At 36.9% G+C, this 72,089-nt stretch overlaps 1 protein-coding gene and 1 long non-coding RNA gene across 2 annotated transcripts; one reads left to right on the forward strand and one right to left on the reverse strand.

Moving 5' to 3' along the window:
- Window positions 1-31,991: 31,991 nt before the first annotated feature.
- Window positions 31,992-32,866, reverse strand: LOC110725900. Its single transcript, XR_002512249.1, has 2 exons — window positions 32,479-32,866; window positions 31,992-32,224 (listed from the first exon to the last, which is right to left on the reverse strand). It is a non-coding gene; the product is annotated as an uncharacterized LOC110725900 (long non-coding RNA).
- Window positions 32,867-42,821: 9,955 nt separating this feature from the next.
- LOC110725910 (signal peptidase complex subunit 3B-like) lies at window positions 42,822-48,558 on the forward strand. Its single transcript, XM_021905377.1, has 6 exons — window positions 42,822-43,207; window positions 43,313-43,360; window positions 44,418-44,480; window positions 44,835-44,888; window positions 47,785-47,871; window positions 48,091-48,558. The coding sequence occupies exons 1-6, from the start codon at window positions 43,082-43,084 to the stop codon at window positions 48,214-48,216; spliced, it is 504 nt and encodes a 167-aa protein (XP_021761069.1). The 5' UTR covers window positions 42,822-43,081; the 3' UTR covers window positions 48,217-48,558.
- The last annotated feature ends 23,531 nt before the right edge of the window (window positions 48,559-72,089 follow it).

Raw genomic sequence — 72,089 nt, forward strand, 5'->3', positions numbered from 1 at the left:
GCTTTGGCAATAGGGTCAATCATGCATGCTATGATATGTACAAGGCCATATGTTTCATATGCTCTAAGCATGTGTAGCAGATTTCAGGGAAATCCAGGAGAAGCACACTGGACAGCAGCCAAGAACATCCTTAAGTACTTGAGAAGGACTAAAGGAATGTTTCTATTATATGGAGGCGAAGATGAGTTGGTTGTCAAAGGTTATACGGATTCGAGTTTCCAAACAAACAGAATGATTTTAAATCCCAGTCCGGATACATCTTCTGTCTGAATGGAGGAGCAGTGAGCTGGAAGAGTTCGAAGTAAAGCACTGTTGTAGACTCTACGACAGAATCAGAGTATTTAGCTATTGTTGAAGCAGCTAAGGAAGCAGTTTGGATTAAGAAATTCCTTATTGAGATGGACATTGTACCGAGTGCTCAAAAGGGAATCGATTTGTATTGTGACAACAATGGCACCATTTCTCAATCAAAGGAGCCTAGGTCACACTTTAAATCCAAACATGTTGAGAGGAAGTATCATCTCATTTGAGAAATCGTTAGCAGAGGAGATGTCAAGATATGAAAAGTTCATGCGGATGAGAATATCGCTGATCCACTTATTTAACCCCTTCCATTGCCCAAGCATGAGAAACATGCTAATGCAACTGGATTGAGGCTGATGATGTAATTTAAGTTGTATTTGTTTTTGGAGAAAAACTTATTACATGTGTAATACATTCATTGGCATAATTATGTTTTATCAAAAATTCATCATTTCTCTTATTTAATTATGGTTTTCGATATTAAATAAAATGACTAAAATAATTATGGATTAATGGGCTCATCAAGTTGATGACCTGGTGAATGAAACCCCATAGGTGAACAAAATCCATATATTATTTGAGTTCCTAGTTTGGAATCATTAAAGTTGACATAAATGATTTCAATAAATGGACTAGCATTTAAGATTGATTGGATAGCGCAGTTCATGGGCTATAGGGGCATAGTGATGATGCTCGGTCAATCACATGGATATGCATGAATGATTCATGATCGAACTATAGACCTACTTTGAAGTTCAAGTATAGAAATTCCGGATATATTAGTGGAATACTTTGACATGAGTGAAACACTGATTCCATTCAGTGATTGATTTAACTGTGGTACACTCAAATGTCTTCCCGTAACTGGAGATTATAAAGTGTGTTTCCTGGTTACTTCATGAGTTGAGTGGGATCTTTGGTTGCCACAAGAATGGATTGAGTCTACCTATTTAATTAGGAATGTGTCTTGGCCCCTTGTGGAGGGAGAATTCAGAAAATGCATGGTCGTGCTCTAATGGATTACATATTAATTATTTATTTTGTAATTCTAACTCAGTTTTCAAGAAAAGATTTGTAGATTAATATGATCACGACATGAGATGCAATCATATTATCAAATTGACACACATTGAATTAAGGAATTTGAATATTGCGCACTTGTCTCAGACAAGTAGGAGATTGAAGGAGTTATGTCTTCAATAAGTGCAATTACTCGATATATCAAGGATCACAATTATGGAGATAATTAGTTCATTCTGTAAGGTTGTCAATGTTTGGTGCTAGATATGACAATTGATCTTTGGGCTAGTTGAGTAGTCCAAAGCCTTATATAATCGATCCTATGAGGTCACACACAAGAGTATTGGGTCAAACAAGTTAGAGGCCCATTATTGGGCCTCAAGAGTTTATGACATGTCTCATTGATTGTTGGGCTAGAATAGTTAGAAGAGCTTAGTGTGTATTGGGCTTGACATGGATTTATTTAGAGATGTGATCTATAAATATAATACATGCCTAGGGTTGTATGAGATAACAATTAACAGTTAATTGTGAATCAAGCAACAAACTCCTAAAACCCTAATTCTCTTTCTCTCTCCACTCGGCCCTCTCTCTATCTCTTCCCTGTCCGTACGGCCCCCCTCCTTGGGTGGCGCGTGTGGAGGTTGTTTGGGTGGTTCGTGGTGTGCTCGTGACTCACATCTCCGTCAAAGGTTGATTGAAGTGTTCGATCATAACTAACTAGCATTAGTGGAGGTTTGATCCGTGCTCGTGGACTTAGTAGAGGAATCACACGTGGGTTTATTATTCTCCTTATTGTTCTTGCTCAATCATACGTGGAATCACACTACAAAGGTATTAATTCTAATTCCTTATGTTTTATGCATGATCTTGGGATTAGGTGCTATATGAATGTGATTCATGTTTCCGCAATACGTACCTATAAACTCCTACACTAAATTGGTTGAATATTAATGCAACATATAATTCTAAAATATTTGTGATCACTTCAATTAAATAACAAGATTAAAAAGGAACCTAAACCGGTTGTTCAACTTATCTTATTAGGCGTTATTTTCAATTACATATTCTCTTTAACATGCAATATGGTGATCATAATAACAATAGAATAAACATTAATATTGGAAGCAATTTAACCATAATATCGTTATTCAAATCAAATAATAATAGACCTAATCATGATACGAGCAATATTAAAATAAAAAAGTAATTAAATTAATAAATTACTCACATTTCGCTCGCTCCTTTAAATTGCTACATCATGAATAAATTATTAGTAACTTCAATAAAAATATAAATCAAATTGAAATTAAATTATAAGTAGAGTTGATTTGGTCCAAACCTTCAGTTAATTATACCTTTCACGCCTTGGTTTAAGGACGAAATCTCGGGTCAAGTATGGAATCCTTGGAGTGCTTAAGAAATGTATGTGACAGGCTAAAGTCGTATCACCTAATCAAAAGTAATTCCTAAAACCACTAACTAAAATAGAGAGGGAAGTAGGGTCGAATCCACAGGGAAACAAGTCTTTTTATTCCTAATTAATTCAAGCAATCTAAATTATAAAGTAACCAATATATTATAATCAAAGGATAACTAAACTATAGGAGTAAAAGTAGGGAAGAATAAGAATAGAGGAAATCAATGAATAAAAGACCTAGGGTATAGGTTCACCAATAAATAATATTCCTGGGTAATGCATAATAATCAAATATCAATGCATCAGTTAATCAGATCATAAAGGGCTTTCGCTACGTATTACAATCACATATTTAACCTATAGGTATTAAATCTCATCCCTCGAATCTCGACTTAACCATTTATAAATTAACCTGCCTATTGAAACTAGACCTAAACGTCAATTCTCATCTCTCGAATCAATATTGTCAAACTCATGCGTAAAAGATCAGGCCTAATCTAGTCACAGAGCATTAAACCAATCCATAAGAAATTAATCTAGCATTGATAATTAACAACAATAAATTACCCCTTCATATTATTTATGGATCCCCACAAACCCTAGAAAGGAAAATACTCACTGTAGACACCCATTTGTGTCTCCCCAAAACCAAACCCAGTGATGAGTACCTTTCACGTCGAATCATAATCGAATGAAACGAAAGTGTGGAAAGGTCTAGTGTTGCGGAAAGTTTTATTTCTTTTCTTTTCTCTTCTCTCTGTTTTTGAAAACTTTATTTTAAGGAAACAGCCAATCCAGTTTTGTTGGTCCATGATATGGGTCCAATAGTGGTGTAGTTGGATGGGGCTTGCAAAGACCTTTCCAACGATATATTATAAGCCCAATTCCGATGAATATTGAGGAATTTATGGCCAATTTATTAAACTGGGCCCGGTTTGAGTTTTAAGTACGGCCCAATGATCTAGGGGAGGGCCTAATATGATTTATCATTCCTAATGTAATTAGGAATGGTTTTGGTCTTCTAGAACATTCTAGAAGGTTCTTATCGTTCTTAATTCAATTAGGATTCTTTAGAGTTTTAATTAGATCAAATAGCATTTTCGACTGAAATTATATTATTTTATCTTCCAGTACGGGAAAATTATCAGATTTTCGAAAACGCGTTGAAATCCAATTTTGCGTCCAACCCCAGGCCTTGGCGCCTGGAATCAGGATCGGCGCCAGACGCCAGCCATTGGCGCCTGGCGCTAGCCACTGGTCTTGGCGCCAATGAGCCAGGGCTGGCGCCAAGTTGTTTCTACGATCTTTAGACTCTGTTTTGATAAATTATCTTTTTTGGCCGATTTTCTCTATAAATATCGTATCAAAAACTCCGTTTTGAGGGACGGATCAACAATCACCAACATTCACCAATTCTCCTTATTCTTAAGTCTTCATCATTCACCAATTATCATTCATCTAATTCTTCAATTCTCTTCATTCATCATCTTTCTTTCATCAATTCTCAATAACATTAATCTTTTAGCATTCTTTCTTTCTTTCTTTTTCATACAAAATTCCGCATTCACAAGATCTTGATACACCTAGCCATATTCTGAAAGGTTTAATTTCTAAGGGTTTGGTCCCAAATCTTTCTATTATTTAATTTAATTGTTTTGATTATTATTTTCCTTGAATTTACTAACGTGTGTATTTTGTAATTAGAAAGAGGTACGAGACATCCAAGTAAGTACTTTAATGGTTTTATTGATTTTATGATGTGGACATCATGTTTAGATTGTTATTTTTATTCCTAGTATCATGTCTAGGGTGTTTTTAATATTAAGCGTGATTAAAAGTATGATGCTTCCTATGTTCTTTCTAACATTTATGATTATGATTGATGTAGATTATTTATTATGTTGCTTGATATGCATATTATTGTATATTATTATTGCTTGATCACCTTTTATTACAGGTTAAAGGGAATTGGTATTTGCAACCACGCTTAATAAGATAATTAATAATCTTGTTTAGGGTTAATTGTGATTATAATTCAAGTGATCGCCAATAATAGTTTATTTGTGCATTAAATTCAACCAACATAGATTAAACAGGTTTAGGGTTAATCCTATTGATTGCATGTTAATCAGAAAGCGCACATGAATACGAGCAGAATAAAGTAGAGGCCTATTATTCGGGCAGGTTCAATCTCTTTTAGGTTGGATTTGTACCATCATCCCCGAACCCTTATTTGGTTCATGACCTTATGGAGTTGAAGATCTCTTGGATCGTTAAGGGGTGTAACCTTCACCTCGTGAACGGTTTACAAGTTCCTTAAAAACTTGTTGGCGACTCTTTTGCTCTATCTTCTTCCCTTTTGGATGCCACCGCACTTTAGTGTATGATCACAGTAGGATTTTAAAGGCTTGAAAATATTCCCTATAGTTTTTGGCGACTCCACTGGGGAGGATTTCTATTTTAATTCCTGAATTTGTTTCGGCAATGATTTAGAATGAGTGGATGAGACTCGAAAAGTTCTAAGTATTTCATGTGCGTAATTTTGATTAACATTATTGTCATATGCATAAAAAGGTTCTCATTGGAAAGACCATCCGTAATGAGTCAAAAACATAGGATTTTACACGTAGGAAATTTGAGAAATGTCTTTCACAACTAGGACTGAAATAAGACCGCGCGAAACTGGATGATTTTATCGAGCACAGAAAGCTGCTGAGGCATGTGGGAAGTAGCGTCAGGGGCCAGAGCTTGGCGCCATACTTTTAGCCGTAGCGCCAGACGCCAGTATTGGCGCCAGGCGCTACAGTTAAAAGTTGGCGCCAGTCTCTGTTTACTGGCGCCAATTTCCCCCAATACCGAGCCAGAAATATGCGTTCTAATTTCGACCGGTTTTTCGTATTGTTTGCTCGATCCTACTTCCTGATTGAATTTTTTCTCATTTTTCTGAAACCCATATGTGTTCTACATATGGACATAACCCTCTGGGAATTCACGCTCTATCTACCCGATTGAACGCTCCTGGCAACAAAGGGTACATCTGAGAGGTTGAATTCACCAAACCATGGAAGCGAGTTTTTTCTAAAAAACTCGCGGTGTTCTATCCACACGCGTTAACCCTTCACGGTTAGGCTTCTACGCGGTGCATCTGAACAATTAACCATGGACCCTATTTGACTAAACCATATCCCGAACTTTAGAGAACTAGCGCCATGGTTAGGTTGCGAACTCATTGCATCATATTGTGCCTACTTGACTAATTGTGCATTATTTGTTGTGCATATATATTCTATGCTCCTCCTAACCGTTTGTTGATTTGTGTTGAGATTATAATTAATGACTTAAAGAACTTTTCCTAATTAATTAATTAATTAATTAATTAATTCGAGTCAATAAATGTTTTCTTCTTTTAATCGGAATTGACCTAGTACGACTTTAGGCATACCCAAGTTGACTAATAATATCGAAATCAGTCCCAGACCGAGGCTCCAATGTTGGTGCCAAAATCTGGGCTGTAGCGCCACTGTATGGTGTGTAGCGCCAGACACTTACTAAAAAGTCTGGCGCCAACCACCATATTGTGACGCCAGTCCTGTCGCTTGGCCGACAGTTCAGATTATTTGTCGAGTCATCACCTAAGGTCTAATTAACCAGTTTGCTAATTAATTCGGTTAATTTTCGCTGTCAATAACACCGTGCCGAGTCATTAATCGAGTCTTGGTCACATAGTCTAGTTACATGGTCATGACACGAGTCTTAACATGTCACCTACACTCACTAGTCTTAGCACACACTTTGAGTACACATCACCATGGCCATGTCTTAGGTTCATGCATGAGTTGGTCTTTGCCGTCATTTGAGTTGGGGTACATTCTACTCCTAATCCTTCATATCCCTCCAATTAAATCCTCTTCACCTTCTATTCCAATTTTTCATCGCTTCCTCCATCCATTGCTTGTTAAATAAAGTTTGAGTCAAATAATTAACAATAAGTATCCCCAAACTCCTTTTCCACAGTACTTGGTCGAGGAGTGAAGGGCGATTAATCAAGGATAACTTCTTTATTCAAGTCTCGCTTTTTGATAAACCGATTCGTCAAAAGAGGAAGGCTAAGAAGATAATGGCAACTCAAGAAGAAGTCAATGAGCTTAGGAACCAATTGGTTACCATGACTGAAACACTGAAGCTACTTACCCTTAAGGTCGATGATCCCATGAAGCAACAACGGATGGATCTCATGCAAGAAAGTCTAAGCAAGCTATCTAGTGACTATAAATTTCAGGGCATGAGTTCGCAAGGGGTCTCGCTGGACAAGGAACTTCTTCCGCATAAGTTCAACGCCACTGACATCCCTAAATTCAAGGCAACAGATAACCCTTACTTCCATCTAAGAGCTTTTGAAACTATAATAACCATTAAGAGTATCAATAAGAAGGTTTTCCCTTCTCTGTTCTCACTATCTCTTGAAACTGTTTGCCAATAATGGTTCTTCTCCCTTGACAAGGAGAAAACCTCTACCTGGGAATCGATAGCAAACGCTTTCGTTGATAGGTACAAGTGAAATATCCAAGTTGAAACCGATCATAGACAACTTGAGATGCTAAGACAAAAAGAAAATGAAGGTTTTACTTATTTCTTTAATAAATGGAGAGAAACTTCCACTAAGATGATTGAAGTCCCCACCGAAAAGGAATCTGTGAGGATGTTTATCAAGAATCTCCAAGAAAAGTATTCGAAGCACCTAAGATATCAACACAATTTGAATACTTTCAAGGCCGTTTATGACATCGGAATTGAAATCGAAGATGACCTTGCAAAGAAAAAGCTACTAACAATAGTAACCACGGTGGCTGGAAAGGAAAGAAGAACGACAATCCTTCTTCTTCCGAAAACGCCCACTCTAGTAACAATGTTAGTACCTTTGATCTTAGTGAAATTTTAGCCATAGATAACCAAGAATCTAAGAAGAAACTAAGGAAAGACTTCACCCCCACTGGGATGAGCTACGATACTGCCTTCGATCGACTCTATGCCAAAGGACTCATTACTCCCATTGGACCTATTCAAGATCCCGCACCTGAAAAGAGATTGCCTAGTTGGAATCCAGACGAACACTGCAAGTACCATCAAGGTAGGGGTCATACTACTGAGAGCTGTTGGAAGCTAAAGGAGGCTATCCAACATTTGATTGATAATAACAAGCTTCCCATGCCTCCAGTTAACAAGAAGAGCGAGTGATGATAAAGCAAACAACACAAGACAAGAGGCGAGCTTCAACGACATGATTTCGTGACCTCTTTTTCTATTTTCTTCTTCTTTTTTTTCCTTTCCCCAATAAGTCTAGCATAGGCACCTTTTCTTTTCTTTTAGATTAATATGATTTTTTCCTTTTTCCCTTTTTAATAAAATGAGCACTTATTTCCTTATATATGATCATTTCATTACATTGCATTAAAAAAAAAACAAAAAAAAAAATCCATGTCGAGCTAAGAACAAGGTATACCAAGGATTTGAGGCACCCCTTGTAGCCACATCATATCTCCTATCGCCTTGCAATTTACACATCCTTTCTTCATAAGCCACTTTGAGCCTCGTCTAACGATAGACCTTTCTTTTTTCAACCTACATCTATTTAACCTTGGGATGGGATGGTGTGCAACTTATGCAATTCTAAAGAGAGCTTGAGCAAATTCAAAAGAAAGCAATAGCAAAAAATAAGCAATAATAAAAAAAAAACCAAAACAAGTGTACAAAAGGGTAAGCGTTCCAATGTCTTTGATATGAAAATATCTTCGAGAAGAACACGTCTCAGATTGCGTCTCTTATCGAGTGCTCGGTACCGTGCCTGAGAAACATGAATGCCAAGTGAGTGATAGACCGCAAGATCGGGATTGCCCACACTTATAAAAATAAAATAAATGCTAAAGCAAAAAGAGCTAAAAAGAGTAGAAATTCAAGCATGAAAATACAAAGATTCAAAAGCAAGGTTGCACACCTTGGGGGCTTATCTAGGGTCTTGAGCCTTTATCCCCTTCTTCTTCAATCCTTTAGCCTAACCACATTACAACCCTTAAAAAGACCTTTTTGAGGTATACACACTTGTGCGAGGTTTGGCTAGAGCTACGTTCGGCCTGATTCCTAACGGATACGTAGGCAACCTCACATCGAGGTGCGGTCGCAATAAACATGCATTCATATTCACATTCACACACTTACACCATGATCATATCAAGGAATCTCCAATGCTCATCCCTTTTCACTTAGAGCTAGACTTGGGGGCTTGGTCCTTACATCATTAGCTTACCTAGCCTAAGAGTCACCATTATTTGGCTCTTCTAACAATAATATCTTTTCACACACTTAGCTCTTGCGGCCTAACTTTAGAGTCACTATCACACACATCACACATACATGACCAAATATACTTCCCTTAGGAACCCTTTGTCATGAAATCTTAATACAACGCTGAAGCATGCCTTGTCATATCAAAATCACTCATAATTGTCATTGCATCACGAAGTATGAAGTGCTTAGCCTCCGTGCCTAAGTTACCCAAATACTTTCATCATTGAGTCAACCATTGAGATAGCCTAGGATAAATTAATCCTTGAACCTTGAGAGATAGTATCAAACAACATTTGACTAAGCTCATTCAACATGCATCTTCAAACTTCGATTCTTTTTCGCATCTTTCTTTTTCGGGAGAAAGTCGGTACCCTCCACAAAATGACGGAAAATTTTTGCTTTTTTGCTTTTTTTCGAGTCGTACGATCACATTACAATGCACATACGAGTCATGTACACATTGAGTCATGTCGTGCCATATCACTTTGATTTGAGTCTAACACATATGTCAAATACTTTGAGTCGAGTCAACCTCGAGTCGGTCAATCACAACGAGTCAAGTTTTTTCCTTGAGTCGTGTCGAGTCGATGAGCAAACAATGTTAAACCTTAGGTCAACCCTAAGATGATTAAAGAGATTAGCAAAGTTCTATAGTAAAAATAAATACAGGTGCAGCAGAACAGGGAAGACCCTATCGCAGCGTTCGCGACGAACAGAGCAAGAAATAAAACGGAAAATTGAATTTAAAGGAGAATTCGTGCTGGCGCCAGTCCCTAGGTATTGGCGTCACTTTCTGTGCTTGGCGCCAGACACCAATTCAAGCGCCTGGCGCTAATTCCATATGTTTGGCGCTGATTGATTTTCAGCGACGAAAAAGCAGCCAACCACCTATTGGGGTTGTGCTAGCCTTCTGCAATATATTTTTTGGGTACGCCAGTTAGCCCCTCTAAGCGATTTGACATGATTAAGTAGTCAGTTTGATTACAATTGCAATAAGTGATCGACCTGATGAAAGATCGTCTCACTTAGCTTAAAGCGCCTAGGCATTGGCTCAAAAGCAGAAAAAACACCGACATACAGGTTCAAGAGCAACGAAAGCGCCGACGTACAGGCATAGCAAAAGCAAAGTTCAGGCGAACTTTTAAAAATCGACAGGCGTGGGTCTTCGGTATTTTTCCTTTGGGAAAATTATCGCATCAAATGAGGATGACTTCAAGTAAAGTTATTTTCGACAGCGTTCGCTAAGATTGTGGAAGTTGTCACCAAAGATTTGAGAAGATAGCACGAGATGGGCGGTCTTCGACGGCATTCGCTAAGATTGTGGAGGTTGTCACCAAAGATTTGAGAAGATAGCACGAGATGGGCGGTCTTCGACGGCATTCGCTAAGATTGTGGAGGTTGTCACCCAAGATTTGAGAAGATAGCACGAGATGGGCAGTCTTCCACGACTTTTGCTATGATTGGAAAGGTTGTCACTATGATTCAAGAAAAGGCTCAAGATGTAGCAACATTGATCGACGGCGTTCCCTAGATTGTGGAAGATCGTCAAAACAAACAGCAAGATGGCGTTCCCTAGATTGTGGAGGGTTGTCACAAAAACTAAGGATTGTTTCAAGAGAAATGATCTTTGATGGTATTCCCTTGGGTGTGGAATATTATCAATGCGAATGAGGATTGTTTCAAGAGAAATAATCTTCGATGATATTCCCTAGGATGTGGAATATTATCATTGCGGGGGAGGATAGTTTCAGGCGAAGCAATCTTCTAATTTGGAAGCAGTTACAAGGCGTAGCGGTTTTCAAGCGGGATGACATTCTCTAGCTTGCAGGAGGTCATTAAAGCAATCGGTTACTTTCAGAGACGTGTGCTCGATGGTACAAGATACGCGTTTCTTAACTCTTTTATTTGTTTAACTAATGCTAGTTTTGCAGGTATCGGCGTTATGAGATTGATTTAGGATCGCAGAACGTTCTGAGTCATTCTCCGTCCCTATCAATACTTTGACTTTCGTAATTCGAAACTTGCGTTTCTCCAAACTCGGTCAAAGTGGGGGCTTCTGTACACACCCATTTGTGTCTCCCCAAAACCAAACCCAGTGATGAGTACCTTTCACGTCGAATCATAATCGAATGAAACGAAAGTGTGGAAAGGTCTAGTGTTGCGGAAAGTTTTATTTCTTTTCTTTTCTCTTCTCTCTGTTTTTGAAAACTTTATTTTAAGGAAACAGCCAATCCAGTTTTGTTGGTCCATGATATGGGTCCAATAGTGGTGTATTTGGATGAGGCTTGCAAAGACCTTTTCAACGATATATTATAAGCCCAATTTCGATGAATATTGAGGAATTTATGGCCAATTTACTAAACTGGGCCCGGTTTGAGTTTTAAGTACGGCCCAATGATCTAGGGGAGGGCCTAATATGATTTATCATTCCTAATGTAATTAGGAATGGTTTTGGTCTTCTAGAACATTCTAGAAGGTTCTTATCGTTCTTAATTCAATTAGGATTCTTTAGAGTTTTAATTAGATCAAATAGCATTTTCGACTGAAATTATATTATTTTATCTTCCAGTACGGGAAAATTATCAGATTTTCGAAAACGCGTTGAAATCCAATTTTGCGTCCAACCCCAGGCCTTGGCGCCTGGAATCAGGATTGGCGCCAGACGCCAGCCATTGGCGCCTGGCGCTAGCCACTGGTCTTGGCGCCAATGAGCCAGGGCTGGCGCCAAGTTGTTTCTGCGATCTTTAGACTCTGTTTTGATAAATTATCTTTTTTGGCCGATTTTCTCTATAAATATCGTATCAAAAACTCCGTTTTGAGGGACGGATCAACAATCACCAACATTCACCAATTCTCCTTATTCTTAAGTCTTCATCATTCACCAATTATCATTCATCTAATTCTTCAATTCTCTTCATTCATCATCTTTCTTTCATCAATTCTCAATAACATTAATCTTTTAGCATTCTTTCTTTCTTTCTTTTTCATACAAAATTCCGCATTCACAAGATCTTGATACACCTAGCCATATTCTGAAAGGTTTAATTTCTAAGGGTTTGGTCCCAAATCTTTCTATTATTTAATTTAATTGTTTTGATTATTATTTTCCTTGAATTTACTAACGTGTGTATTTTGTAATTAGAAAGAGGTACGAGACATCCAAGTAAGTACTTTAATGGTTTTATTGATTTTATGATGTGGACATCATGTTTAGATTGTTATTTTTATTCCTAGTATCATGTCTAGGGTGTTTTTAATATTAAGCGTGATTAAAAGTATGATGCTTCCTATGTTCTTTCTAACATTTATGATTATGATTGATGTAGATTATTTATTATGTTGCTTGATATGCATATTATTGTATATTGTTATTGCTTGATTACCTTTTATTGCAGGTTAAAGGGAATTGGTATTTGCAACCACGCTTAATAAGATAATTAATAATCTTGTTTAGGGTTAATTGTGATTATAATTCAAGTGATCGCCAATAATAGTTTATTTGTGCATTAAATTCAACCAACATAGATTAAACAGGTTTAGGGTTAATCCTATTGATTGCATGTTAATCAGAAAGCGCACATGAATACGAGCAGAATAAAGTAGAGGCCTATTATTAGGGCAGGTTCAATCTCTTTTAGGTTGGATTTGTACCATCATCCCCGAACCCTTATTTGGTTCATGACCTTATGGAGTTGAAGATCTCTTAGATCGTTAAGGGGTGTAACCTTCACCTCGTGAACGGTTTACAAGTTCCTTAAAAACTTGTTGGCGACTCTTTTGCTCTATCTTCTTCCCTTTTGGATGCCACCGCACTTTAGTGTATGATCACAGTAGGATTTTAAAGGCTTGAAAATATTCCCTACAGTTTTTGGCGACTCCACTGGGGAGGATTTCTATTTTAATTCCTGAATTTGTTTCGGCAATGATTTAGAATGAGTGGATGAGACTCGAAAAGTTCTAAGTATTTCATGTGCGTAATTTTGATTAACATTATTGTCATATGCATAAAAAGGTTCTCATTGGAAAGACCATCCGTAATGAGTCAAAAACATAGGATTTTACACGTAGGAAATTTGAGAAATGTCTTTCACAACTAGGACTAAAATAACACCGCGCGAAACTGGATGATTTTATCGAGCACAGAAAGCTGCTGAGGCATGTGGGAAGTAGCGTCAGGGGCCAGAGCTTGGCGCCATACTTTTAGCCGTAGCGCCAGACGCCAGTATTGGCGCCAGGCGCTACAGTTAAAAGTTGGCGCCAGTCTCTGTTTACTGGCGCCAATTTCCCCCAATACCGAGCCAGAAATATGCGTTCTAATTTCGACCGGTTTTTCGTATTGTTTGCTCGATCCTACTTCCTGATTGAATTTTTTCTCATTTTTCTGAAACCCATATGTGTTCTACATATGGACATAACCCTCTGGGAATTCACGCTCTATCTACCCGATTGAACGCTCCTGGCAACAAAGGGTACATCTGAGAGGTTGAATTCACCAAACCATGGAAGCGAGTTTTTTCTAAAAAACTCGCGGTGTTCTATCCACACGCGTTAACCCTTCACGGTTAGGCTTCTACACGGTGCATCTGAACAATTAACCATGGACCCTATTTGACTAAACCATATCCCGAACTTTAGAGAACTAGCGCCATGGTTAGGTTGCGAACTCATTGCATCATATTGTGCCTACTTGACTAATTGTGCATTATTTGTTGTGCATATATATTCTATGCTCCTCCTAACCGTTTGTTGATTTGTGTTGAGATTATAATTAATGACTTAAAGAACTTTGCCTAATTAATTAATTAATTAATTAATTCGAGTCAATAAATTTTTTCTTCTTTTAATCGGAATGAACTTCTCTTTTTTTTCATAACATCATACTTTATTTTTTCAAGAAAATTCAACTTTCAAACTCATCAAAAATAAACTACGATCAAGAAAAAAATAGCTTCTCAAAACCCACCCAAATTGTGCAAATAATAAGCACACTACAAACTCCCTCACCTTACTCATAATAGCTCCCCCAAGCCAAGCTTGGGACTAGTAACCAATGGGGCAAAATAGGCTTTTAATATGGCTAATAAACAACAAAAGGGCACAAGCAACAACATGGGTAGCAACAAGGGAACAAATATATCTAATGCATCTGAAGGCCACCTAAAAGAACAAATGTCTTCGTCCTCCACAATGTGCATAATAATGAGTCATATAAACATTACTTATAGTTGCAAACCAATACTCAAATTCCTTGACATACCAGGAACTATCAGACATTCCTAACCAAATCAACTAGTCAAGCACTATATTCACAAGCAGTTGGACAAAATTGACGCATGTTAGGACATCTAAGCAGTCAAACTTCAAATCATGATCAACAAATCCACAATGTTTATCATCATGTACCAAGAATCAAAACAATATTTCCCAAGTATGGGGCACAGGGAAGCATGATTTACAATTCATTGGAACGTATTTTTGGATTTTTTTTTATTTTTCAATTTTTTTGCATTTTTCATATAAGAAATCAATAAAACTAACCTAGAAAGCAATAAATCTAATCTAAGAAAACACACCAAAAACAAAAGAAAAGAGAAAAGGAAAGATACCAAATCCAAAATCTCCCCTAAATGAGAATCAGACAATGTCCTCATTGGCTCGGGAACTAGCCTAGCATGGCTAATCCTCATCATCCTCATCCATGGAGCCGAAACCTCCACCTCCACTACCACCTGCACCACCTGCACTAGAAGAGCTACCACCAAAATAATCAGCATGAACCCCCCCCCCCCCCCCCCGCGCCGGTCCCCCGAAAGGAATGTGCTGGTCGTACCCATGGAAGGCAGAATAGTCAATATAAATACCATGGGCAGTGGGATCCCTGTCGTATCCCTGGGGTGGAGGCTGAAACTAGTCTGGATAAATGGCATCGTCGGGAATGTTGCCCCGACGAGCATAATCATTATACATAGGGTAGAGAGCTCTACCCTGGTTCCTCTCAAGGTACCCTAATCTATGGTCAATGGAGCCTACCATTCTCCTAAGGTTAGTGTGGGAATGCTCAATACGGCCTAAAGCCTGACCTATACTCTGAAGGTCCCAAACTGGGTCAGAGTCAACATGGGGGACAGATTGAGACATGCGAGGTGGTGAACGCACTACCTCGGGCTCAAGCTGGGGTGATGGAACTGGTGGTGGTGCTTGCCCCCTAGCATGGGCAACTAAAAGGTCGTACGTGTAGTACGCTTGCCCGGGGGGAAAAGCGGTCAAGTCAGGACTAGGTAAGGAAAAGATAGGCAATGGATGTTCGATCCCAGTCCTAATACATAGTGGGGGGGTCTGCTCACTATCCGATCGTACCCAACCCAATTCCTCTAGGTACCTAGTGGTCATGTAGGTATCCGGTCCACAGTTAGTCATCTGGTGGGGTCTAGTCTCTACAAAACCGGCCTTCTTAATAGCTATCCTAGTGATAAAGCCACCTAGACGGATGGGGGTACTAGCGGCGTTACTAGCTGTGGCATGCCTAGCTAAGTGGTGGATGATATACCTAGCTATGTTAAGCTTCTTGAACCCATACACATAATGGCCAATTACAGCAAGTTCATTGGTCTGACAGTTATGGGGCTCATTCCTACATAAAAAGCTAACACCCGCAAATGTTTGCCATATTTTTGGAACAAGGTGATGGATTGGTTTAGAACAAGCATGTTGGGTGTTAGGCATCGGCAAACCAGTATAAATATCATCTATTTTATATTCAGCATGCCATTGGTGAGGCAAATCAGGTTCCAAATCAAATTATTTTCAAAAATCAACAAAAGTTAAAGTAATATTTCTATTATTTAACCTAAATATTAATTTTGGCCCAGTTTTATGGTTATGAACATGCAAAGAAGACAGAAATTCAACAGTTAATTCACGATAAGTGGCATAATGCATATCAATAAATTTCCTCATACCAATATCGTTCAAAAATCTCCTAACATACTCATATAATCTCAATGCTTCTAGAGTAGGGCGGTACAACCACCATGAAGGAATAACCTCTTGCCCGTAGAGATGCTCAAGCTTTTCCTTCTGTTCCGGGGTTGCTATCTTGATCGTCGGCCATTGTGGTAGTTGCAACGCCAGATTGTATTGTTGGCTTGAGCTTCCCCCTAGAATTGTTCTTGCCCTCTTTGCCGCCATTTTTGAAAATGGGTATAAAAAATTATTTGAGTGGAACTTGAAGATTTTTATGTAGGATTGTAGAGGATGAAGAGAGGATTAAAAATATGTAAAAATTATTGGATTTGGGTGAGAAATGAAGGAAACTTAGAGAGAAGGTAGAGAAAAATGGAGGTTTAGTGAGAGAAAGTATGGAGGAAAGAGAAAGAAATGAGGAAGAAAGAAGTAAGAAGAATAAGAAATACGGGGAAGGATCCGCGCGCCCAGCCTGGCGGGCTGTCGCCCGGTCGGGCGATCTAAAATTTTAATTCATCACTTCTCTCGCGCCCGGTCGGGCGAGCTTTGCCTGATCGGGCAATCTGTTGCCCGAAATTGCTCGTTCTCTCGCGCCCGGTCGGGCACCCTTTGCCCGGTCGGGCGATCTAGAATGTCCATATACGTCAAATTTCACGCCCGGTCGGGCGAAAATTAAGCTTTTTGAACCCTTGCTCTCGCGCCCGGTTGAGCGAGCTTCGCCCGATCGGGCCCGAGGCTAAATTGGACGATTTTTATCTTTCTTCTTTTCTTCAATTTTTGGCTAACTCTTTTTCTTCAAACCTGTACAAAAACTCATTAAATTCCCTCCTCTCTCCTCTCATAAGAAAAAGAAAGAAAAACTAGCCTAAAAAGCATTAAAATACAGGTTGCCTCCCGCAAAGCGTTGGTTTATCTAGGTCCCGCACGACCTTTTTACCAAGTACAAGAACTAGGACCCTTGGCCTAACGCTTGGTCGGGTGGTTTCTCACCCGGTCGAGCGGCGTTTAGGCCACGACGCGACTTCCTAATATACCCTGTAGGACACCAATTCACCTTATCTGGTGGATCCTCCTTGACTTGGACTGGGGGCTCTTTAATACTGCACACTAGAGACCCCTCTTCGATCGATGGTTGCTTTAAATTTTCACTACATTTAGCACTTGCAACTCGATCTGGCGGAACACTTACTGTAGGCTCAATTTCCATGGCTTGCTTGTTTAATTCCACCTTCTCATCCTCAAAGCCAAGACCGACAGTGTAGAGGGCTCTTTCTATTGCATCAACTTCCTTTTTCCATTTGTCTATCTCATCTGTAAAGGATGCAACACAAGATACCGCCGCTAAGGGATCTTTTACAAGAGCATGGGGCTTGTTAGAATAATTTTGAACCACATCAACACTAAAACACTTCTCCTCTGTCATGGGCTAGGGTTATTATTAAGATTAAAAATAATTTTATCGTCCCCTACTGATAGTGTTAATTTGCCACATCTCACATCTATAATTGCTCCTGCGGTGTTATGGAATGGTCTACCCAAAATAATTGGGGTTTGCATATCCTCAGCCATATCAAGAACAACAAAATCAACAGGTATATAAAATTTACCTACTCTAACAGGAACATCCTCTAAGACACCTAAGGGGTATTTAAGAGAACGATCGGCCATTTGTAGAGTAATATTGGTAGCTTTTAATTTACCCATATTTAGCTTGGAACACACAGATAGTGGCATAACACTAACGCTAGCACCCAAATCACATAATACATTATCAATCATTAGATTGCCAATATGATAAGGGATAGAAAAACTACCCGGATCTTTTAATTTAGGTGGAGATTTATTTTGAAGTACGGCACTACACTCTATAGTGAAAGCTACTATCTCTACCTCACTAATAGATCTTTTTCTTGTCAATATTTCCTTCATGAATTTTGCATATGCAGGAATTTGTGTAATTAATTCAGTGAATGGAACTGTTACCTGCAAATCTTTAACCATCTCCAAAAACTTACCAAACTGCTTATCCAAATTTGTTTTCAAGTGACGATTGGGAAATGGAAGTTTGATAACTGGCTTTGGAACATTACCACTCTTATCTGGAGTTGCTACTTTCCCTGGAGTCGTACCCTACAATGTAAAATCAGATATATTAGTGCTACTCTTTAGCCCTGCAGGGCTATTAGCTACATTGTCAGGTTTAATGGAATCAAGATTAGCATTATTTAATAAAACATGTTCATCATTTTTGGGCATAGGGGGCCCTTCATAGTGTGAACCACTCCTTAGAGTAATTGCATAGGCTTGATCCGTAGGCCTGGTCGGCTGTGCTGGCAAGGCTCCCTGTTGACGGGTGTGGGGAATATTTTCAAGACTTTAAAATCCCACTAGCTTGAACCCCACTGTGATCATACACTAAAGTACGGTGGCGTCCAAAAGGGAAGAAGATAGAGCAAAAGAGTCGCCAACAAGTTTTTAAGGAACTTGTAAACCGTTCACGAGGTGAAGGTTACACCCCTTAACGATCCAAGAGATCGTCAACTCCATAAGGTCATGAACCAAATAAGGGTTCGGGGATGAAGGTACAAATCCAACCTAAAAGAGATTGAACCTGCCCTAATAATAGGCCTCTACTTTATTCTGCTCGTATTCATGTGCGCTTTCTGACTAACATACAATCAATAGGATTAACCCTAAACCTGTTTAATCTATGTTGGTTGAATTTAATGCACAAATAAATTACTATTGGCGATCACTTGAATTTATAATCACAATTAACCTAACAAGATTATTAATTATCTTACTAAGCGTGATTGCAAGTACCAATTCCTTTTAACCTGCAATAAAAGGTGATCACACAATAAACAATATACAATAATATGCATATCAAGCAACATCATAAATAATCATCATAAATCATAATCATAAATATTAGAAAGAACATAGGAAGCATCATACTTAATATTAAAAACACCCTAGACATGATACTAACAATATCATAATAACAATATAAACATGATGTCTACATCATAAAATCATTTAAAATCAATAAAGTACTTGGATGCCTCGTACCTCTTTCTAATTACAAAACACACACGTTAGTAACTTCAAGGAAAATAATAAACAAAGCAATTAAATAATTGAAATAGAGAGATTTGGGACCAAACCCTCAGAAATTAAAAAAAAACCTTTCACGTCTAGGGCGAAGGCAACTTCGAATATGGCTAGGTGTATCAAGATCTTGTGAATGCGGAATTTTGTAAGAAAAAGCAAGAAAGAAAGAGCGCTAAAAGATTAACGTTATTGAGAATTGATGAAAGAAAGATGATGAATAAAGAGAATTGGATGAATTAGATGAATGATGAAGACTAAGGAAAATTGGTGAATGTTGGTGATTATTGATTGTAGATGGATGAAAACGAAGTTTATTAAAACTTAAGAATAAAAGAAGTGGTGAATGATAAATGATAATCCGTCCCCTAAAACGGAGTTTTTGATACGATATTTATAGAGAAAATCAGCCAAAAAAGATAATTTATCAAAACAGAGTCTGAAGATCACAGAAACAACTTGGCGCCAGGACCAGTGGCTAGCGCCAGGCGCCAATGGCTGGCATCTGGCGCCAATCCTGGTTCCAGGCGCCAAGGCCTGGGGTTGGACGCCAAACCGGCTTTTAAAACGTTTTCGAAAATCTGATAATTTTACCATACTGGAAGATAAAATAATATAATTTCAGTCGAAAATGCTATTCGATCTAATTAAAACTCTAAAGAATCCTAATTGAATTAAGAATGATAAAAACCTTCTAGAATGTTCTAGAAGACCAAAACCATTCCTAATTACATTAGGAATGATAAATCATATTAGGCCCTCCCCTAGATCATTTGGCCGTAATTAAAACTCAAACCGGGCCCAGTTTAGTAAATTGGTCATAACTTCCTCAATATTCATCGGAATTGGGCTTATAATATATCGTTGGAAAGGTCTTTGCAAGCCTCATCCAACTACACCACTACTGGACCCATATCATGGACCAACCAAACTGGATTGGTTGTTTTCTTAAAATAAAGTTTTCAAAAACAGAGAGAAGAGAAAAGAAAAGAAAAGAAATAAAACTTTCCGCAACACTAGACCTTTCCACACTTTCGTTTCATTCAATTATGATTCGACGTGAAAGATACTCATCACTGGGTTTAGTTTTGGGGAGACACAAATGGGTGTCTACAACGGGCTTGCAGAGTAGAAGAAATTTAGGCAATTTGATTATCTACAATTTTATTGTGTGCTAGGATCGAATGAATTTGGGCATTTCTCTAATTTCTACCAAAGCAGGGTCGGAAGATGAGGATGGTTGTTGTAGTTGGTTCTTCTGGCCAGCATTGGGGTGGTAATATTTCTGCTGTTGTTGTTATGGCGCCTGTGATTCTTGTGGAGGTGGTGGATTTTGAACATTGGTGCTCCGGTAGGAAAGGTATGGATGATTCCGGTACCCAGGATTGTAGGTGTTGGGGTATGGGTTATTCTGCCTATAATCTTGAAAAGCATTGACTTGCTCCACGGAACTCCTGCAATCTTGTTCCCAATGACCTAAAATTCCACAATTTTCACAGAAAGCCTCATTAGCATTATTATTAATTGCAAAAACATTAGCTACATTTGCAGTACTAAGATTATCTAATTTCTGGCAGATAGAGGTTAATTGAGCTTGCAAAAAGGATACAGAATCAACACTATGCTTCCCCTTGTTGGCAAAGCCTCTAGGATCCCATATTGGGAATTATGTATCGCCATATCTTCGATAACTTGACCTGCATCATCAACATTAAGGTTCATAAACCTCCCACTAGCTGCAGAATCCAATATTATTCTAGATGAATTTCCAATCCCATTGTACAAGGCTTGAATCAACTGCCATTGTGCCAGATTATGGTGGGGACATTCTCTCTGTAGGTCCTTGAACCTCTCCCAAGCCTCATATAAAGTTTCATCGGCTTATTAGGCAAAGTTCTGAATTGCACTCCGTAGTACAGCTGTTCTCTCTACAGGATAATATTTGTTATAAAAATTCAAAACAAGAGTTTCCCAGTCACTTATACCAAGTGCAGTTCTATTTAAACCATTAAACCATAATCTGGCTTTTTCACTTAAAGAGAAAGGAAAGAGAATCTCCCTAATTTGGTCTTGTGTGACCCCAGCTTGCCTGATAGTATTATAGTACAAATAGTAGTCGACAATGTGAAGATTTGGGTCTTCACACTTAGCTCCACTAAATTGCTTCCTTTCTATCATCGTTATAAATTGGGGTTTAATCTCAAACTGTACCTCATCAAGCGTTGGAGTGGGAGTAAGGTGTGGAAAATCTGTAAGCTTTGGTTGTGAATAATCACTAAGCTTCTTAGGAACCGCCATCTCTGATTCTGGATCTGAAGATACCTCTGAATCGCTAGAATCAGTTGGAGGGTCTCGATGATTATTATTATCACCAGAACCCGCCAGGATTTGCCTGTAGAAATTCTTTTGTCTATGGAAGGATCGTTCGATCTCAGGATCGAATGGGATGTAACCTGATCTGGAACACCTGGGCATAAACAAAGAACTAAAAGAAAATATGAGAATTTCCTCAAAGAACTAACGTTCTCTGAGACAAAAAGAAATAACCTATACTACAAAAACAATCAGAAATAAAAATAAAACCGTTTCCCCGGCAACAGGGCCAAAATTTTGACAGGCTAAAGTCGTATCACCTAATCAAAAGTAATTCCTAAAATCACTAACTAAAATAGATAGGGAAGTAGGGTTGAATCCACAGGGAAACAAGTCTTTTTATTCCTAATTAATTCAAGCAATCTAAATTATAAAGTAACCAATATATTATAATCAAAGGATAACTAAACTATAGGAGTAAAAGTAGGGAAGAATAAGAATAGAGGAAATCAATGAATAAAATACCTAGGGCATAGGTTCACCAATAAATAATATTCCAGGGTAAAGCATAATAATCAACATCAATGCATCAATTAATAAGATCATAAAGGGCTTTCGCTGCATATTACAATCACATAATTAATCTACCGGTATTAAATCTCATCTCTCGAATCTCGACTTAACCATTTTTAAATTAACCTGCCTATTGAAACTAGACCTAAACATCAATTCTCATCTCTCGAATCTTGAATCAATATTGTCAAACTCATGCATAAAAGATCAGGCCTAATCTAGTCACAGAGCATTAAACCGATCAATAGGAAATTAATCTAGCATTGATAATTAACAACAATAAATTACCCTTTCATATTATGTATGGATCCCCACAAACCCTAGAAAGGAAACTACTCACACATAATTAAATCTAAACTAATCAAAGCAATAAAACAAGACATGATCAAAAGAATTAAAGTAAATAATTGAGATTAAGAGAAGAGAAATCGTTACCAAAGTAATCTGGAATTAAGAGTAGAGTTAAGAACAAAGTATTAGAGAGAGAAACTAATCCATAAGCTAAGTAGATAGAGAAAATCTAAGAGAAGAATTAAGAAAGAGTAGAAGAAGATACTAAACTCGCTTAACGGAGAAGTATTTATATTAAGCAAGAATCCTAAACTAAAACTAACTTAAACGACGCTTAAACCTCCTAATAATGACACGCGCCTGATCGGGCGAGGCACCGCCCGATCGGGCCCGCCTTTTCCCTCTCAGGTATGTTTCTCGCGCCCGGCCAGGCGCGACTTCGGGAGGGAGCTCCTTTGGCCGGGCGGCACTCTTGGGCTACTCTTTGGACTTCGATTGGGCTCCAACTCTTCGGGCCAATCTGGATTTCCTTTTCGGGTCTTGAATACTCGGTCCAAATGCCCCGGTATCACATAAACCGAGCCTTTAATCACCGGTTCGATGGCTCTAACCGGCCCTGGGCTATGAAGGATGGTCGTGCATCTCCAATGCTCGTAGTTACTCCATAATATCTCGGGAAAATGCTCCAAAAGTGCAAATCCCTACAAAAGTTAACCAAATCTATGAAAACACTAGAAAACACCAATTAGTAATAAAAGTGGCTCTAAAGAGCCAAAAATAATACTAATTATGACCAAGGGACGGGGGTAAAATACTATATAAAATGAACATATCAGTATGGTGGAAGAATAGAGAAGGATATTATTTAGGCTAAAGAGGGAGAATAGAATTATTTTTGGTTTAAGGAGAGAGAGAATGATTTTTGGTATCCCTAAACTGAGGAAATCAGGTTCGTATTTATAGAGAAAAAGAGTAGGGTTAAGCACGAAACCCGAGAAGTGAAGCGCTGCGAAGGAAAAACCCTAGAAAAGCACCGTGTTACGGTGCAAACTACCATGACACGGTACACAATGTCGTGACATGTCAGTAAACACCGTGGCATGACATTTATGCCGTGACGCGGCAAATCCAGTTTTTTACACGTTTTTAAAACTATGATAACTTTTGATCTGTAACTTGAAATAAAGCATATAATATATATTATATTATCATGTCTAATTTCCAACCCAATTAAAATCAGGTCAAAATATTTTGTATATTTTAAGAAATGGCCATTTTAGTGAAAGGGTGTTGGTTTTGGGCCGAGTTTAGTGTTTTTCTCATATCTTCTTCGTTATAAATTGGAATTGGGCATATGATATACCGTTGGAAATTTTATTGAAAGGCCTATCCAACCAAATAATATTTTGATCAAATTATAGGGCCACAAAATCAGTTTCTCTCGGTTTTGTGATGTGGACACGAAAAGTGGAAAATTAGTTACGGTTTGGGGGAATGGGCTAAGAATTGGGTTTGTTTATTGAATGGTAATATGGATTAAGAACTCCAAAGAATAAATACTCAACCTGGCTAATAATGGCGGTGAAATATTGTTCATCATCGGGTTGGTTTTGGAGAGACGCTTTTTAGGTGTCTAAAGTTACTATTTACAGTTTATTAATAAAAGAGTATTGAAGTTTCCGGTGTAAAGTATTGGTTTATTTAGTAAGTTTGAGTAGCCTTGCATGATCACGCAGTGGTAATATGCTTAATTCTATCTATATGGTGGAATTATATGTATTTTACTAGTATTTTTGTAGAGGGAGATTTGGGAGTGTTACAAAGTGGTATCATTTTTCTGGTCCTAAAAATATTAGAATTGGAGTAATAATAAAAATTGTAGGTAGACATAAGAGGGAATATAGGATAGATAGGGTTTTGCATTGTGTGTGAAATTCAAAAGATTTATTTTTATATAAAAACTATTTTCTTATTTGTGGAAAGATGAATGAGAAAAGGATTCTCGAGTTCTCTACAAAGGCCTATAATGGGAACGCCTCTTTGTCTGGGAAAGGCTCGCCTCGAAACTGTAGGTAACTTTCTTGGGAGACGCGGCCTATAACGTCCTATGTCATGAGTCAAGTACATTATTATTATTTTTCAAAAATAAAAAAAGAATTTAATTTTTTAAAACTTGAGTATGTGATCATGTGTGCATTAAAGTTGGTGTTAAATAGGGTATGTGTAGGAGGTCCGAAATTTTTGAGTTATTACCCATGGTTGGGTGATCTTGATTTATACTTGGTTGGTTGAGTTGTGAATTGCTTAATGCAAAAGGATTTTGAATTGAATTGTTTATTTGATTTAGCATTGAATTTATTGTTTTGCATTAGTATGTGAAATAGACGGAAAAGATTGAAGAAATGAGAAAGAATTACTTTAACTTGAAAGATAATGGAATCACAGTTAGGGAGTTCATAACAGGAATTGTCACTTTGGCCTTAACCCTTTATGAGAAGTATAACCTGGAATCCTTGACCCAACCACCATGGATGATTCTTTTGGCCTTATCCCATTTACCTAGAGTCAAGAAATATCAACCTCTCTTTGAAAAGTATGGGGATGTGATCAAGAAGAATGAGAAATGGAATGAAAAGCATCATCATGAAAGGAAATGGTTAGCAAGCATGTCTAGCCTTAAGAGGGAATTACACTATGTGGAGCGTAAGTATGAACATAGGAGAAAAGTTGTCAACATTCCCAAGCCTTCAAAGGATTTCATCTTTGAAGAAGATAATCAAATGTACTACCTAAATGCCCAATTACCTTTTTCTTATCGAAAGGAGCATCATGAATTTGTGGAATCTAGTGGTGAGTCTATACCAACTCTTGGTAGGAGCAAGAATTACCCTGCTCCAAGCCGTAATCCGAGCTATGAACCTCCAAAACGTCCTAGCCTAAAAATCTATTACCATGTTGCCCATATTAATATTTTTTCGTATCTTATAATTCTATTACATGATTAAAATACTACCTTTGATCACCCAAACAAGCAATCAAAACAACGAATATAACCTTTGTGTTTCAAGACTTTTGTTGAATTGTGGGTAGTAGGAATATATATATATATATATATATATATATATATATATATATATATATATAGTTGTAGACATCTACTTTTGGCCTCCTGTCCCGACAGGAAGTGCAATGATGATAAATAAAACCATCTTCGTGTTGGATCAACGTGAAGAACACTTATGGATAACTGATTGACTCACAAGAACATAAAAATGACTAGCCTAACTCAAAAACAAATGCATTAAGGTCCAATCAACTAATCCCGATCATAATTAGGCTTAAGCCCGAGCTTAAAACCTAAAAATGACGGATTTAGAGGCGCCTAGATTAAAAATCAATGTTGCCGCAGAGAAATCCGCGCGCATCTCAATGAGTCACGCTGGTCTGGCGCTCGCAACTCACAAGGTTGCGCGCAATATCCAGCGCAACTACTAGTGATCCACTTGCGAAAGATTCAGAATTTCATAAAAAATATAAAATCGAATCTTACCATAATACTGTGCGCAAGACTATCAGTAGCGCTGCCCATAGCAACGCAACCAATTCACTTGCGCTGGGCTGTCGAACGCAACCCATTCAGATGCGCGCGAGACCTGCTGCGGCAGAATGTTCAAAACCCTAAACGTACCCATTCCCTATATATAGAGGCTTAGGAGGCTCAAACAGACAGAAATTAACCTAAATACTCCGGCGGAAACTTTGTGAACTACCAAACCCTCTTATCCTAAACACTCATCCCCTTTAACACTTGTTACTACGGTGGAGGTTCCCGAACAAGAAGGAGTCCATAAGTGTTATGAACAAAGATTTAGCAAAGAGAAGTAGAAAATTCTCAAACACTTAGATCAATCACCTTATTTTACTTGTTTGAAATAACTTTAAGTAATTAATTAGTGTTGTTTGATCACTCTAAATAAACTTTTAATTAACTAATTTCACATAGCATCTCGCGTTATATAAGAATATAATTAAATAATTAATTGTTCATTGAAGGCGAATCTTGTTTATTTTGTTCTATTCACGAATATTGATTAAATAAGAATAACGACTTTTGCAATGTAATTCCTACGTGATTAACGCGTGTAAATAAAATCAACTAACTTAGTTTTAGGTATCACGTTGCATATATTGTTTGGTGATGAAATTGTGAAAAAGAATAGCTAGTAGAGGTCGTACTAGGATTCCCCTCTAAAGGAAACGTTATCTTAGTACCCTCGCTCCCGAACTCATTTCTGGTTTATGTAGACCAATTTGGGCATGGGTAAACTTACGATTCGTGCTAATTATCCCTTGAACTCTACTCGGGAGAAAGGCAAACGAGGTTTATGAGTTTTCCTAAAACTCATTGGCGACTCCTACATGTTTCTTACAAAAAAGTGTGATGACAGGATCATTTCTAATTCCTAGGTCCCCTAAACAGTCAGGAATCCAAATCCTAATACACCCTAACAAGTGTAAAGTCCTATACTTTTAAAGGGTCATGGGAATTTAATGAGAAAGATCCCCTACGATGGGAACATCCTCCTTACAACAATGTTTGTCATAAATTATCCGTCGTAGTTCACACCATCACCATCCTCGAACACAAAATCATATACATATATTTTTTAAAAAAAATCAACATAACAACAACAACAATAATAATAACAAATGCACGTCAATTTTTTTTTAAAAAAAAAAAACACTAACCGCTGTTGTTTTGAAAATATTAGGTGGTTCAGCCTAGGGTGGTAGAAATTGTTAGGAGAGTTGCCTGGAAATGGGTAAAACAAAAAAAAATAACGCACCGAGTCCGTAACGTATGCTCCAGCGAGCCATGCCACTAACGAGCATAGTGTGGTGTCTCCGGCCCCTCATCACCGTCCATTAGATCCAACAAACTTGATTTTGTAAAATTGAAATTGTTTGGTTGATTATGAATATTTTTGTTCTTGGTGGTTGAGTGGAGATTGTTGTTACCGAACCAATAGTTCATTCTAAAATATTGTGAAAAGTGAAAATGGTAAGTTGAGGTAAATTTAGTTAGTTTTAAAACAAGGATATGAATGTCTTCATATGTTAATTTGCAGGCGTTACCTGGAGATTCGAGGGCGACGTTTAGTGTTTACTTATTTTTATAAGTTTTTTTTTGTTTTTAAAAAACTAATTATAATGATTATTGAAAATTACCATAAATGGCACAAGAACTAACTAACCTAGTAAAATTAAAATTTAAAGTATATAATTAAAGTATATATCCAGGATCTTAACTCGTGTAACTCAAGTTCATCATAAACATATATACTACCTCCGGTTCAAGTTACTTGCAACAATTTTTTCCTTATTTAGTAAATTTTACCCTGCAAAATGACTATTTTACCCTTACTTTTTTAACACCTTATTAATACTCCTAATCTAATTTCATTATGTTTAAGATCATATTACTTATCCTAACCATTCCCATCAAAATTAACCCCAACCTTTAAATTCCTCCATCTCCTAACCACCTTCATCGAATGCATCTGCATTCAATTCATCTTGAAGATGGTTGAGTGCATTTAATTTTGGAATTTTTTTTTTCAGAAAATCCACTCCCCAAACCCTAGTTCTTCATATACCCCAACTTCTCTCTCTCCAAAAGGCTCTCTTTCTCTCTCTTCCGTTTCTGGTTTTTCTCCTTTCTTTCTCTTCAATTTCTAGGTTTTCTCTTTTCTTTGACTATTCCTCTCTCTCACCATGGCTTCATCTAACGAAGAAAGCCCAGATCTCCAGTGCTACAAGTCCCTTCCTTCTGCTACATAACTATCCGATATAAAATTTTAAGTCTTTATCTTTTAAAAAAAAGGATAAATTAGAACCTTTTAGAAGATTCAAAGAGCTAATGATCAACCTTTATGGATTTAGGGTTCAAAACAACCTTCTAGAAGATTCTAGAAGTTTACAATAAATCCTAATGGGTTTAGGAATAATGTTAAGGTTAATGGGCCCTCCACATGATCATTGGGCTGAAGGTAAGGCTCGGTTTGGGCTTAATTCAGTATTTTGGCATAACGTCTTAACCCGGATTTGGGCTTATAATATTTCGTTGGAAAGCTCTTTTTAAGCTCCATCCAACTACAAAATCATTGAACCCAGATTATGGAACAAAATAAATTATATTGGACGACTTTATAAAAAGGACACGAAATGGATGATTTTGGTTTAAAACATTTAAGGAAACGTTAGAAATGTTCAAGGCCAAAGGGAAATTCACGAGACTCTTCAACTCTTCACCTAACTCGATAATCAAAGACGTGACAAGGTTTCATCACTGAGTTTGGTTTTTTGGGAGACACAATCAGGTGTCTACACCAACCGATTTCGCCCTATTTATGGAAGATGATGTTCAAAGGTAGTTTTATTGGGGGATTATCAAAATATGGTTTTATTTATGGTAGATCGAGCAAAGATTATAATATTCAAGTCATTTTTTCCTAAAATTAATGATATTTTCCCTTATTTATAGTTATAATTATGTGGTATTTTTGTATAGGAGTAAAATTCTATTGTTAATATATACTCATATTAATTATAATTATGTAGATAGATTAGATATTCAAGATAGATGTTAATACTTTATCTAAATATATTCTATCATTTAAAAAGAGAAATTTAAATTTAAAAAAAAAAGATTAAAAGTCTATCGAAATTAAAAATAAAGATTACTTTTTATACTAAATATATCTATTTAATAATCCTTACATGACATCTTATGTGGCATGTTTATGTATAGTTATTGCTTACATGTCGCGACACTTGGAAAAAAAATAGAAGTGGCAAGTGTCGTTATCTCGTGTCCCAGCTGCGATACCGGCTTTATATATTAGTGATATAAGTAGTATTGTGCCAGGGCGTTGACTAGATGGTGGGATATCTTAAGATAATATTTTAACTAGAATACTAAATACGGTCAAATAATTTGTTCCGATAATGTAGGATATTTAGACATACGATATCATATGTCTTATATTTATATACTAACACTTTGTAATTTTGTTTGTAATTAGATATCTATGTATTATCCACTTTAAATTTTTTAAACTGGACTGAAAGTATTTTTACCAAACTGAAATTAATTTTTTACTAATTAAAACTTATTTTTACTGATTTTCTAATATTTTTTAAATAAATTAAATAACAATGCATTTTGTATGTGGCAGGCCACACCATCTAGCCGGATAAAGTAACCCATATACAACTAACCGAGTAACTCCCATAAAACTGATCGAGTAACTCTTGTAATATTAACTGAGTAACCTCTAACACTAACTAAGTAACCCTATCTATAACACTGATTGAGTAACCACTAAAACACTGACCAAGTAACCCTTATAGCACTAACGAAGTAACTCTTGTAATAATTGGCGATGACAATATATTATAAATAGATCATATTTTAAAGAACTTTTTAAAATGAATTTGATGGTGGAAATAGAATTGAGTTATAGGATATTTATTAAAAGTTATGATTAATTTTGTATATATGAAATGTTAGAATTCTATCGATAATAAAATTAAATTCTATACAACAATTATATCTTAAATATCCAAAATTCGCTTACTTAGCATCTTAAATGTGTCACGATAGTAATATCTATTAATCTCTTATGTGGCTCGACACTTAGCGAAAACTTGGAATGCCAAGTGTTGTTGTCGTTTTGTGCTCGGGCGTTGCCCAAATGGTTGATAAAATTTTAAGATAACCTTTTTACTTGAATGTTAAATCCAGTCAAAAACTCATTCTGATCGATAATATAGAATCTTTAGACATACGATATCATATGATTTATATTTATATAATAGTGTACTTTTTATAGTTTTGTTTGTAAACAGATATATATCTATGTTATTATTGACTTTTTATTGAACTTAAATTATTTTTACTGAACTGAAAGTATTTTTACCAAAATAAAATTATTTTTACTGATTAAAACTTATTTTTACTAATTCCTAATATTTTTTTTAAAATAAATTAAATAACAATGCATTTTTTATGTGTCTAGCCACATCATCTAGTCGGACAAAGTAACCCCTATAAAACTGACCGACTTACCTATGTAATACTAAACAAGTAACCTCTAACACTGACTAAGTAATTCTTATCTATATCACTGATTGAGTAACCAGTATAACACTGACCAAATAACCCTTATAGCACCAACAAAGTAGCTCTTGTAATAGTTGGTAATATGGGTTGGCCAGCTATGTACAAAGGTTTGTGAGTAGATATATCATAAATGGATTTTATTTTAAATTAAAGAACTTTTTCAAACGAATTTAATGATGGAATAAATAGAATTGAGTTATAGGATATATATTATAAGTTATGATTAATTTTGTATATATAAAATATTAGAACTCTACCAAAAGAAAACTCTATACAAAAATTTTATCTTAAAAAATCTATCCAAATTAAAATCGCTTACATAGCATCACATGTGTCACGATAATACATATTTATCTTCTACATGGCGCGACACTTGAAAAAAAAAACTGGAATGCCAAGTGTCGTTGTCTCGTGGCCTGACTGCAAGACCAACTTGAATTTATTTACTTGTATATACCCGGGTGTTTCCTCAAATTTTCGATTTTTATTATTATTTTTAGGAAATTTTGTCAGAAAAAACCGTTTATAACAACTTTTTGTGGGAAAAACCTTATAAAAATTTTTTGGCAAGGAGAAACCAGATTGTAAAATATTTTTGTTGAAGACAACCTAAAATCTCTTATCACTCATTTAACCTCTAATTTTTCATTAGTTCTTCTAATTACCCTTAATTCTCACTTAACTACTTAATAATTAAGTTAATTAATAAATTAAAAAAAATAAAAACAAAAACCACCCTCACCACCACTAGCCGACCACCCTCTCCTTTTCCCCCTCCTGTGGCAGCAAACCCCTTTCCCAGCCGCCGCCAAAAAGCCTCACTCCCGCCAACCAACCTCCACCGCCGAACCGACCCCTTCCCTTTCCCCTTTACCCACACTACAACCACCATCTTAAACCCTAAGATTGGAGCAAAGCTAGTCAAGAATAAGTCGAGTATCATCATATTGAAAAAGGCCATTCAAAACTATCTGGGTCCAATTTCTAGTAACCTTCAAACCCTAGCTCCCCTAACAACCCACACAATCTTACTTCATCCATTACTACTTTTTGTAAATTTCTGGAAAAATTGAAGAAATTACTCCAATTCGGAACTAATCAAATCCTGAAAATGTAATTATCCAATGATTTTTGTTCGTTATGATCGATTAAATAATAGAGGATCAATTGATTGAAGTTGAAATGATCACTACTACAAAAATAGGCTTACAGACCTGGCCTTAGAGACCCCTTTACAACGGGGCTCTATCTCGAGGGTCTGTTTGATAAAGAGGCCCCTTATTATGGGGGATCTGCTAGATATGGTGTATGATAGACATATTGAAAGGGAAAAGACCCGTTTTTCGTAATGTGGGTCTCTTAAATAGGATTCAAAAACTGTAATATTTATTTAAATTTTAAAATTTAAATTTTGAAAGTTTTGTTTTTAGCGCTCCATTAAAATTGTTGAAATTATAAAATTACATTGCAAAAGTACAATTCAAGATATATCATACAACTTTTCATACTTGCTTCAACAAGTTATACAATCACACTTCATAAAAGTACAACAAATATAGCATTCAAATATACCAAATATTTGCAATTTATAAACTTGCAATTCTTTGGTTACATAAAACTAACTTAAGATGAGTACATATAATTATATATCTATATCTTTCTTCTCATAAACTTTTATTTGCCATCTTCATCCAATTCAATCTCTGCAATAATCAATAACAAAGCGAACATTTAAAATCAGATCAAAATATACACAGTAAGAACAAGAAAACACATATTCAGAATAAATCAAAATTGAAAGTAATCTGACAATAATTGGAGTACATAAAGGTGCTCAAAAATGAAAACAATAGATCTAAAAGTACTACTTCAAAATATAAATTAAACAAAAGTTTTAAAGTTATAGAAGAAATCAAAACCAAAAATTAAAAGTAATGAATAACATATAAAAACTGACCTGAATCTGTTTTCGGAAATGAGTTATCATTCAAAGTCAAAATCCAAGCAAAAAGAAAAGAAAAAATTCATACAAAAAGTATACTCTTAAAACATACAAAGTATTATTATGCTTCAGATCTTGCAATTTAGACACTCAAATTGAGCCATTAAGAGGCGTGAAGTTGCATCGAACGACACTAGAGGGAAGGTGGTTGTTGCTTAATTTTTTTTTTTTTTTTTTGTTTATTTGAAAAAAATAATCAAAGAAGCAAATAGATAATATCAAAGATTAAGAGGATATAAAAGTTAAAGTGAATTATAAAGTGAGGAAGAGGAGTAGAAACGTCTGGAGTATCAAGGTGATTAAAGGTGATGGATATAGCACTAGTGTAGACACCCATTTGTGTCTCCCTAAAATCAAACCTGGTGATGAGTACCTTTCACGTCGAAGCATAATCGAATGAAGTGAAAGTATGGAAAGTTTAGTGTTACGGACAGCTTTAATTTCTTTCTTTTCCCTCTGTTTTTGAAAACCTATTTTAAGAAAATAGAAAATCCAGTTTGGTTGGTCCATGATATGGGTCCATTAATAGTGTAGTTGGTTAGGGCTTGAAAAGAGCTTTCCAACGATATATTATAAGCCCAATTCCGATGAATATTGAGGAAGTTATGACCCAAGTGGTCTTGGTTGCACTCTAGTGCAGCCAAGATAGCTACAACAAGTGAGGCCCAAAACGCGCGGCCCAAATAAAAAATGAACATTTAGTTAAAAAATATGAACAAGAAAAAAATGAATATTTAATAACAAAAAATGAACACGTAAAAAAATGAACATTTATTAGTAAAAAGTTTATATGTTATAAGGAAATGATCATTTACTACCTCCGTTAATGGTTATCTGCAACTTCACAATTTTTTATATCTCACAAATAATACCCCAAAGTTGCACATAACCATTAACGGAGGTAGTATTAAAAATGAATCTGATTATCATATAATCATAAATTTGCTAGACCACGACCTTAAAAATGAACATTTAGTTAAAAAATGAACACATAAAAAAAAAGAAAAAAAAAAAAATATTCAGTAATAAAAATGAACACGTAAAAAAATGAACATTTAGTAATAAAAAGTGAACATGTCAAAAAAAATGAACATTTAATATATTAGAAATGAACATTTATCATACAACCATAAAATTGGGATTATATACATCAGAAATTCTCCAACTTAAAGGCAAATTCGTTGTAATATCATATACTTCTTCATCACTATTTACTTGTTTCTTCAATAATTCAGAGTCTTTGTCTTCTACAAATACAATTAATCTGTACTCACTAAAATATAACAAATAATCAAAGTTCATAACAATCACAACATATGTTCATAATAATTATTTAGAATGTTCATAATATATAATCATCAATACAAAAGTTAAAAATATAAATAATTATCACTCTATATGTCATATGTGTTCATAATCAATAGTAGATATATTCGTAATGAATAACGAAACATATATATTCATAATAAATTGTTCAGAATTTCAACACTAAATGTTTAGATAATTTAACTTTCAACGTATTATATTTTACTTTCAACTTAATAAAAATGAACATTTAGTATTAAAAAATAAACACTTATAAAATGAACATGTAACAAAAAGTTATGAACATTTAGGATATTAAAATGAACATGATTTTCATAAAGGTTCAAATTCATTGTATATAATTATTAATGAAAAATAATGATAAAATAAATTGTTGAAATATGTTCATTTTTTATGTATTTAATATTCATTTTCGGTGTACTAAATGCTCATTTTGTAAAAGTTGTTCATTTTTAAATTCCTACGTGTTCATTTTTTTTTTACAGAAATTATATTCAAGTTCGATTGTAATTATTGAAACTCTAAAAAATTGAATATACACCTTAAATATAATCTTGATTCATCATAGAGAAATTAATTATTGATTTGTAACATGATTAGAAATCAAAAGAAAAAAAATCAAAAGAAAAAGAGAGAGAGAGGGGGGGGGGAGAAAATAACTACAAATTAAGCAATACAATTGATATTCATTAATAATTAAGCAATTTAATTGATATTCATCACAAACTCATAATAATTTCAAACAATCAAACAATAAATCATCATGCATGGTCAACGAAATCATACAAAATACAATTACAAATTGATAAAATCTAACCTCCATTGTTTTCTTTGACTTCAACTTTCTCTCTCCTCCATTTTTTTTCTTTCCTCTTTGATAAAGCCAAATGATTGAATCTGAAACTCATAGATTTAGAAAGAAAGAAGTATACCCATTAAAACACGAATTAGTAACTCAAAAATTTATATAAAGAAGAAGAAAATTTTAAAGATTGAAGGGAAATGAGGTAAAGAGGAGAGAGAAAATGTTAAATTGAGAAGAAAACTGAAGAGAGAGAAAAATAATAGAGCTAAGGAAGAATAAGAAAGAGAATTAAGATATAAGGAAGAAAAAAAACATATGTTCATTTTAACGTTCTATATGTTCACATTTAATGGTGTTGCAGCTAGCTTGGTTGCACTAGAATGTAGCCAAGAATTTGCAGTTATGGCCAAATTACTAAACTGGGCCCAGTTTGAGCCTTATATGCGGCCCAATGATCTAGATGAGGGCCTAATATGGATTTATCATTCCTAATGCAATTAGGAATGGTTTTAGTCTTCTACATTCTTCTAGAAGGTTTTTTTCATTCCTAATTCAATTAGCATTGATAAATTGACTTTTGTTGACCTTTTGGAATTTTTAATTAGAATAAAAGAGTGTTTTTAAGGAAAATATGATTTTATCCTCCTGTACGATTAAATTCTATCTGATTTTAGAAAACGCGTAAAAAAATGATTAGCGTCTGGCGCTAGCATTAGTGTCTGGGCTAATGTCAGCGTCTGGCGCTAACTTCGTTTTTTCACGTCAGAACTCTGGTTTGATTTTCTATCTTTTTGGCTGATTTTCTCTATAAATAGCCTCCTAAAAACTCTGTTTTAAATCATCAATTCTCATCTCTAATCTACAATCTACAACCAATAATCATCCCTATCTCTTTTCTAAACCACCTTTTACACAAAATTCCGCATTCACAAGACCTAGATACACCTAGCATAATTCGAAGTTGCCTTCGCCCTAGACGTAAAAAGTTTTAATTTCTGAGGGTTTGGTCCCAAATCTCTCTTTCAATTATTATTTAATTGTTTGTTTTTTTTATTTTCCTTGAAGTTACTAACGTGTGTATTTTGTTATTAGAAAGAGGTACGAGGCATCCAAGTAAGTGCTTTAATTGTTTACATTGTTATTATGATGTAGAAATCATGTCTAGGTTGTTATTATGATTCATAATGTTATGTTAGGGCGTTTTGATCTTCCTAGTATCATGTTTAGGGTAACGTTAATATCAAGTATGATTAAAAGTATGATGCCTTTTATATTCTTTCCTAATACTAATATAGTATGTTAGTATCATGTTAGGGTTAAAGCTTTGATCTTTGATGCTTAGTGACATGCTAGGGTTTGTTATTAATCTTGTTAGTATCATGCCTATGATCTTGCTATTATTATGCTTTAACATGAATATCATGATTATGATTATTTTAATTATTATTATTATGATATTGTTATTTTGATTTATTATGTTTCTTGATATATTTATTGTTATTGCTTGATCCCGCCTTTTATGCATGTTTGAAGGGAATTGGTACTTGTAATCACGCTTAATAAGATAATTAATAATCTTGTTTAGGGTTAATATGATTATAATTCAAGTGATCGCCAATAATAGTTCTATTTGTGCATTTATATTCAACCAACATAGATTAAACAGGTTTAAGGTAATCCTATTGATTGCATGTTAGTCAGAAAGCGCACATGAGTACGATCAGAATAAAGTAGAGACCTATTATTAGGGCAGGTTCAATCTCTTTTAGGTTGGATTTGTACCTTCATCCCCGAACTACCAGTCATGGTTCCAGATCTATTGGAGTTGACGATCTCTTGGATTGTTAAGGGGTGTAACCTTCACCTCGTGAACGGTTTACAAGTTCCTAAAACTTGTTGGCGACTCTTTTGCTCTATCTTCTTTCCCTTTGGACGCCACCGTACTTTAGTGTATGATCACAGAGGGGTTCAAGCTAGGGGTAATGCTTGAAATATTCCCTACAACTAGTAAGGAATTTTTAATCATAAATAAAGAAAAGTAAAGGAGACATTTGATTTATAAACTTGTTATTGGCCTGGGCGATGCCCCAGATCATTATAAATTTATTACTTTAATTGAACTATATATATTTTGGTTTGTTTAATTTGTCATTGAGAGCTTAAGAGCTTTTTTAAAAAATATATATGATAGCTTAAGTAGTTAGTTGTTTGTATGAGGTGGTTTGACCCTCCATATAGGGTAAATGATAAATCAATCCAATGTGAAAAAAATATATTATTGATAAATCAAATATGTATAAATGTCAATATAAAAATTACTCTATATTTATAATTGTAATATATATAAATCAAAACTTTTACTCTATAATTACAATCTTATGAATTAATGCATAAAAATACGGAGTAATGTTTAGTTTCTTACAAATTTTATTATTATGCAATTATTAAGGATTTACATTCCAAGCTAGGGAAATTTAAATAAGTGTTATGTATATGAAGAGTTTTTCAATTAAACAAAACATTAATATATAGAGGTTATGCATATATTGAGTTTTCAATCATTAATGAGTTTTCAATTAAACAAAACATTAATATATAGAGGTTATGCATATATTGAGTTTTCAATCATCAATGAATTTGTATGATGTGGCGTCACAATATATGCCAAATGGAAAAATTTGTGACACATGGCAAAATTGCATGTATCGCCATGGGTTTTAATAATATATATATATATATATATATATATATATATTGATATGACTTTCTGTATTTCTCTAGATTTTCCCAACGAGAAAAGTGGGCCCTCGTGTACATAAAAGACCCGTTAGATTAACAACGGGTATGTTATTTCTCTATTTTTCTTTCACCGCCAAACGTAGTGGGTCCTAATGCACATAAGAGACCTCTGGCGTGACATTTTATGTGATATGTTTATGTTTAGTTGTTGCTTATGTGGCGTGACATTTGGCGAAATAATAGAATGCCAAGTGTCACTATCTCGTGGTCTGGCTGCGAGACCGACTTTATATATTAGTGATATAATATGACATAATCAATGATATGATATGATTAGTGATCACTGATATGGCATGACATGATATTAGATTTTTTTTGGTTTGTCAATTAACGCCGTTAAGGAAGAAAACACATATCTCCATTGTCCTCTTGCTAACCACTGTATTCTTCTTCCTCCTATAAACCAGCACCACTAAAAATAACCACTATATTCTTCCTCCTACAAACCATCACCACTGTAAATACAACCATCTTCATCTTCTTCTTGCGATCCCACCGACCTTCATCTTCCTCCTTACATCGTCACCGACACCAATATTCATGGCGGCTTCGCCGCTAAATTAAACGAAAACCCTACAAATATCGGAGTAATTTAGGGTATGGTTAACCCAAAGGTAAGTGGTATTTCCCTTTTTCATTAATTTCACCATTGAAGATAAGCTTTCCCTAATTTGTGATTTTATCTCCATTAATGGCCAATCACGAAGCAGTTGATCGTCCAACTTCTCTGTTTTCTCTCGTTAATTGAGTAAAAGTTGAAAGTTCACAAACACCCTTGGTTTTATAGCTTGAATGTCGAAATTACCCCGGGATAAACAATTCATGTTTCTCACGGATAGAAAATTGGATTTTCTCACATTTAGCTGGTGACCTATAGGTTTATGAGGGCACCTTAGTTGTATCATTTTGATAAACATTTTATCAAATTGCAAACTTGTAAATAATTGGCAAAAATTTTGCAATGTTCATGGAAGAACTGTTATTAATATTTATGGTTCTAGTCGTTTGACTATGAACTGTGCATAATTTTGGTGGTTAATATGCAAGTTTTCCGTCTTTATAAACATCAAGTGAGGGATGGCTCATGTAATTATTATAATTTCACTCCTGATTTTAGGTGAATATGAGATCAACTCTCATCAGTCACCACTCACCACCCAACCCATACGGACCATCTAAACTAGGGCTGAGCAAAACTACCCGAAAAACAGATTCGTAATTGTTCCGAAAATTAGGGTACCCGATCTGATAACCATAACGGTTCGGGTACCCGTTCCGATAATTTGTTATCGAGTATGGTTATTGGGTATCATTTTAAAATTAACGATTACCCGATCCGTTCCGATAAGCATTTTTTTGCTTTGAGCTCATTCACGAGCTTTTTGAGCCAAGCTTGGGTTTGCTCGTCCTTGCTCGTTAAGTTTCCCAGCCGAACTCGAACTCGTACTTAAATCTATTTTTTTAAAAATATAAACTCTTACTTTACTTTGTAGTTACTTTATAATATCAATGATTAGTAATATTATTAATAATTTGGTCAAAATCATATGATATTGTTTGTTAATTAGTGGTAAATTATATCAAAATAACTACATTTTTTTTTACAATCAAGAAAACAAAGAAGATTTAAATGCCCTTTCTTGCTGCAACTGCAAGTTTATGGGCTTCAAAGACTCTACTTCTATTTACTTTCCTAATCACAAAACTTTGGAATAAAAGAGCACATTTTTTTAATTTCTCCACAATTTTCTTGATCTCCTTTTGGCTTTAGTGCTATCCGAGATTGCTTGGGCCAACTCCAAAGAATCAGTAAACATCACAACGTTGTCCCTTTCTAAACTCGAGCTTTGTAGAGCCATTAATGCCGCTTTAGCCTCAGCTTGACAGGGTGAAGTGGCAAAAACAGGACTTTTTCCCCTGTTAATTACATTACCTCTATCTTTAATTACCCACCCAACAGCTGCTCTCCATGCGCTGCTATGCTTGCTGTCCATTTTCTTCCATGCACCATCAATGATGATGGTATACCTTTGGTTAGCTGGCTTGTCATTGGCTTGGTTTGAACAGGAACTTTGGTGCCTGTCATCAACTTCCACGTTGGCTGCCATTCGACCCCTTTTTCCACCTGTTTTGGTGTTAATCCCTAAGTCCCATCTCTGATTCCAGTGCTGCCCCAAGCTGATAATACTATGAGGGGAGACTAAGGAATTATTGAAGCTGATGTTATTTCTTGACAACCAGATACTCCAGAGAGTGCTCACAAATTCCATGGTTGTATGATTTTGAGCGTCATCCGTTGAAAGAAACTAAAATAGGAAGTTAGACAACCAAGTACTTATGTCAAGATTCCTTCCTATTTCCGAGTTGATGCCCAGATTACTGCATCTCCAAGTTCTTGTTGTTACTTCACACTCCCTGAACAAGTGGCTCGTGGTCTCTTCTTCCGCGTTGCATAGTTTGCATTTTGTTTCAATATCAATGCCTCTCTTCTTTAGGTTACTCAACGTTGGCAGAGCATTGTTCATCAATTTCCAGATGAAGATCTTGTGCTTAGGCCAAATTTTTGATTTCCACCATATTTTCCAGAAGCAAGAAGTCGGGGTTCCATTGTTGTTGCTACCCTTTGACTACCAATATCCCGATCTTGTAAAGTAATGCCCTGTACTCGAAGGACCCCAATCCAAACCATCAGATTGAAGTTGGTTACCGGGGTGAATAGCAAGGATATCCTTTGCTATAACGGGGCTAAACCATTTCCATACTAAACCCACCTTCCATTTTCCCTGTTCGTCAAGTAAATCACTAACAAAAACTGGTTTTTGCTATGTGAAAGTAAGCTGGTTGTCCTTGCATTTGATAATCTTATCAGTCACCCACCAGTCATGCTCCACCTTTATGATTTTACCATTAGCTATGGTTCTTCTAAGACCATCCCGCAGATGATAGATACTCTTGAATATGCTTCTAGCACCCCAAGACATTAAGGTCTTCATCTCACCTCTTCGTCCTCTGTCAAACCAGTCATCCTTGTACTTTGCTCTGAAGATTTAGCTAACATTTAGTTGCAGGTTTGAGTGCATCCTCCAAGCTTGCTTGAAAACAAGAGCCTGGTTGAGACTCTTAAGGTTTCGTAGATCAATACCTCCTTCATGCTTGTGATTTTCAAGGAGAGACGTTTTCCTCCAATAGATAGGCCTTTTCTCCATGAAGGATGACCACCAGAATTTCAGGATAAAAGAAGATAGTTTTTTGATGATTTTTTGGGGTAGCAGATAGTTGCTAAGAATGTGGCTGGCCATGGCAATGAGGATGCCATTTATGAGAATCAATCTTCCCGCTTGAGATAATTTGAGGACTTCCATGACGATAGCTTAGAAGCAATTTTATCCACAATTTCTTGAAAGACTTCGGTGGACCTTCCATCGACGTTCATTGGACATCCCAAGTATGTGCCCATCTTCTCATTGTCCTTCACCCTTAGGATTCTTTTCAGAATTTTCTTGAACCTTAGAGGCATGTTTTTTGAGAATATTACATACGACTTATTGAAGTTTACCATTTCTCCAAAAAGATTGCAGAATTGGTCAATAGCAATCTTCATCACACCAAAGTTTTCAATATCGGCTTTAAGGAAAACAAAGCATCGTCAGCAAAAAAAAGAGGAGATATAGTTAGCCCTGAGCGAGAAACTTTAATTCCTTTAAGGCTGCCCGAAACTTGTAGGTGACCAAGTTTTCTCGAGAGAACCTCCACACATAATATGAAGATGTAAGGTCAGATCGTGTCTCCTTGACGTAAGCCCGAGTTAGGCACTATTTTCTTTGAGGACTCACCATTAATAAGGACATGGTAGAGACTGTAGTGATGCATTGCATAATCCATTGAACCCAAAGGGAAGGAAAGTTCATTTGGATTAGAACATTTTCCACAAAATTCTAGCTTATCCTATCATAGGCCTTGTTAAGATCGACCTTCAGAATGCTTTCAAATTTTCCCGTTGATGCCTTCTTCTTAATTTTGTGGAGTAATTCATGTCCCACCAAGGTACTGTCAGATATGGACCTCCCTAGGACAAAAGAATTTTGGCACTCTCCCACCAGGTCACCTATGATATGTCGTAGTCTTTTCACAAGGAATTTTGATATGATCTTATACGATGTATTGCACAAACTTATCGGTCTGAAATCTAACACCAACTCAGGGTTATTTACTTTTGGGATGAGGGTGATGAAGGTTTCATTGAGCTCCCTAAGTAAATAACCCTCTCTAAAGAAATCCGAGCAAGAGCCAAACACATCATCTTCTACCGTCTTCTAGTTTTGTTGAAAAATAGAAGGAGGAATGCCATAAGGTCCTGGTGATTTGTGGCCCTTCATGCTGAAGGCAACTTGCTTCACATCTTTTTTTGTGAACGGGAGCCCTAACAAGACGATGTGCTTATCAGAGAGCTTAGGAATAGATTGCTTCTAGATGTCCCAGTTGCTACAATCCCACTCTTGAGGAGTACCTGCATGAAATAAATAAAGCATGAATAGAGGGATCATCGGAGCACCAGGTTCCCTCATTGTTCTTGATTCCTTTTATTTCATTTTTCATTCTCCGGGTAATAACACACTTGTAGAAAAAGGATTTCTTATTGGGTAGCCGATAACCGATCCGAAAATCCGGGTACCCGAACTTATCGGTTCGGATTATGGATATCACTTTTAGGAATTTTGGTTATCGGATACCCGAACCGTTAGTAGTAATGGTACGGGTATCCGTCTCATTGCATGCTTACCCCTAGGGGTGAGAAAAAATTCTGGGTACCCGGAATTGGAACCGGAACCGGAGGGTCCAGAACCGGAATTGGACCCGGTGGTTCCAATTCCGGGTAATAAATTAAGAACCTAGTTATAACCAATTCCAATTCCAATTCTCAACTTTTTGGAACCGGAACCTGTTGGGTACCCGGTTATTTAATATATGCTAAACTAAATAAATTTGAAATAATAAAAATATGTTGAATGTATCTAATTTGTAAATTAAAAAAGTAATATTGTATTAATACCTAACATAAATACAAATAGCTTCATGCATATAAAATATAAGTATTAAACGCTAAAAATGAAATTAACTAAAATAAAAATTATAATTTGTATTATATTTTAACAATTACATACATAAGTGGGTACCCGGAACCGGAACCGGTACCCGGTGGTTCCAATACCAATTCCTAAATTTTAGGACCCGGTTGAACCAATTTCAATTCCGAATCCGAATTTTAGGACTCAGTTCCAACCAATTTCAAATCCGGGTCCTAAAATTTTGACCGGATACTCGGTTTGCTCATCCCTAACCACCCCTATTATTCTAAACACGAAAAAAAAAACTACAACCAATGAAAAAACAGGAAACACGTCATAAAGAGTTTCCCTCAAATTCCCAGGTTCGATTTATTACAAGTCCAAACTCCAATTTCTGTAGACCAGAAATCCAAAATTCATCCTTCCTTTATTCAACTTTCCCAGAAATCACAATTTCTTAGTCAGAAAAATCAATTGTTTCAATTTTCTGTCTCAATTGGATCCCAACTTCACTTCAATTTAGGGATCCAAGAGAGAAAAAACTCAAAATCAAACATCAAAGATGCATTCTTTTGGGTACAGAGCTAATGCACTGCTAACTCTAGCTGTAACAATTCTTGCAATTATGTGCTGCGTCGCTTCTTTTTCTGACAATTTAAATTCCCCTTCTCCTACTGCCGACATTAAGGTCCAGATTTTTATTTTCATCTTTTCAATTTTTATTTTTTCTAATTATTTTTAATTAATCTTCATTATTTGTTCTGATCTGGGTGTTTTTTTGGTTTCAATTTAGGTGGTCAGCATTCATAGATTTCAGAAACTCTCCAGTGGCAATGATGAGGTAATTTTTCAATTTCTGGGTTTTTAATTTTTGTGGGGTTTCTATTTTTTTTTGTCTCATCAATTTTTTTTTGTTAATTAATGCATGTTACTTTGAAAAATATGTATACACTAGCAATTGACTTGGAAAAATCAGGAAAGGATGGATTTAGTAATTTTCTCTGTGATAATTTCCAGTTCAAGACATTAGACATATAAAAATGTCTGAGAATGTGATGTATAAGAATGCGCCATTTCATGTTTTTTGGTTTTATAAAAGCCATTGTTATCTTTTATTTAAGTGTTGATTTTAGCTTTTTAATTTGAAGCTAGAATTGAAACGCGCAAATTAGACATACACCCGGTTACATGTAGGTGTTGTTTGGTTGATGTGGGTATTTAATTCCCATAGGAATTTATACTTCATGGGAATTTAATTCCTTAATAACATTCCTAGGAATTTCTAAAGTGTGTTTGGTTGGTAATGAGGGAAATTGAAATTCCCATGAATTGTAGTTTACCAAGGGGGGGCTAGGTAATTTACTTCCCATGTTTTGAGGGAAGTTGAAATTCCCATGAATTCTCACTTCCCTCATTTTTGCTTTTTTAGATCAACCAAACAACTACCCACTTTATCAATTCCCATGAATTTTCAATACCCTCATTTTATAATGTCAACCAAACAAGCCCGTAGTTCTTCATGTAAAAGGGTTAGTTTGAGTATTTTTCTTGTAAGAAAGGCACATAGGTATGAAACAAAAGCATACAACATCAAAATGAAAGCACAAATATTATTATAGAAGCACATTGATGATAAAGAAAAGCTCATAGACAGCAATTGGTAAGGAATGAAAGCATATGAAGCATAATAATCATTTTAAAAGCACATAACAATCTTAAAAGAAGCACATTATTACATTAAAAAAAAACTACAATACATTGTTATTTTAACCAGTTGCTGGTAAAAGTTATATACAAATACAACTGGGTGTAGCTTATACTAATTGAGACATGTGTTCTTAATCTTTTTTCTTTATTCTCCTTTCGATTGGAATTGTTCTAATGTTTTGTTTTTCCAGGTTGCCATGGTGCTGAATATTTCAGCTGATCTCCAGTCATTGTTTACATGGAATACAAAGCAGGTTCATCATAATATTTTCATGCAATCCTAGTGTTAATGTTTCTCTTGTCATGCTTTTGTTGAATTTTCCGTTGTTTGTGTTCCTACCTGTCTCCTCCAATCTCGTTCATAAGAGATTAGTATTAAAAAAAAAACTGTGGCAGCTAGTTGTAGGATTTACTGTTTTTATGTAATTCTTGCTTTTCTTTGGCATTAAGTCAATAAAGGTCAACTTGAACTAGGTGCTTGGTTCTCTTTTATTGTGTTAGAAATCTAGAACCTGCTTGGATAGTTACTCTAGCATAACCTCTTTCTTAGGGCTGAATTATAGACTTTTATTGTTATTGACTAAGCTCTTCTGTTATTTTTGTTGTAGGTGTTCGCATTTGTTGCTGCTGAGTATGAAACCAAAAAACATGTACTGAATCAGGTAATTGGGTGATTAGACACTGTTATCTTCCGTGTGTGTGTGTGTTTTATATCCTGTTTCTGGTGTTTGTTAAATGCGAAACTACCAAACTGCTGCGGTTAAAAAAATTTGTTGTTTTATTTGAAATCACTTGCCTAACATTGTGTACCTGTACCTTAGGATAGATACTATAGGAAAGTGGATTGAGACTTTAAAGTTTAAAGGCAACCTTTTTCCATTCTCATGCCCAAAGAACAAGGAAAAGCTGAAAGATGTCAGTAATTCAGAACTCACTTGTGCAATTGTGCTGTATAGACGGAATATTGAAATGGGATCAATTGCAAGAATGGGATCTTATTCCGCATAATAAGAATTCTTAATTAAGCCAAAGTGCAAGATTCTAATAAAATAGATTTCATGTAAAAGATATTGGATGAAGATGCAACCATTTTATTTTGGTGAATACCTTACAAAACATATAGACTTCTTTTTTATCTACCACTACCGACAAGGCGACAATCCGCAAAGTAGCTCCCTACAAATATGAGAGAAAAAGCATCTCCAACGGCAAGCTAATTGTCAAAATACCTTACCTTGCCACATAGTAACATTTTAAGCTAATTTGTACCCCAATGGCTAGCTATTTCCTTGCTACCTAATTGTCGAGCAAATTAGCTTGCCCAAGCTAAATTTCTTTTCTAACTCCAATGGTTAAGCTAGTAGCTTGAGACTTTTTAAAATTGTAAGCAAGGCCCCTATTCTGGTATGGATGGAAGACAAGCCTATATCTCGTGGGGTTTTGATGGGTCCTTACGAGCCTTTGATGTTTAGATGATGGGTCAATTTTATTTATTCTGGTCTGGTGTGATCATTTTCCTAGTAATATATTCTTTATGAGCTTCTTTTTCTAGCCGTTTCTCATCAATATGGTTGGATGTAGATGGTCTCAAAGAGTTTACTGTAAATTTTATTGAGTCTGCAGATCAGTAGAAGCATAGTCAATAATCAGAAATTCAGAAGATAGGGTAACTGGGACTTTATCTATGTTCTTATCAGCAAAAAACTTCTATATCTATAAAAAAATAAAATTGAAAAATAAACAGCTGATGCTATTAACTAGTGGGATACCTTACTTTGTAGCATAGAGGAATTGCTGCAACTGAATATGATGACCTAACCTAAGAAATCACATACCCTACCTGACACATGCTATTTTGTCAAATGTGTTTCAAGGAGTCTTTGATGCCTTAACTTGATGTATAAAGTAAGATCTTTTTGGAGATGAAAGAACTTGTCAGCAATTTGCATACCACAACATCTCAATAATGTTTGAGAATCTTTTTGTTCTAATCCGACAACTTTTGCTCTCTGCTATATTGCTTGCATATGGCTATTATGCTCTGTGATGCTTTATGTTGATTTGTCAACAATTAAATCTAAAAATAAAATCAATAAAAGGTTCCATAAGATGAGGCTTCTGATGTGACATAGGCATCCCTAGCTCACTAGATAGTTGCAACGGGATGAGCGTTGATCGCCATGCGGCGCATGAATCCCCGAGGCTCTAACCAAATCAGCTTTCCCCTATGTGCGCAACGAGCGTTAATAACAATTACAATAGAAGATAACATGCACAATGATACGAACCTGCACCAAGACACGTGAATAAGTATAGGCACATAGGCATAGGGAGGTTGCCTCATATAGGACTTGTTGTGCCGAGGCATGTAAGGCTAGTGACATAGTGCTCCAAACCCCTTACCACTGCCTCCTCTTTTATGCTAAGGCCCTATTCACTTCACTTTAAAAACTTTATTTGGTAAAGTTAATTCTAGTTTGGTAAAAATAAGTTCATTTTAGTAAAAATAATTTCAATTCAGTAAAAATAATTTTTAATCAATAAAATCAGTAGCTTTTAAGGAGATATATACGAAGTGATAGAGAGTAAGATATACAATAGAGAATCAGTAAAAATTATTTCAATTGAGCAAAAATAAGTTCAATTCGGTAAAAATAATCTTTGTTCAGTAAAAATAATTTTAGCTCAGCATAAATAAGGTGAAGAGATCATGCCCTAAGTCAGATTTGATATAATGGTGGGTGGGAAACAATTCTGTGATAGTTTTGTTTAGAGATGTCCATTATAATAGATTCAATGATCTTGGTAACCATGTCAGTTGTTTGGGCAAGGTCAAGTTCTTTGTCAACCATATCACATTGTTAGTGTTACAGGTGCAGCTGAAATTCTGAAAATATTGTGTAGAATTTCAGGTCGACTGACATTCAATTGTTTCCTCCTCTCAATTTGTTCCTTCTATGTTGATTGAACCCTGGATTCAACATACAGTCCATGTGATTTCATTTTTAAACTTGTTTTACTTTATTTCCTCTGTTCTATGCTATTTGCTACATGGGGTTGGCCAGTTGGGGTACACAAACTAAGGAGATCACGTGAATTGGAGAGGAATAGAGATATAAGAGGGACTATGTGATGAGCAGAGAGATAGAGAGAGTGCAATACCAAAATTGGATGTATAGCTATTGATTTGAAACTTCCAGTTAAGGAAATGTAAGTATAGAACAGAGGAAATCAGTCAAAAGAGTTTTGATACACAAATGAAGTTTAATTAGGTGATAATTTTGGGCAGCTCTTTTGGTTGTTCTGCTATCTTGAAAAGGGTCTAATCTTGAAAGTCCTTTGTCCTCTTAAAATACACACAAAAGATATTTTCCAGTACTGATGTTAAATTTTGCTAGGTCATGTTCTCAGGTTTATACTTCTGGAAAACCCTTTGCAGTAACTAATATATTCTATAACTAATTCACTACACCCTTTCCACTGCAAACCTGCTTGTCATGCTGTCAGGTTTAAACCTTTTGTGATAACTAATTTGTTATTTAATTTTCTTTTGAGCAGCTTTCGCTCTGGGATACGATCATAGAATCAAAAGAAAAGGCCAAGTTTTCAGTTAGTATCTCAAACAAGTACCGATTTACTGATCAGGTAGGAATTTACCTGTCTTCTTTTTTCTGTTCCCCTCTTCTTGGCACTGCCTGCGTATAGCAGTTGGCTGTAACATCTTATTATTCGTTTTTCCATGCATTTTAATGCAGTGGCTGCCATAGTTATGTTAAAAGCATTATCGTAGTTTTATGGCCATTGAACTAAACTTGTAGCAACTAGTTAATTGAAAGCTTTGTAACTATTACATGTTGATTCCAGGGAAGCAATTTGCGAGGCAAGGAGTTCAACTTAACATTGCACTGGCATGTAATGCCCAAGACTGGAAAGATGTTTGCTGACAAAATTGTGCTGTCAGGATACCACTTACCAGAGCAATACAGATGATCCACCTATTGATCTCTTCAAGTTAAGACTGAGGTTTAGAGTTTCTTATTTAAGGATTTTGACATCACATGTTTAGACAAAAGTTAAAGCAATGAAAAGATAAGCTTTTGGACTTTTTATTGTCAAGCAAAGGTGAACAAGAAAGCTTTGAATTTCATTCTAGTTACGTATTTCCTCAGAGAGGGAATAAGATTATAACAACTGCACCGGCAAATAACAATAGCAGCAGAATTTTTCACAATGAAAAGCTGATTTCCACTACTGTACAATGATCAATGATATGATTTTGTGTATATGACCATGATAAAATGGAAGAAGCATGGCTACAAATTTTTCTTGGCACCGTGATCATGTCTGAGCTAAACCTTTGGGCGCTTATTGGTAACGAGCTAATTTGCGTTCCTGTTAAAAGCTTTAGGTAGTGGATGCTCTGCAGTCTGCTCTTATTTATCAGTCGCGGTTGTCTTAAGGCAAACTAATTTCTTTTAGGTTCGATATACAAAGTATATTTATTGTTTCCAGGCTATTCATGCAGTGATTGTGTTGAAACATCAGCTATGGGAGTATAAATAAGTTTACTTATAGTAAAAGTCAGGAAAAATAAGTTGTAATTAGTAATAACTAATAAGATGAAAAGAACAGTCTTACATAGTTGATGTTTAAAAAAGCAATGTATCCAAATCACTATATAGGTGAGAGACTAATGGCCCCAACCTGGAAAAATCATCTGTCAAATGTTATTCAGATGATATTAGCTAGGAAAATTGTTAGATTGTTGATGAGGAAATAATGAGGGAGGTTAGTTATGCATTTGCAAATGCATAACAAATACTAAAATATTAAAAAGTACATGGGGGTGAGAGAAAGGAGGAGAGAGATGGGTAAGTGGGGTCACTTTTTGAATGTTCCGTCGAAAGCTTAGATACTACCATTGACCATATAGTGATACTATTTCTATCGTAGTGATACTATTTCTACACGTAGTGAGTACCACTGAATGAATTAATAGTACTGTTTTGGGTGTTTTTGTCCCTCGGGAGAGTTACAACACAAAGACTGATCCGGGGTGAGCTGTACCTGCAAAACAAACGGAGACACCAGTTGGGTGGTGCTCCGCCTCCGACGCACAAGTTAGAAACTTGAAGGGAGAAAAAGGTGCGGAAATTTAGGTGGGGATCTACCCGGATTCCAAGCTCAGGATGTCTCTATCAAAGAGTAAAATGTGTAATAAATGATAAAACGTGTCCTCAAAATGAGGGATATCTCCCTATTTATAGGGTCTTTGGGAATTGTGCCCCTGATTAGGTTACTGAACCCTAATCATTGGTGGGTTGCACCGTTTGGCGGCATTCTAGGGATTTGGGCCTGAAGGCCGCCTTTTCCCTTAATTTCGGGAATGACACGTGTCGAGCAGGGATTGGTCCATTTTAAACCAATCTGGGGCTGACACGTGTCACCTTCTAATTGGGCCACGTGGCAGGGTAAAATTACCCTAAACATTTTCCCCTCACAGATGTGACGTGGCACGCCACGTGGCATCTGGGACACATGTCACGCTCCGGCTGGCGGTAATTTTACCGTTACAGAGTAACCGTTCATCTTCCGGGGAAATTACAGAAATGCCCCCAAATTTACCCTCATAATTTTGTACGTTTTACAAAAATTTTCTAGAGAGAAACTTCGAGAGAGCAGAAGACATCCGTTTTAGTCAGGCGCGAGCAAGAAACTTTGTTCTTCCGCAACCCAGCCGGACCCGCCTTCCTTCAGATATCAAATCCAAAGGTACCGTCTCTGTCTCTCTCAGCTCTTTTCTTTTTTTCACCGTTTGTACATATTTCTTGCAATAAATGGATGCATCACCAACACACACGACACAACCTAGGTTAGAGTCCAGCCGGTCACCAGGGACGGCTGAGTCTAGGACTGGGAGTGCCGGCTCGGGGTGTTGGGACCACCCTTTGCCATGGATTCCGACCAGTTATGTGTCCGTGCAGGACACCATGGCTCGGAAAATGCAGACGGCCACTGATCCGAATTATAGAAGCGAAGGCTCAGGCGGCCAAACGCCTAAGGGAGAATCGTCTGGTCAGGGAGACCAGACAGCTCTGGAGAGATCCCCTCCGCGCGCCCCTTCAACCCCTGCTGACTCTTTCTTGGAAGAGTGTGACCAAGGCGGCGACGAGGCCGCCTCTGCCCCCATGGACCAAAGCGAGGGGGAGACGGAGAGCGACAGCTCCGCCTCTACCTCCGAGAGCAGCGATGACTTGCCCCCTCTTCCAGATAGCGAGGAGGAAGAAAGGAAAAAGTGGAATGAGAAGGACGATCCCTTCAGCATCCACGTCTCCTCCAAGGACCGAATCCAGATGGGGGAGAACTTAGAGAACTATAAGAAAATGCACCCGCTTGGAGACGGGTATAAGATCCGGGTGCCGCCTGAGCTGGGCACCATCGCTTGGGGGGATGATCAAGAGAACGCCAACAGCTATTTTGGCTGTTATGAGGCGGCGTTCAAAGCCGGCCTTCGCTTCCCCCTTCACCAGGCGGTGAAGGCAATTTTGAGAGGCTACGGCCTTGGGGTCTGGATATTTACCCCCAACTCCTGGACCAACATTCTGGGGTATGTTGCCGCCTGCGAGTTCTAAGGGCTTAACCCCGGCTGGGAGGCCTTTGCAAGCATGCATTATCTCAGCAGAAGCCCAGGCGGCTGGAGGGCGTGGTATACTCTAACCACACAGCCGCAATACATGATGACCTTGGACAAGGTCTCCAAGTTCGATGGCTGGAAGCACAGGTTCTATATGATGTCAGCCCCAACCAGACGGGAAAATTATGAATTTCGTCTGTATAATAAGAAGCCCGACTTGTTAGGCAGGAAGTGCGCTCTTCCCCGGATCCCAGAGGAAGACTTTGACAAGATAATCGAGGCAGACTTTTTCGACCTCACAGACGCAACTCTGTCAACCGGGGAAACAATAAAAGTCCCTAAGAATTGGATTCCCAAGAGCGCCTGGTTCAGGGATGAATGTTTCCTAGCCGCCTGCGGGCTAGGGCACATGTTTAATAAACGTATGCGCCTGGGTTCACACCGTCTGTAGTATTTTTCTATCGGAATTGATTTATGATTCTGATCAATTTCTTTCTTTTTTGCAGAAGAAGCGCTAAACATGTTGCAGTCGGAGAAAACTCCCAAGCGGTCTTCTGCGACCATCCGCAAAGATCTTGCGGAGAAAGCTGCGGCCGAGCTCAGGGCCAAGGTATTGAGCGCCTGACCCTTTCTTAAGTTTATTTTATAAACTGTCTTGCCCGGATACTAACCTTTACTTGTGTATTTTCACAGGGGGGAGAAGTTGGGAAATCGTTTGAGAAGAATCTCAAACGGGCTAGAGAGGAGGCCCCAGCCGTTCTCAATAAAATAAAAAAGTCTGCCTCTGTGTCAACTCCTGGCGCCTCATCCGGGGCTAAGACGATGCGGGTAGCGGGGCGGCTCGAGAAGGTAGGCGGCAGCGTGTGCCTTGATCTTGTCAACCCCTTATCAGCAGCCGCGGGGTTCACCACGCCTGCAAGCGTTTCCCGCTTGGCCGGCTCTGAAGGTAAGAACCCTTTTGAATCCCCGCCTGAGCTGTGGTGGCCTTTACGGGTGAAATCCCACTCCCAACAGACATCATCCTCAGACGGTCGGCAACAGATAGGTGTTGCCTTAGTTTTGCACTCATCACGTGTTGATTGTGGTGCAGATCAATCTCCCCGCTGGCCAGACGTCCAGAAGCACGCCAAGGCCATGCTGGATGCCGTCCGGAAGAGGGATAAGGACAATATCCCTGGGATAGAGACGTTCAATTTTGAACGCATTCTATCCCTTCTGGCTGAGGTAAGAAACTTGTCAATTCAATGTTATTTTTCCCAAGTAGTTATCCCGCCTGTAATTCTTATACCGCCTGCTTTTGCAGGCCATGCTACGGGTGGACGGGCTCAAACGTCCTTATTCCCGCAAACGGGAAGAGGTAAAAAGGGCCAAGAAGTCCGCCATAGACGCTGATAATATTGCTTTACACTCGACTATCGTAAATGAACTTGAAACTAAAGCAATAATTATGACACAAGCGTCTAAAATCCAGCAGCTGGAGCTAGATCTGAAGGCGGCCGACCAGCGGGCAACGGATGCTGAGACGGCCAAGAAGGGGGCGGAGGAGGCCCAGAAGAAGGAAGACGAGAGCGCCAAGCAGGCTGATGAGGCACTCAAGAAGGCCCAGGCGGACCTTGGCAAACTGAAAGCCAAGGTTGAGAGGCTGGAGAAGGATGCTGCTCAAGCTCAGAAAAACTTTGCAACAACCCTGGAGGTGGAGCAAAACCGCCTTATTGCTGAGAGTGATGCTGACAACGACGCCCGTATGAAGATTGCTTGGGCTGCCTTGTACCCAGAAGCTGATTATAGCATCTGGGCAATGGCACACAGCTATGTCGAGTACGTGGTGTACTTGAGAGAGCAAGGTGAGCCAGAGCCTGCCTCCTTTGAAGCCTGGCTCAGCAACAGTGAGCCAACCGCGCCTGAGCTTCCTGGTCCCGGCGAAGCGCACCAAATTCCCTCAGATGATGAGGAGAAGGGGGAGAACCAGGAGGCTCCGTCCGCAAGCCAGAAGTGACCCCTCAGCGACAGTATGCCAGTTTGATTTTTTAATTTTTATTCAGCGGTTGTATGCCAAAACTTGCTTTTTCCGGCCTTTGTGCCGAGTATTTGTGTTTTTACCGGCTATGGAGCCAGGTTAATTAACAATTTCTTTCTCCCGGACGGGGTCCGGTTAACATTTGATCCATTACAACCGTTTGGTTGGATGGACTTTTATAAATTGCACCGACTATGTCGGTTTTGATCATTTAACATTTGAATTTTTGTTTTTTTGCAAATTTTAATTTTTGCTTAACTTATCGAAAGCATGCAGCGATTTCTTGCCTAACTTATCAAAAGCATGCGGCGATTTCTTGCCTAACTAATCAGTAGTCCGGCTGTCCTTGCCCCTGGACGGCTGTGTGATTGGTTTCAATTGGAGCTGGTTGATTGACTTGAAAACGTTTGATGCTGCAAAGAGCATGATATGTTTGTAAGTCAATCAATCACAGTAGTGATTGCCCCAAACCAAGTGCACAGCCGTACACCAACAGGCGTTTCAGTCACTACACAGACGGCTTATGCCCGTCTTGGTAGAGATTTCATAGCCATTGAACTCTTGCCCCAATTGGGGTGAGGTGCAATTTTAAAATAAATAACCTGTGAGAACTTCAGCCGGTTACCGACTGATACCTATGGGCATCCGGTATTTAGGAACTTATTCGTTCTTCGTAGGTTATTTTAGTCAGACGGCTATGAGTTGACCAATTTGGTCGTTCAATTTTTGCCGTCTGTGGATACGTAGAACCGACAGATAATCTTTTCTCTGCGACGATTGCACCAAGAGGGGTGTCGCCCGGTCATTTTAGCCTCAGGTCCTTTTTGAGACCGGTTGTGTAGCCACTAAACGTTTAATTCAAAATAGTAACCATCAGGCCATTTTAGCCTCTGGTCCTTTTTGAGACCGGTTGTGTAGCCACTAAACGTTTTTGTGCTTAGTTTCTTAATCAGTGTTGAATTTACACTAAGTATCGAACTTAGTTTTTTAAGCATACGAGTCTGTCTGGGTAATATCCAGACAGACAGACAAATATTTGATCATACTAAGTATCAAACTTAGTTAGATAAATGGAGAATCCGTCTGAGTATTACCCAGGCGGATAGTATCATACTAAGTATCAAACTTAGTTAGATAAATGGAGAATTCGTCTGAGTATTACCCAGGCGGATAATCAAGCAGTTGAATAAACAAAATCAAACTTAAATAAACAAGAGATCCGAGTATTACCCAGGCGGACTAACAAATGAAACCTTCACTAAGTATCGAACTTAGTTAGGTAAATGAGGAATCCGCCTGGATATTACCCGGATGGATAATCAAACGATAATTTTGCAAACAAAGTCTGAATCTTCATTAACTGACACTGTTTACAAAAAGTTTACATTCTCAGAAGTAGTACTTTTTTAGATTGTCTACATTCCAAGTTCTAGGCAGACGCCTTCCGTCTGGAGTTTCCAGGCGGTAGGTGCCGTCCCTTACTTCTTCATAGATCCGGTAGGGGCCTTCCCAATTTGGGGTTAGCTTTCCCAACTCATTGGCCCTACCGGTTGCCTCCATTTTTCGTAACACTAAGTCGTCAACTTTCAAGGGACGCTTGTGTACTTTTTTGTTGTAGGCTTTCTTCATTCTCAGACGGTAAATCTCATGACGCAAGGCGGCATTGCCCCTGCGTTCTGGGAGTGAATCCAATGCCAGGCGCATTGCTTCCCAGTTTGCCTCTTCATCATACAGCATGACTCTGAGAGTCGGCTCGTAATGTTCGATGGGCAAGACGGCTTCAGCACCGTAAACCATGAGAAATGGGGTTTCACCGGTTGCCCCTTTCGCTGTTGTCCGGATGGCCCACAGGACATGGATTAATTCTTCTTCCCATAAGCCACCAGCTCTTTCTATTTTCTTTTTAATGCCGTCTGAGATGAGTTTGTTGAAAGCTTCAACTTGGCCGTTTGCTTGGGGCCGGCCAACAGATGCGAAATAGCTTGAGATCCCCTGATCTCCCAACCAAGTTTTTAGCTGAGGCGTCTCAAACTGAGGACCATTATCAAAAACCATAGGCATGGGTACCCCGTACCGGGTGATAATGTTCTTCCAGATGAAGGAAATTACGTCTGAGGTCTTGGTGTTTTTAACCGCCTCAGCCTCAACCCACTTGGTGAAGTAATCCACAGCCACTAAGATATAGCGCTTTCCTCCTGGAGCAGGCGTGTAAGGACCTAGAATGTCCATGCCCCATTTTGCAAACGGGATTGGGCTGTGGATGGTCGTCAGATCAATAGCCCGACGGTGAATGAGTTTGCCAAATTTTTGGCACTTGTCACATTTCTTCACCAACTCCTTGGCGTCCGCCTCAAAAGTGGGCCAAAAGTAATGTCGTCTGGCTCTGACGGCTAGGGACCTGCCGCCTATGTGAGAGGCGTAGAATCCCGAGTGCAAGTCTTCGAGAATTTCTTTCCCCTTTTCTGGGGTGACACACTTCAACAAAGGCTTTAGAAACCCCGCCTTGAAGAGTTCTCCATTTTTCAACTCGAATCTTGCATCTCGCTTTTTCAGGACGGCTGCTTCCTGTGGCGAATCAGGAAGTGTGCCGTCTGAGAGATAGGCCCGGATGCCATCCATCCAGGTAGAGCTTCGGTCCAGAATTCCAACGGGATCCTCATAGATGCTTCTCTTTTCAAGAACTTCCCAGAAGACTGACCGAGGCGTATCATGGCAGGCGGAAGATGTCAGCTTTGACAATGCATCCGCCTGGTTGTTTTCCGACCTAGGCACCTGATTCAGCCGGAATTCCTCAAGTGCATTGATCTCTTCTTTGACTGCCTGAAGATATTTAATCATAGCCGGATGAGTAGCCTCATAACTTCCCTCATACTGGCTAACAACCAATTGAGAATCAGAGTAGGCGTCAATTTTCATGGCCCCTGCCGCCTTACACATGCGTATGCCGGCTAGCAGGGCTTCATATTCCGCCTCATAGTTAGAGGCCTGAAACTTGAAGCGTAGTGCATATTCAAATCTGTCTCCTTCAGGAGACTCATAAATTACACCTGCACCACAGCCGTTCTTTGTAGAGCTCCCGTCTACGTATACTTTCCAAACCTGATCAAGATTATCCGGAGCCACCGGACGAGTCATTTCCACAATGAAGTCGGTAAATGTCTGACCTTTCACTGCCTTTCTTGGTTCGTAAGTGATTTCAAGGCTCTGCATTTCAATAGCCCATTTCAACATTCTCCCGGATGAGTCCAAGGTAGACATTGGCCGCTTGAGTGGCTGGTCCGTGTAAATCACCACCGGATGTGCCAAAAAGTAAGGCTTTAATTTTTTGAATGCCATATACAAAGCGAGGCCAAATTTTTCAACCATGGGGTACCGGAGTTCAGCATTTTTAAGAACATGGCTAATAAAGTAAACCGGAGCTGCACGCCGTCTCGCTCAGCAAGGAGAACGGCACTGAGGGCATGGTCTGAGACGGCTAAATACATGTACAACGTCTCCCTAGGAAAAGGACTGACCAACCTAGGCAGAGAATGTAAATGCTCTTTCAACCTCTGGAACGTCGCCTCAGCATCATCCCCCCATTCAAATCTGGTCTTCTTCCTGATTGCTTGGAAGAAGTAGAGGCATTTATCACCTGACTGGCTGAGGAACCTCCCAGGGCGGCCAGACAACCGGTGAGTCTCTGAACTTCCTTAACAGAGCGGGGTGACCTCATGTCAATCACCGCCTGTATCTTTTCGGGGTTAGCCTCTATCCCCCTTTGATCAATCATGAATCCGAGAAACTTCCCAGACTCAACACCAAAGACGCATTTCTTAGGATTTAACATAACCTTATGCCGCCTGAGGGTGGTGAATGTTTCTCGGAGATCAGCAAGGTGATCCGTCTGTAGCTTGGATTTGACTATCATGTCATCAATGTACGCCTCCACATTCCTCCCAATCTAATTAATGAAGACCGTATTAATCATCCGTTGGAAAGTGGCAGGCGCATTTTTCAAGCCAAACGGCATCACAGTATAACAAAATAGCCCCTGATCAGTGACGAAGGCCGTCTTCTCTGGATCTTTCTTCCACAGGGGTATTTGATGGAAGCCGGAGTAGGCATCCATAAAGCTCATCAAGGCGTGACTGGTTGTAGAATCGACCAGACTGTCGATCTTTGGAAGCGGATAACTGTCCTTTGGACACGCCTTGTTGAGGTCTGTGTAATCAACACACATGCGCCAGGTCCCATTCGGTTTCTTCACAAGGACCACATTGGCCACCCAGTCGGGAAAATTACAAGGCCGAATGAACCTGGCGTCTAGCAGCTTTTTGACTTCGGCAGCTGCAGCCTGACTTCTTTCCTCGCCGTGGTTTCTTTTCTTTTGCCGGATGGGCTTCTTTTTGGGGTCCACGGCGAGTTTGTGGACAGCAAGATTCGGGCTGACGCTTGGCATCTCTTCCACTTCAAAGGCAAAAATGTCTTTGAAATCTTTCAGCAGAAGGTGCAAGCTTGCACCCAAGGTAGCATGAGCAACCGTCCCAACCTTAACAGTGCGTTCTGGACGGCTGTCGTCCAGTACGAGATCAATGCTTTCGCCAGCCGGTTGGGGACGGAGCTCATCTGACCGTTCACCGGTCAGTGATTGCTATTTTTTCTCTTTTTTCACCTCCACCAGCAGAGGAGCCTTTCTTTTCTTTCCGGCTGCTGATGGGGCAGGAGCTGGGTCGGCATCCTTGACGTTGTCAAGGTCTATTGGTTCCTGATCGCCTGGGGCCACGGTATCTCGGACGGCTGAGAGATAACATTCTCGGGCCGTCTTCTGATCCCCATTGAAGGAACCAACAGAGCCATCATCCCTCTCATACTTGATGAGCATGAGGGAAGGGATGGTTACTGTCTTGGCTACGTTGTGGGTTGGCCTGCCAAGAATGATGTTATAGGCGGTCAACTCCTCAACGACCAAGAATCTGACGACAATATGTCGTCCCTGGCCTTTCTCTCCCAGCCGGATGGGTAAATCAATTCTCCCGGCTGGGTAGACCATCCCACCCCCAAAACCAACCAAGGGGTGGGTGACCGGATGCATGCTGCTGACGTTGTATTTCAGCTTTTGCAAGCACCGGAGACTGATGATGTCTGATGAGCTGCCGGTGTCTATAAGGATCCGTCCAACTAGCTGGTTGGCAACCTTACATTCAATGACCACCAGGTCATCATGCGGGCGGCGAACGCTGCCCCTATCCTTCTCAGTGATCAAGACGTCTGGGAAGGAGGAGCTGGCTTCCGCCTGCTCATCATCATCTTTGTCCATCTTTCGAAGATGGCTCTTGGTGCCCCGGATGATAGGGCCACCATATGAGAACCCGCCTGCTATAGTGTAGACCGGCTCCTTATCGGTATCCGAGCTACTAGCAGGCTGGGGGGTAGTCTTGGAGGACTGACCCTTGTTTTTCTTTTTTGCCCCGGCTGGGGACTTAGAAATGAAGGACTTCAACAGCCCTTTGTCATCCAGACGGTCCAACGCACGCTGAAGACTGAAGCAGTCGTTGGTGTCATGGCCGACCTCCTCATGGAACTGACATAATTTATTCTTGTTCCGTGACTGGACAGAACTCTTCATAGGATTCGGCTTCTCAATGGACAGCCGGTCCTTCACCTCCATGAAGATGGAGTTGAAATCTTTATTAAACTCGTACTTGGGGACGTACGGTTTAAATTCTTTCTTTTTCTTCTGGGACGGCTGGTCAGAGTCAGTAACCGCCCAGACTTCTTTTCTTTTCTTGCTCTCTTCTTTGTTTTTAGCCGGCTGAGCTGACCGGCTGTCTTTCTTTTGTCAGACTTCTTGGAGTCCGACTGGCTACCAGGCGAACAGAGGTCGGTAGCTTGAATGTAGCTTTCCGCCTCCCTCAGGGCCGCCTGTAGGGTGAAAGCCCCTTTTCTGACTAGGTCGAACTTAAAGATCGACCCGTCTCTCAGACCTTTAAAAAAGTCTGTAAAAGATACCTCATCAGACAGTCCCTGAATCTGAATTCTGATCAGGTTGAACCGCCTGACATATGAGCGCAGCCCTTCTCTCTCTCCCTGCTTAACAGTGCTCAAATCAAGGCTTGTTTTCTTAGCAGGGATGTTCATTGAGAAGTTGGAAGAAAACAGGAAGGCAAGCTTCCTGAAGCTGTCTATGGACCCGGCTGGCAGGTTGCCAAACCATTGTTGGGCAATGCCCTTCAATGTAGCCGGAAAGCATCGACACCAAGTGGCATCATCCAACCCCTGCAGATACATGAGGTTGGTGTAAGCCATGAGGTGGTCTTCCGGATTGGTGGTACCATCATAGGTACTAACCAACACATTCTTAACCTTGGCCGGCTGAGCCGCCTCGGTTATCTCCCGAGTGAACGCAGAAGGTTGTTCACCCAGGCGCAGCAGGCGAAGCTGCCAGTCCAATGGCTGGACATTTGGATATGTCGCCTGACCCCCAAAGAAGGCCGGCTGCATGAAGTGAGGAGGATACTGCCCGTAAGCCTGAGTAGGCACGTACGGGACGGCTCCAATCATATGAGGGCCAGAATGGACGGTATTACCGCCTGTCTGGCTCTCATGCAAGGAGGGTGCACTCCCTGCAGAGATGTTGTAGAAGCTGTCTGGAAAGTTCGACGTTGAAGCCGATTCAGACAGCGATTGGTTTCTCTTCCGGTTAATAATCTCCTGGGCATCAAGAGTTGATTTTTTACTTCTCACCGGCTGCTGAGGCCGACGAGTGTTACTGATGTTCCCTCCAGGAAGGATAATTTTTTACCAATCAATGGTCCCGGCTGCCTTCTCCTTTTGATGGGGAGTGGGCTGCCGGTTTCTGACTGACTTCCCCTTCTCTGGAGGAGTCTTCTTCGCCGACCGACCTTTACTTGGGCCAGCCCTGCTTTTGGTGATCAGCTCTGTAATTTCACCCTTGAAACTCGTCATGAACCTCATGAGTTCGTCTCGGGTGACAGGGGCTGATCCAGCTGCTGTTTGGGTTGCCCCTTCCGGCTGCCCAGGGGGTCTGCTTGGACCCGCCTGGGAAGCACCCCGCTCCAGAGTGTCTCTGGGCCGGATGCGTTTAGTTCTGAGAGAGCCGTCTCCGGCTGTAAAAGTTTCGACCTAAGGATCTTCATCCTCATGGTCTGTAAAAACTTCTGAGTCTTCACCCAGACGGTTAGGGGGTGGTACAGACTCTTGAACCATCTTCGAGGTACTCTCCCCACAGACGGCGCCAAATGTTTTGGGTGTTTTTGTCCCTCGGGAGAGTTACAACACGAAGACTGATCCGGGGTGAGCTGTACCTGTAAAACAAACGGAGACACCAGTTCGGTGGTGCTCCGCCTCCGACGCACAAGTTAGAAACTTGAAGGGAGAAAAAGGTGCGGAAATTTAGGTGGGGATCTGCCCGGATTCCAAGCTCAGGATGTCTCTATCAAAGAGTAAAATGTGTAATAAATGATAAAACGTGTCCTCAAAATGAGGGATATCTCCCTATTTATAGGGTCTTTGGGAATTGTGCCCCTGATTAGGTTACTGAACCCTAATCATTGGTGGGTTGCGCCGTTTGGCGGCATTCTCGGGATTTGGGCCTGAAGGCCGCCTTTTCCCTTAATTTCGGGAATGACACGTGTCGAGCAGGGATTGGTCCATTTTAGACCAATCTGGGGCTGACACGTGTCACCTTCTGATTGGGCCACGTGGCAGGGTAAAATTACCCTAAACAAGTACCACTACATATATAAATAGTACCACTAAAATGTTCAATGATACCATTTAATCATCTAGTGATATAATTGATCACCCAGTGGTACTACTCTAAATTTATAAATGCATTTACGTGAAATGACCCCCATGCCCCTCGTTATGCATTTACTCATACATAACTAACCTCCCTTTGGAAGGCCTCGATTGTTGATGGCTAGTTCTTATTAGACTTAGGTAATACTATACGGATTACAAAATACTAATTACGGAGTAACTTTTAAGATCGTTGTCTTACAAAAATAATTAAAACTATGATATCAAGGTGTGGGTCAATAATAGTGAAACTTCAAATGTTGCAATTAATATAAAATGAATAAAATACTTATTTATATATTTATTTATAGTGTTCACTGACTTGATTGGTATATTTATGGTATTGTAGCTTTGTTGTTTACAATAATGGTCATCAAAAGGAAACCATTTGATTAAAATATTAAAATAGCATAATTATATGGGCTTCTTGGCATCTTGCTCACAGAAAAAATCTTGATAAATTAAAATAATCTAACTAGGTGTATGATTCAATCGTCTTATGAAAATTATAATTTAAGTATGATGATTCTTTGTATATGATTCCAATCGAAACCTTGTTTCTTTGTTGGGGTGTAAACATACATGATACATCCACAAGGAATCTGAAAGGAAGATTCATATTCGTGTGCGCTGGATGTGACAGTGACTGGCACTAAAATAATAACTAAATCTAAATATGAATGCATACGTTATTATTATTATTATTATTATTATTATTATTATTATTATTATTATTATTATTATTATTATAAAAAATCAATCAATTTACAAAAAATCGGTGGGAGCCGAGATACAACCTGGGCCCCACCCCTCTAGCTATAGCAAACTCAATCCTACTGAAGATGTGAGTAGGTGCACGAGCACCAATATCATGAGTCTTAGCGAACGCCTGAACCCGCTTATTATTATTATTAGATATAAACCCGTGCAATGCACAGTTGTAGTAAATCATTTTATTTAATCTAAAATTTTATATATTTATGAAGATCAATCATTAAATATATGGGTAAAATTCCTAATATCACATATTTTTTTAATTGTAACACTAAAGTTATATTGTGTTGTTTTATTTATTTTATGTGACGCTTGAATTCAAAATCTCAAACCTTATTCACTAATTTTGCTTATGTGACAATTTAAATTTCTAATTCAAAAAATAAATGAAAAATCTCGTTTTTTATTGATTAAAATAAGTTTTTTGCCTATGCGTTTATTTAATATACTCGTTCTGTTTATTCGTCTCGATGAGTACATTATTAAAATCAAACTTTTATAATATTTGATAGGGAGAAATTAAAGATATTTGCGATCAAAAATTTGCATCCATATATGTAAAAAAGATAATTATTACTTCTTTTTTTTATTTTAGAGAAGATAATTATTGGTTTTTTAAAATAATTTAAATTTTAATTATTCTTAATTCGTTGTTTTTACCTATGTGTCAAAATTCTTAAATCTTGTTCGTCACTTTTGCTTAAGCGGTATTTTTCATTCTAAAATAAATTATTAATCTAATTTTTCATTGGACAAAAGAATACCTTTTCTTATGTGGCACGCTAAATGCTCCCAAAAAATGGCTACTTTATTTATATATATTAGATTATTATTATTATTATTATTATTATTATTATTATTATTATTATTATTATTATTATTACTACTACTACTACTACTACTACTACTACTACTACTACTACTACTACTACTACTACTAGTTTTGTGCCCCGTGCGACGCCCGAGTTGTTTATTAAATTTTGATATAAATTTTTAATCTATATGTCAAATTTCAAAATATATCTCTAATACAAAATTAGTTAGGAATTGATGTACTTTTGTGACGATTTAAACTACGTAATAAGCATGTAAATGAATAATAATAATATTGGTATTTTTGTAAAGTTATAATCTATTTTTTTTAATAAAATTATATTCAATTTATACATATGAAATATTGGTATTTTATCGAAAATAAAACTCTCAACTAACAATTTTATCGTAAAATTATGTCCAAATTTGATTGAAAATAGAATTCTAAACTACTTTTTTATCCTATGAAGTCTATCTAAATATATATCCAACGTGGCGCGACACTTGGTGAAAAGTTAGAGTGTCAAGCGTCGCTATTTCGTGGACTGATTAAAAGTTTAGGTTTATATATTAGTTATATGATTTGTACATCTGAAATAGGAAAATTTAAATTTTGGTACCTCGAATATGGGGATAATTGAATTTTCGTACCCATTTAAAATTTATTTTTAAATTGGTACCTCCAAATACACATAACTGTAGCTTTCAGTACCTCCGTCCAAGTTCCGTTAAGATTTCTGTTAGTGGGGTCCATTATCTAATTATTTAATAATTTAATTTATTAAAAAAAATTTAAATAAAAACAAACTTAAAAAATTAAAAAAAAAAAAAACAACCAGCCAACGGCGACCACCAAGCCACAGCAGCTGCCGCCGCAGCCAGGCACAAAGCCCAACCACAGCAGCTGCCGCCGCGGCCAGGCAGGGGTGCCCATAAACCCACCACCCACGAACCCCCGAAACCCACAACCCCACCACCCACGAACCCCGAAACCTACCACCCACAACCCACGAACCTAGAAACCCACCACTCCACCACCCACGAACCCCAAAACCCCCAAACGAACCACCTTTCACCACAAAACGAACCACCTTATCTGAAAACCACCACAACGCTGCGGCCAGAAACGAGGAAGGGAGGGTAGACGGTGGGTGGTTGCGCTTGGGTTTCGGGGAAGGGGAAAACAGGGAGGGAAAGGGAAAGGGAGGGGTGGGGTGCCGCGGCCAGGAACGAGGAAGGGAGGGAAAATGGTGGTGGTTGCGCTAGGGTTTCGGGGAAGGGGAAAACAAAGAGGGAAAGGGAAGGGGTGGCCGGCGCCGGCGCCGGTGCCAGGGGAATTCGGCCACCAACAGGTGGCAGTGGCTGATTTGTTTTTTTAATTATTTTTTAAGGGTTTTTTTTTAAAAATAAAATGTTTTTTCTTTTTTTTTTTAATAAATTAAATTATTAAATAATTAGATAATGGGCCCCACTAACGGAAAACTTAACGGAACTGGACGGAGGTACTGAAATCTACATTTTTGTGTTTTTGGAGGTACCAATTTAGAAATAACTTTTAAACGGGTACGAAATTTCAATTACCCCCATATTCGAGGTACCAAAATCCAAATTTTCCTTTGAAATATTGGTATTTTATCGAAAATAAAACTCTAAACTAACAATTTTATCCTAAAATTCTATCCAAATAGAATTCTAAACTAACTTTTTTTATTGGAAAATTTGTCAGAAGCAATCTTTTAAAGTGTCCACTTTATTTAAAACAACCTTTTTAATTTTTTTTTTTTGCAATTTCAGACATTATAAAAATTTTTATCAAATACAACCAAATGCTACTTTTCAGTGTTGACTCTATTTTTCCCTATGTGTGCAATGCACATGAACTCGTATATTGCTTAATACACCAATTTTCGCTCCAATTCACTCGTACTAAAAGAGGGATGAAAGAGAAGCAGGGGTTTTAATAAATTGGAGGGAAAAGGGGTGTATTAAGCAATATAGGAGGTCACGTGACTCGTAAACTCGTGGTCAACATCGGGAAGAATAGAGTCAACGCCGGAAAGTAACATTTGTTGTCTTTGATAAAAAAAAATGTAATGTCGTCTGAAATTGCAAAAAAAAAATTAAAAGGTTGTTTTAAATAAAATGGACACTTTAAAAGGTTGTCTCTGACAAATTTTCCTTTTTTTATATTATGAAGTCTATTTAAATCTATCCAACGTGGCGCAACAGTTGACGAAAAGTTGAAACGTCAAGTGTCAATGTCTCGTGACCTGGCTAAAAGTTTTGCTTTATATATTAGTACAAATTCTTAAATGGACCTGGTTCACACTAATTTATTGTGAACCACCAACATTACAGACAATATGATTGTTTTATTAATAAAAAAAAAGTCACTATATTAAAATTAAAGGTTATTATGTTGAAAGAAAAGCTAATGTGACATTTTAAAAGTTATAAGAGGTTAATTTTTTAAATGAAATTTTTAATATAATGTTCAATATGAATAATAAAGATCATTATGTTAAAATTAGGTCACTATTCAACATAATGTCGTACTTTAAGTTCATAATAACATTAAAGGTCACACAAGTTTTAAAAAAGGTTATTATGTTAAAAATAAAGTTACTATATTAAAATTAGGGGTCACTATATTGAATATAATATCAGTTACGTATGTATAAATCTTAGGTCCACAATAATATTGTAGACACCAAATTTTGATCCTACCTTTTTAATTATCACTATTAATTATTTTTTATTACTATAATTATCTTTTTTTTTGCAAATAATAATAATTATTTTGCTAATTATTTTTATAAACTTAATGACGTTTGTTTTATTACATAAAACGAAGGAAACGAGTAATAATAATGATTTTTATTCATAATTTCCAAAATACATGTTACAATTTGTACTTCTAAATTACTAAATTACAAAATATTGAAGTACAACTGACACTACATACATTTCTACCCTGCTCCACCGAAGTAATTTTCGGGTTTTTACTTATGGATTAACAAGTAAATTAATACAGGCATTAGGAGGACCACTAGCCCCACAATGTACATGAAGTACACCCTTATCATCCTCATGTCTTCCTCAAAGGTGAAGACGGGCTGATCTTCCTGGTTTTCTTGAAACATGGTGGTTGAGTTTAATAGTGGTTTTGTTTGATTTTTTCGGGTAAGGAGGAAGATGGAAGAAGATAAGAATTAAGTGGTGAGTGGAGATTTTGGATAAGGGTAATTTCTTTTTATAGTAAAAGTAAGTATTTTAGACCGTATTTTTATACGTATATGTATGATAATCGTATAGTATAAAGTACAATATTTTTTGTCTCGCCAGGGGGATACACCATTTTCCTTATAAGCAAGTATCGTTTAACCCTTTAGAGTATAGTAAGTATATTAATATGTTCACTTAGACCGTTATGGTGCTTTTTATTTTATCTAGTATTTTTTTTTTGTGATTTGTGCACTACCCTATTATATGACCAATTTACCTAAGTTATAAAGTCCATTACTCTAAAGACTCATGTCCAACCAATATATGGAAGTGACAAACATTTCCACATCTAAATGGGTACTACATGTTGTAGTCCTAAAGGGACCTCCTTGAATTAACACTTTTTACCATTATGAGGTATGAGCTAAGATAATACTAACTTTTTATTTTTTTCCCTCAATTTATATTGGATCCGATTAATTTCAATTCGGGCCAATTGTACCAACATTTATCTGGCATGATAGATATATAGACATGAGCGATTTGCGGGACAGTGGGAATTTGATGGTTAGAATGTTACGCGTATAGAAATAATACGGTCTGTATTTCGGTGAGTACAGACAGTGGAGTATTTATCTTGATTTCAGTTAGGATTTATTGTATTGGCGGCGCATTTTGCGGATCACAATACCAATGCATGGTTTTGATCACTACTGACATATATGAAGTGGAGACATCAGAAATGCATTTTGGCACTTATTTTTTTTTTGTCTCTTTCTTCCTTTTCAATCATTCATCATTCATCATTTGTACGTTGCTCAGTGTCGTTTTTTTTTTCTTTTATATTTCTGTATAACTTGCTTATTTCAGTCTAGTTTGTGTGTTCCTTTGTCAAATTTTTGATGAGCAATTGTCAATAGTAAATTAACGTTACTTTTTTTTGTCCCCCGTGGTTAATGTGGTATCCAATAAATTTTAATTTGGATCAATTGTATCAATATTTATCAGACGCTAATTGGGATAGCAGGATTTCATACGCGTCATGTATTGTATTTTACTATTCGAAACACTATTTGACACTATGCAAACACTATTTGACACTATGCAAACACTATTTGGCACTATTCCAAATAGTAATTTCTGTTATGAAAATTTACTTTGCCGACATATATTTGGCTTCTGTTTTACTTGTTTTCCTGTTGTTTTGATCTAGTTTTGTATCTTTTGTCTTTGTTTTTTTCTACGACTATGATAAATATAAATTTGCGTTTTAGTAGAGTAAAGTAAGATAAGAGTTCACTTTTTTTTAAGGTCATTCGGTTAAGGGAATATATTTTACTCTTGACCACCTTAAATTTATGTTGTATGACTTAGTATTGTATGATGTATTTTCACGTTCACCATGTCAATCTTATGGTTTTATATGATCCACTTTTTTTAGTAAGGGTTATTATTTGAAATACTCGTATGTATAAGGTTTTGTCGTATGTTCAGATGTTCTTGGGTAAATTTATATGTACTATCTAATAAGAGTAGGGGTTATTTCTCTTTTCTTTTTTTTTTACTAACTCTGAGATATTTTGTCCAACCCTTTTAGTATTGTAACCTAATGTCTTTGTGTATCTTTTAGAGCTGACATCTCAGAGCTAACTTTTTATAAGTGTTGTTTTAACACCTTGGTGAGTATAATAGTGACTAGTTAAATTTAGGCACTCTTTTATTGTATACCATGTGAGTATTATTATTTTAATTTTTTTTTGAGTTATGACACGACTTGGTCATATATATATTTTATATATATATATATATATATATATATATATATATATATATACCATGGCATTTTAGAACCTTTTTATTATGTGAATATTAGAGTTGATTTTATTACGGTTTTCTTTATATTACCAGTTTAAGCGTTGCAAAACAGATTAGCAAGTTTGTTACATGTAAAACAAGAGAATTTAATATCAAGATTCTCATTATTACCAAAATCTTGATATTTACCAAAGTAATCCTTGAATTTTAACTTATTTACTTTCTTTTTTTTACAAATTAACCCCTTTATTTTCCTATAAATACCCCCCTAATTCTCAAGTTTTAAGGACATCAAAAAATTCTTACAACTTCTCTCTCTAAAAATTCTCTCTAAAAATTTCTCTTCTAATCTTTGTTTTAGTTAAAATCACTCTAATTTAGCTTTATTTTTAAGTTATTAGCTTATTAAAAGAATCTTATAATTAAGTTGCTATTTTTTTTATTTAAGTATCATTATTATCTTTAATTCCTATAAAAAAACACAAAAATATTTCAAGTTCAGGTATTGTTGTTATTATTATCTTTGTTAAAAATATTAGTTTAATTTCTCAAGTATCCTAGTCTATATTAAAAAATTAAAAAAAAATTCTTTCTTAAGATTTAGTTTTATTTTTCAAGATTATTTTCTATAATTAAAAAATCAAAAAAAAAGTTCTTTAGCTTTATTTTGCATTAATTTCTTTTAATATCTCAAAATTCCAAAAAAAAATCACTTAGTCCCTTTATTACACTTTAACTAAGGAGTAATCATCTTTTCATTCTTGATAAGTAAGAAGGGCTATCCAAAAAATTGCTACATCTAGTTCAAGGTATTATCTTTATTCCTTTCTTAATTTCCTTTATTATTATTATTCTGCTAACTAATGTGTTTGTTTTCATGTGGTGTTACCAATAGGGGTAATGACGATATTAGGTGCTAAATTAGCCCTAAATCTTTCATTACTCCACATTAGAAAGCCAAGCCTATTGGTGAGGTGATAAGTTACAAAAGAGGGGGGTAATTGCATTTTGCATTGCATCACTTTCTAATGCATTTTAAATATGAAAGGTCAATACATTCACGTGTCTGCCTAAAGCATATTTTTTTATAATAATTTATTTCTTAAAGTGAGCTTAAAGACCTAATGAATTAAGAGTTTATGTAGAGGATGTTCAAGAGTAAGGAATCACTTACCGCGTCCCAAAGATGGCCTATTAAAGAACCTTTACGACCAGAATCAGTTCCAGTTCTTTAGCTCAAGTAATAGAACTTTTCAAGAGCTTTCCAACCATAGCTCACAATAATTTTTTCGATATTTCTATGATTTTTAATGATTTTTCTAGTTCAAACTATCAAAAAGATGAAATATGCACGTTTTTCTCTTAATTGCTTTTTTAAAATTTTTATTAATGGTGGTATGAAACCTATATTACAGTATATTATATATTTACTTCTTAACTTATGAAGTTTTAATGAAAATGTTTTAATCTTATTTTAAAATTGATTTTAGAAATAAGAGTTTTAACAAGCCTTAATTCTAAGTGTTATTTTAAGGAACTTTAATCTTATTTTAAAGATGACTTCAGAAATAAGAGTCTTTAATTCTAAATGTTGTTGTTTTTAAAATCTTTAATCTTAGTTTTTAAGATACCTTTTGAAATAAATGATGTCTTAAAGATTTTAATTTTCTTTTAAGACTTTAGAAATAAAAGTTTTAACAAGCATTATTTTCTTTTATAATTTTATGAACCTTCTTATTTCAAACCCTTTTGTGAACAAGAATGAATCATAACTTTGATTGTTCGTTTTTTTTAGGTAATAATAGTTAATATGAGGTTATGGCCTCATTTCCAAACATGAGGTTAAGATTAATTATTTAGTTGTATAAGGTTGTAACAATTATCCATCTCCATAAAAATAAACTTACATTCCATTATAATTACCCGATGGATTAATTGACAATCAGATATGATTAAATAGTTTATTGTTCCCTTTTATTTGGAAGTAAGGCTTAGACAGGTGTTGTGCTTTGTTTGGTCAATTCCATTAAGCCTAAACACATAACCCTTAAAACTTAACAAAAATTATCCTTGAGTGAATTTAAACCCAAAGTGAGATTATATAGTGAACCCTTACAGTTTCGCTCCAAAAAATACCTTGACCCACTAAAAAGTCGTCAATTGGGACGCATTTGTTGAATTGTCTTATTCAAAAGACATTTTTGGTGATCACTAATCGGGGTGATTTTCCTCAACCAAGGTGGTTCATTTTACTTTTATGAGTGAATCCGTCAAAGATCAATAAAATCCCACTTACGAAAATGACATTTATGTCAACAACTCAAATTGAAAACCCAATGGAATTGGTTATTTAAAACATGGCATCTGTCCGAACTACGAAGGTTTTGATCCGTGAGTGAATTCAAAATCTCACTATGATCGGTACGTAGTGCAACTTTGGTGCTCAAACCTACCTTGTATTAATTTATTTATTTTTTTTGTGGTTAATATGTCTTAAAACTTGATTTTTGACAACGCAATAGTAAGAGCCCGTTCCATAGAACGGAAGAGAAGACGAGTTCCAGACGTTCGATTCTCTTAACCTAAACCCCGAACCCTGTGCCTTATTTCCTATTATGGAGTTAGCAGTTGATTTTTATTAAGTTTTAATTTCTTAAAATTGACTGTTCTAAAATTCGTCCTTATTCGGATAAAAATAAGGTGGCGACTCTAAGTTTTGCTTATAAGTCTTATCAGACACCTAAGTGGAACCTTTTATAGACTAATTTCTGTCCATAAAACCAGGTACCACAAATATTATCGTGGACCAGGTCCATGCAAGATTTTCTAGTTATTATTATTATTATTATTATTATTATTATTATTATTATTATTATTATTATTATTATTATTATTATTATTATTACCTCCATTTGTAGTTATGAGGTAAACACTTTGGTGGGATATTTTAGAATGGAGTTAAAATTCATTCTATTGATTTTATTATTTGGCTGAGGTTTTTAACTATGGAGTCTCATATACAAGGGGTTATAACTTTAGATTAGTATGAGATTTAACTTACATACCTCTCTAGTATGAGATCCCATAACAATATATATTCCAATCTAAAGAACGAACCAAACAAGCTCCTAATCCTTTCATTCTGTTTGCTCTTCTCATTTGGAATGTTGACAATATTTATAAGATTAGAGAATATACTAAATTAATCTCAACGTATAAAACATAACATAGTCATGCTAAATCTTATTTGAGGATTTTGGGTACACACCCGTGTTGTATGAGAATCATACAACATGGGGGTATTTTGGTCTTTCTAGGAAATTTAAATTTCAATGGTATATTTTGTGGACCATTAAAAACATACTACCTTCGTTTCTTTTTAGATGGCACGGATTCCTTTTTTGAAAGTTTTTTTGGGTAACTTTTTTACCTTGCATTTACAAGTTACCCCACTTGCTTTTTCATTCTCTCTCACTTTCTCTCCTCTCCTTAATATATGTGCCTAAATCAAACGCGTCAACTAAATAGAAACGGAAGTATATAGTACCATTGAAGTTTAATGGTACTATTAAATACTAGGGGTGAGCATGGGACGGGTACCCGAACCGTTACCCGTACCGTTAGTACTAACGGTTCGGGTACCCGATAATCAAAATCCCTAAAAGTGATATCCATAACTCGAACCGATAAGTTTGGGTACCCGGATTTTCGGATCGATTATTGGGTACCCAATAAGATATCCAATAATGATAATTAAAGTATTAAAATTAATTATTATGTAGTTATTATGATATAATTTACCACTATTTAACAACACTATCATATGATTTTGACAAAATTATTAATATATTACTAATCATTGATATATATTATAAAGTAAAGTAAGAGTTTAGATTTTAAAAAAATAAATTTAAGTAGGGAAAAAAGCCAAAAAAAAAAAGAGCTTATCGGAACGGATCGGGTAATCGTTAATTTTAAAATGATATCCGATAACCATACCCGATAACAAATTATCAGAATGGGTACCCAAACCGTTATAGTTATCGGCTCGGGTACCCTAATTTTCGGAACAGTTACGAATCGGTTTTTCGGATTTTTGGTTTTTCGGGTAGTTTTGCTCAGCCTTATTAAATACCACATTAGTATGATAGCATCAATGAAAATTACCTTAATTAAAAAAAAAAATTTAAAAAAAGGCTCTATTTTGTACTACTAGAAAAACGTAAATTTCAATGGTGCCTATGTATGATTCTAATGGTATACAAAATATCTTGTATATAAAGCATCATATATATCGGGAATGTATGTAACAAGACTTCCCCTTTATTTGATTCGTCTCAATGAGAAATTAATACAATATTTGTTTACTATTTTTTTTTATTAATGTACAACTAATGATATATATGGTTAAAGCATTAATTAACAAACGCGCTCAATCATCAAAATGGGAAGAACATTTTGGAATGGGGTGAATACTAATAAAATATGAGCTATTGTTTGGTTGACATGAGAATTAATTTTCCAAAGGCTTTTGTATTTCATTGGAACTAAAATCAAATTTTATTTGGTTGTTATTAAGACATTTGTAAATCATTGGAATTTCACAAATTATGTGTAGAATGGATTCACGTGAGTTCGGTCATAAAATCAGAAGAAAAAAAAATTGAGGAAAAAAAAAAACTTAATTGTCAGAAATTAGATATTAATAGTTAGGTATTAGATTATAAATATCATATATTAGATTATATTTATCAGGTATTATATTATAATTTTCAGATATTA

Source organism: Chenopodium quinoa, unplaced genomic scaffold (genome assembly GCF_001683475.1).
Source record: "Chenopodium quinoa cultivar QQ74 unplaced genomic scaffold, ASM168347v1, whole genome shotgun sequence".
NCBI classification, from domain to species: Eukaryota; Viridiplantae; Streptophyta; class Magnoliopsida; order Caryophyllales; family Amaranthaceae; genus Chenopodium; species Chenopodium quinoa.

Coding starts and splice junctions, on each gene's coding strand:
- LOC110725910 (XM_021905377.1), top strand. CDS start 43,082: ATGCATTCTTTTGGGTACAGAGCTAATGCACTGCTAACTCTAGCTGTA. Junction 43,208..43,312: donor CTCCTACTGCCGACATTAAG/GTCCAGATTTTT, acceptor GTTTCAATTTAG/GTGGTCAGCATTCATAGATT. Junction 44,889..47,784: donor AAAAACATGTACTGAATCAG/GTAATTGGGTGA, acceptor TCTTTTGAGCAG/CTTTCGCTCTGGGATACGAT.